General features: G+C 41.7%; 4 protein-coding genes across 11 annotated transcripts; 3 read left to right on the plus strand and 1 right to left on the minus strand.

Annotated features, from left to right (window-relative positions):
• Positions 1-1,975: 1,975 nt before the first annotated feature.
• CNBP (CCHC-type zinc finger nucleic acid binding protein) lies at positions 1,976-11,579 on the plus strand. 7 transcript variants are annotated; one of them, XM_082487588.1, is made up of 5 exons: positions 1,976-2,098; positions 8,727-8,846; positions 9,109-9,204; positions 9,389-9,587; positions 10,513-11,579. In XM_082487588.1, the coding sequence occupies exons 2-5, from the start codon at positions 8,744-8,746 to the stop codon at positions 10,628-10,630; spliced, it is 516 nt and encodes a 171-aa protein (XP_082343714.1). In that variant the 5' UTR covers positions 1,976-2,098; positions 8,727-8,743; the 3' UTR covers positions 10,631-11,579. The 7 variants fall into 7 exon arrangements, with proteins under 7 accessions (XP_082343714.1, XP_082343711.1, XP_082343717.1 ...); XM_082487585.1 differs by having other exon boundaries at positions 9,109-9,203; positions 9,385-9,587; XM_082487591.1 differs by having other exon boundaries at positions 9,112-9,204.
• A 2,753-nt stretch (positions 11,580-14,332) lies between these two features.
• Positions 14,333-32,309, plus strand: ISY1 (ISY1 splicing factor homolog). Of its 2 annotated transcripts, XR_014269480.1 has the most exons (12): positions 14,333-14,397; positions 14,729-14,751; positions 16,412-16,463; positions 18,240-18,305; positions 19,130-19,172; positions 19,341-19,453; positions 20,147-20,264; positions 21,133-21,255; positions 23,631-23,740; positions 24,888-24,974; positions 26,466-26,951; positions 32,297-32,309. XR_014269480.1 is itself a non-coding variant. In XM_082487594.1 (11 exons), exons 1-11 carry the CDS (start codon positions 14,395-14,397, stop codon positions 26,571-26,573), a joined length of 846 nt encoding a protein of 281 aa, XP_082343720.1. In that variant the 5' UTR covers positions 14,333-14,394; the 3' UTR covers positions 26,574-27,273. The 2 variants fall into 2 exon arrangements, 1 of the variants encoding a protein (XP_082343720.1); XM_082487594.1 differs by lacking the exon at positions 32,297-32,309 and having other exon boundaries at positions 26,466-27,273.
• LOC309675607 (haloacid dehalogenase-like hydrolase domain-containing 5) lies at positions 29,977-41,409 on the plus strand (the record flags this gene model as incomplete). The annotated part of the gene is made up of 8 exons (XM_082487935.1): positions 29,977-30,102; positions 32,297-32,506; positions 33,575-33,687; positions 35,378-35,471; positions 36,647-36,680; positions 37,575-37,749; positions 39,845-40,033; positions 40,858-41,409. 8 exons carry the CDS (start codon positions 29,977-29,979, stop codon positions 41,252-41,254), a joined length of 1,338 nt encoding a protein of 445 aa, XP_082344061.1. The 3' UTR covers positions 41,255-41,409.
• A 16,517-nt stretch (positions 41,410-57,926) lies between these two features.
• On the minus strand, positions 57,927-69,466 carry RAB43 (RAB43, member RAS oncogene family; the record flags this gene model as incomplete). Its single annotated transcript, XM_082487814.1, has 3 exons — positions 57,927-58,238; positions 59,156-59,339; positions 69,245-69,466. The coding sequence occupies 3 exons, from the start codon at positions 69,464-69,466 to the stop codon at positions 57,985-57,987; spliced, it is 660 nt and encodes a 219-aa protein (XP_082343940.1). The 3' UTR covers positions 57,927-57,984.
• Positions 69,467-70,580: the final 1,114 nt, after the last annotated feature.

Below are 70,580 nucleotides of genomic sequence, written 5' to 3' on the forward strand. Positions count from 1 at the left end.
CTGGTTTTTTTTTAATGCAGTGTAGGCACACTCGTGATGTAGAAGCTCTGAGCACTTCCTTAGCAACGCACATTATTTTTTTTCCATTTAGCACCTGAAAACAACAGTAATTAAAGCTAAAAGTATGATTATTTGTCAACAGGATTGTAATGTATCCGAGCCAACCAAAGGCCATGAAAATTATGCTGAAATATGACAGTAAAGATGAAAGAAGTCATTAGTGGGAAGAAATGTTATTATGAGTTCAAAGCTTGCTGGCAATGTTGATGTTTGTATATTGCCGTAAAACAAATACCAGAATGAGAGTGGGCAAAAGTTTTAGTAGGACAGTACAGCATAACATACAGAGGTGGACCCGAAAGGCTCATCCCCTTATAGAACCTCAGTGCTGGTGCGATCCATCCTGGTTTGTGTCTGTAGACAGTACGGCACATCACAAAACACACCACCCAGACATACAACCACAGCAAACAAAATACAAATGATGTGAAGTTCATCTTAAATGAATGGCACTTAACAGCGTGGAGGGAAAGACATACATTGTTACTCATACTCTAATACAAGGAACCTACCCATAGTGCTATAATATTAGATTTACAGCTCAAGAAAAGGTCAATCCAAAGCGTCTCCACCACCGGTCTCACACCGACACTGCTGCTGAGCGCCCGGAGAGCTCTGACCCTCCTGTCACTGCTGGGCGGGAGGGGGGCGACATGTCAGCAGACAGTTGAAATGGTGGAATTTTAAACAAAATGATGACAGCCAAATAAATGGAGTAATTGGGGATATTGCCAGTGTAGGACATTCACATAAAAGTGGTTTTGGTGCAATATTTAGTCACTAATTAATTTACCATGTTCCTAGGCAAAAGGGAGAGAGGGTTTATGTAAAAATCCTCATAGCTGAGTGCTGAACAGCAATATCATTACGAGATTATTACATTACGAGATTATTACATTACGAGATTTGTTTAAGACACAGATCCCAAGAGATCTGTAAATTCAGTAAATTTCAGTAAATCTGCAAATTCAGTAATTCCGTTCAGAGAGCACTTTGAGCGCACTGCGAACACCTCGTTACCCGCGGTCCTCCCCAGCACTGAGGACGGCGGCGGGCCCTGCTCTCGCCCCACGGCCGGTCCGCGCCCGCCGGGCCCCGGCCCCGCGTCCACCATTTCCTCGCGCTGCCGCCACCACGGCCGCCAAGCCCTCCCCTCAAGATGGCCGCCGCCGCGCCGCCCGCCCTCCGCAGCCACTCGGGGTGTCCTGGCAAAGGCCGGGGAAGCCCCGGCGTCGGTGCGGCCGGCGGGAAGCCCCAGGCGCGCGGGGTGCGCGGTTCGGCGGGGCGAGGAGCGGGTGTGAAGGGGACGAGCTCTCCTCCCCCGGCTAAGATGGAGGAGGCTGGGCGGGAGCCGACCGGTCGGACAGCGGCGGGACGCCCCGCTCCCTTTGATTCTGCGTGGGGCTGCGCGGCTTCTCCTCCCCCGCGGGACCTGAACCCGGACTTCGGGGAAAAAAGGGGGGAGTCGGCTCCGACACGGCGTTCCCTGCCGCCGCCGTTCTCCCCTGCCGCCACCATCTGCCGCATCACCGGGCAGCGTGGCGTCCCCTCCCGCGTCCGGCGGACGCCGGAGCTCTCCGCTGGAGGGGGGGCGGCGGCGGCGGCGGGAGGAGGCGGAAGCCGCCTGGGCGGTGAGTCAGGGAGCGGAGGGCAGGGAGGTGCCCCAGAGCCCCGGGCAGAACCACCCGCCCGCCGCCCCTCGACCCCGCCAGGCCCGCCGAACGGTGAGGTGGGCGGGCCCCTCCCACCTTTCGGCTGCCATGGTTGGGTGACCCCCTCTGCAACTGGGATTGGCCACCCGGGAAAGCGGTTCGCGCCCATTGGCTGAGGGGTGGACTCCAGTGAGCCGTGCGCAGAGTAGTAGGGGGGGCGGGGTGATCAGAGGGGAAAGGGGGGGGGGCGAGAGCGCGTGGGGCCGTGTGCAAACCGCGTGTGGCGCAGCCAGAAGGGAGCCGGGAGCAGGCGGGCAGAGCCGGAGCTAGCGCGGCCTACTGTCGTCCGGGCGGGCTACTGCCGCAGCGGGGGCGAGAGTCCGCAGGTAACTGCCGGGCGGGTCCCGGCAGCGAGGGGAGCTGCTGGGGCCCAGGGTAGAGGAGCGAAGGTAGAGCGCGGCGGGATGATGGCGCTGGCGCACTCCGGCCTAGTGCGCGGGAAAGTGGCCCCGACCGGCCCGCCCGCGCTCGGGCGCGATTCCCCGGGCTGGGTGTCGGGGGGAGGGCGGCGGGAAGTGGATGGGGAGCTCTGGGGGGAAGCGGGGCGCCGCGGGCCCTGCGAGGGCGGGCGGTGGCGGCGGGTGAGTCAGGCTCTGGCGGGTTCCGGGAGGCACCGAGGGAGCCTGCGCCGCTCTGGGGGAAGGGAGGCCGGGGCACTGGGGCGGGGGGAGGTCATCGCGGGGCGCTCGGTGAGGCCGGGCGCTGCCCGGGAGCACTCTCCCAGCGAGGCCGCGGCGGCGCTCGGCCTGTTGGCCGGGGTCCGGCGGTGGCTGCGGCGACGTGTCCTGCCGGCCCGGCCTGCAGCGCGGGGGCGGTGTGGCGGGGGGTGGGGGGAGTTGCGCTTCAGGTGTCCGGCCCGACGGCGCGGGGAGGGGGAAACTGCCCGCTCCGGCCTCGCCGCGCCGGTGGGGTGCGGGACCAACTTCCCCGCGGGTGAGCGGCTGCCGCAAGTTCGGGAAAGAAGAAGATCTTGTGAGACTGGGGAATCGAGTGGAAGGTGGCTGAAATAAAACTGTTTGTTCTTCTTTTTTTCTTACCCCTTTTTTTTTTTTAATTTTTTTTTTTTAAACCCCCCTTCCCCCCCCCCCCGCCGCGGCGGAGCGGGCGGCCGGCGGAGTGGCGGGCCGGGCCGGGCCCCACGTGGCCGTCCACGTGTGAGGCGCGGCCGGGGAGCGGAGGGTCGAGGTGTTGCAACTATTTGTCTCCGACCGCAGGCACGGATGGTGGCCGGCTCCAAATCCAAATGTGACCTATAAATGGATAGGAAAAATAGCCTGTGACATCTACAGATCACGGACTAGTGGAGCAGCCTTTTATTTAAGTTCCTGTCAGGCATAGTTCTCAAGTAACCCTTGTTACTCATTTAGTATCCAGAATTGTCATGAGGAATTATTAAAGTTAATACTGGGATTTATTTTCATTTCAGCACTTAATAAGGTCCCATTGCCACGCAGCGTCAGGGTTGCCCAGTCTGTGTTTTCTTCCTCAATGCAGACTTGCCTAGAGAAGCAGTCCTGCCTCTCTCCTCAAAGTGAAGAGGTTAAATGAGTTCTCCAGGGCTGTGCAAGAACTTTGCAAGTTACAGGCTTAACCTACCATTTTTTTAAAAACTGACTTTGTTAATGTCTAGACTGAACTTCATGATAAAAAGTTTGCATGTTGTTGATGTTGTTTACTTCTCTTTAAGTTTAAAACTTTATACAGGTAGGAATAAAAATTAAAAGAAGATGGTAGAATGCATATTCAGCACATACATAATCTATAGTTTCTCCCACTATAGTATGAATAGGCAGAAGGTGCTAGAGTCACTTTTTTGATTAACTTTTGCTCTCCTGATTTTTGTCAACAAAACTGTCCAAGAGTTGCAAGTCTAATTGAAGTGATGATGTCTTTTTGATCTGGCTTCTGCCCTCTCAGTAGGGATCCAGGTTCTTGAGTTTATATTCAGCAATCTTGGATCAACTTGCCTGTGGAATGTATTGAGGGGACCTGAATAGAGCGTAGCACTTGGCTTTCCATTTGTGCAAGTTTTCTTGAAGTTTCAAAGAACAACTTCTCAGAATTGGTGTATTGTTACCTGGTGGTCAGAATACTTGATTCTTATTTTTGAATTTTGTATCTTTTCTAGTGAGGACAAAAGCAGAAGAGGGGAGCATCACTAACTCTCTCTGTCTATAGCATATGTTCAGGTTACAGATGTGGAAATTCAACCAGCTGAATACTGAATAGCTTTGGTGGTAGTCATGTGTCCTGTGTTCAAGAATTCTCAAATTGGGAATTCTCAAATTGGCTTCTTGGGAAATAAAAACTCTTCCTGAGTAGCATTTCTCTTTCAATGAGTAATATTTTGACTTCTCTTTTGAAACTAAATGCTAGCACTTCTGTTAGTAGTCCTTTCTGCCTTTCCATTTCTTTATCTTACAGGGAGGCAAAGTTGCGCTTCTTATTACATAGGTGTTTCACCATGTTCAGGCTGGCTCTGGGCTGGCTTGTCAGATTCAGGTGTGGTATTGTAGGTTGGTCACCAACAGCCTGGAAGGAAACTGCTGATTTCTCAACACTTGCCTCTGATACAGCTGACTTGCCGAAGAGCTCTTAAGTATGCTGCTGGCTTTAGCAGTGGTTTTTACCTAGTCTGTCCTTTGAGTCGAGTCCTATTAATATCTAATGGAATTGATGCTTGTAGATCAAAAGAAGCACCTGGTAAGTATAATGAAGATAATTGCACCTGTTATATTTGGCTTGTACTGTTAACAAGCTGTTGAGTTCTAAGGAACTGCTCATATCCAGAAGCATCTTGAGTAATCGTAGAGGTGAAGTTCAGTTTCCTTTCTATTACGAGGAGCCCAGGTTAGTTTTGCTTGTTAAAGCAAACTTGTGTTTTGGATGGCATGTAGGGTAAAAGCCATAAAATAAGGAGCGTTGCAATGCAGCTTAGCGGTAGTTCTTACCATCATCAGGTCTAGGTGGGCAACTAAAAGAGACTTGGATATTGCTGAAACTTGTGTATGAAGACTGGAGATAAATAGCATCTCTCCTGTTTAAAAAGTTTTGAATGTCTGTTAATTGTAAAGCCACAGAAAGACATGATTTTCCACTTCAAAGTTTGATACAAGAAACTTTATTGTATCTCTAGAATAATCACAAAGAAATTTTGTCACTTCGAAGTTTGGCGCTAAAGTTGCACTCAAAAGCTTCAAATCTGATTTAGGAAACCACTGTGGCGGCACCTCTCGTGGATCTTTGAGCTGTTCTCAGCCCAGGATCTTAAGCAGTAGGGTGGTCGTTTTTGCGGAGTAGCTGCGAGGTGATTTATTTCAGCTTCGAACTACAGTTATGGAGCTCTGTAGAAGTTCAGGTAAATGGGCTACCTTCTCCGTTTTAGTAGAAAGGTAAGGTTTGAGGTAACTAGGCAAGTGTTTTCTTCACAAGTTTTGGAGTGTAGTCTATGAGGCAGTAGCTTAGTAGATCTTACAGCAATTGACCTGGCTCAGAAATTACAGATGAGGCTGTAGTTGTAATTTGTTTTCCATTATTGCTTTTCCTGTCCTGGTGAGGTAGAAATCTAGTTGTGGGATGTAAGGGGCGGGGGGGCAAGTTGCTTTGTTGAACATGTTTGAGCTGTGAAAATGCTGATAGATGTGGCTGAGTGGAAACTTCCCAAGAAGACTTAAACAAGTAGCCTTCTTGCAGGCGACTTACTTAAGGTGGCCTTGATAGATAAAAGGAACTGCTGGAAACTTGCCTGTGATGACAAAATGGAGGCGTATTGACTAATAGAGAAGAACTTGAACTCGGGTGGTTTTTACCGTACTAATTTTTTTCTGTTGGAAGTAACTGAAAAATGTAATGTGTCCAAACTGCTTGGAGACTATCCATTTAAGGACTTGTCTTCTCAACCAGCCTTTTCTGGATATTGTTCCTTAAAAGTGGCTGTTGGCTTTATCTGAAAACTAAATCCTTATGCTGTTTTTTAAAACAGTTTACACAGGTGGAGGATTTTGTCCCATGCAAGGCTTCTTAGAATGTGGTAGTGTCAGCTGCACCTACTTCTAACTGGTGAACTTGTATTCAGTTTCAGATCCTTTACAGGAAGAATGCAGAAGTTAAATGTTAAAATACTGGTGAAGAGAAATTCCAAGCAAACTGTTTGGTACTTTCGTATACTTAAGGTATCTGAAGATGGAGTGGCATGCTTTGTAATTGTAGTTCTGTGGCAGCTGTGACCTTCATATATCTCTGAGTTCGGGGGGAAAAGGGGCCTCTGAAGATAAAGGTTTTCAAATTAATCTCTCAGTCTTGAAGGATAGTTGTGCAAAGACTGTTGTTTGACTTTAGATTTCTTACTCAGTTTGCGTAATCTTACTTTGCCAATTTGCTGTATACCAGAGGAAAAGGAACTTCAGGTTTTCCTCTTGAAGGAGCAGTTGAAAAGGAAGCAACTTTGAATTGGCTATGAAGCTTCTCTTTTCACATTCCTTTGGGGCAGTTGGTAGTGAGCTTTCCTCCCATCATGCAGATCCTGACTGGCAGATTGACAGACTAGCTATAGGCTGACAGATTAATAATCTTGACATAAAAACTTCTCCACTGTGTATCTAAAGCAGGTCTAGCTTGCCTATTAAACATATGTCTTTTACCATATGTTAACCTAACTGGTTATGTTAGGTTCTTCATGTGGGTAACTGCCAGCAATATTCAATCCGGTGACTTCACGCTGTAGTCTCAAGTTCATGGTTTAGAATGAAAAGTCCAGAGTTGTTAGTATCAAATTTCAGTGTATTTCAATTCTATTACAGCTGCTGGTGTACTATTTTGCTCTTTTTAACAGGTCTTGCGTTGCTGTTCTGTAATGTTTTAATATGAGGACTTTTTAAAGAGTTGAGTGAAGAAGGTATCTTGGTATATAACTCAAAGACCCCATTTTGTCCCTCTTGAAACTAAAAGCAGCAATTGTGCCTGAGCCCAGTTCCTGCAGTTGGCTTTGCCTGTGTTTTTGCTGTTCTGCAGTGTCAACATGGTTGCTATGAAAACAGGCATAAACAGTAGCACACCGAGTGCCAGCTGCTGCCACCATAGTAGACAACTCTTCACCCTTGGGTGTCCTAATAAGATCGTTTGAAGTCTTGAACACCGAGCTGAAGCAGGGAAGACTGGGTTATGGGTAAAATCCAAGTATATCTCTTTAAGTGCTCAGACAACCAGTTGTTTTATTCATGTTTAGATCTGTTTAAAATCATCTTGCATCCCTTCATTGCAGAACTTCATTTTTAAGAGCAAATACAATCATCTGGATCAACTGGAATATAGATGTGGGATTACAGAAGTAGCATACTAAAGTTTATATTTCTTGTACTTTAAATTCTCGGGCTTCTACTGTGGTTGGAAGGATGGATGGTCGCTTCTATGCTGAAGATGTTGGAGAGAGAGGAACTGTTTTTGAGTGGCTAAAAAGCAACAGTAAATTTGTTCAACATTGGAGTACTTTAAAAATAACTCTAAATAAAAATTCATGTTTAGATATACGCTCTCCATTTAGGACCTAAATGTCAGGATGCTAATTCTGGTTCCTTCTTGGGGTTGTGTGTTGTTCCTACTGCTTCTGCAGTGGTTTCCTTCAAAACCCAACTCATGAATGTTCCTGGTAGTCTGGGATGCTGGGTAGTTTGGGGGAGGGAAATGTTTTGTAAGGTGAGTGAGGTTACAGGAGGATTATCTTGAAGGGGGATCAGGTAAAGTGCCACACATACCAGATAATGATTCTGCTTCTGTTGGGTTAAGAATAATGAATTGGGGAATATCATGTGAAGTATTTAAACTTATAAAGTTATAAAGACTTCATCAATACGAAGTTTGACATGCATGTTTTTAGAGTAGTGTACTTGAAACTTGTCTTGAAGCACACTTCAAAAAAGACTCCAATTTAAATGTTTAACTTCCTTGTGTGTTGTTTTTTTATTTTTTTTTCTAGTTCTAGAAGTCTTGCGTAACCATTTTACAGCTTAGGGGAGTTACGGTACTGTGACCGCAGTCTGTTTAACCTACCCCATCCTAACCACTGCTTCAGTGGCCTGTGGTAGACTGATTTCTGCTCTGTGAAATGCATACCTCCATTCCCCAATATGGGCAAAAGAAGTGGTTTATGCTGTCTTGGACAGGCATGCCTAGCTGCTGTTTCCCGAGCATTCTAAGGATGCTTTCCAAGTTAGCCTTCTAGATATCTGGCAAGTGTCTGGTGTCTTTTAGGGAAGGTAAATGTCTTAAACATTTGCTTTCATGTAAACCTGGGAGTGAAGTATGTATCCTGAGCTATAGGTTAATATATTGAAGTTGTAATTCTTCTTTCTCAGACTTTAACCGCCGTTTAAGTTATAAAAGATGTGAAGTCTTCAAATGTCAAGCTAACGTGCTTTTTAAGGCTTTAGGTCTAATACTGCCAATTCTTACAATTAGCTTCTAGAATGAAAAAAAAGCTGCTAACCAGCCACTTCAAGAGAAAGCTTAACTATCAGGAAGAAATAATTTGTAGAGATAAGTAGCTGACTTTTGAGGAATAAGGAAGAAGGTGCGTTACTGAAAGAGAGAACAACAGTAAGGCTGGTAACACAGTAGTTAAAGGGGTCTACTTCTTTTTCCCTACTCCTAGTGTTTTATAAGTTTTTGAAGTGAAGGCTGGCTACAAAATCTACTTAGAGGAAAAGTTATATAGCACACTGTTTCTTTGGCTGTTCAAAGCTGCCTTACTCGAAGCAAAGTGGAGACAAACTTTTATTCTCTAAAGTGGTTTTAATAGTAATGATCAGATGTTGTACAAGAAAGTATTGAGTTAGCCGGAAGTCCTGCTTGATTTTTATTGCCTTTGCTGGGAAGGTGGGAAACCTCTAAATCTCTTATTTCAAAGTAGCCTTTGGTCAGGGGTGAGGAAGGTATTCTAAAAATGTCTTTCTTCCTCAGGCAAGTAATCTGCAGCCATGAGCAGCAACGAATGCTTCAAGTGTGGACGTACTGGCCACTGGGCTCGGGAGTGCCCTACTGGAATTGGCCGTGGTCGTGGGATGAGAAGCCGTGGCAGAGGTGACTGGTTATTTGTGTAGTAAAAGGTCTAGCTGACTGTTCTGTATAGTGTGTAAAACTGACTTTGTTAGCCTGAGGTAGAGAAGTTAAGACACAAATTGGTAATAAATTTTGCTGGTTCTTACCTCTGCATAAGAATTTTGCCGGGGGCATCTGAGAGTGAAGCTAACATGTCAATTCAGCTGGCAGTGTGCTTGATTAATTCTTAAGAATATTCTGAACTTAATCCTTAAACCTTGTTTCTCCTGTTGCCCATTTCAAGCAGGCTTCCAGTTCATGTCTTCATCTCTCCCAGACATCTGTTACCGCTGTGGTGAGTCTGGCCATCTTGCCAAGGACTGTGATCTTCAGGAGGATGGTAAGTATCACTAAATATTCTATCTCTTCAGTCGCACAGAGATCTGTGTTTGAAGAGAAGGATACAGTATGCTGATCCTAATTCACTGGAAACAAGATGTACGTGTCCTTCACTAGAAGCATGCTACATCTCACTCTACCAAGGTTTTATAGTCTTGTTTGGTATGTTTTTCTTATTGTGGAAGCCTGCTATAACTGCGGTAGAGGTGGCCATATTGCGAAGGACTGCAAGGAGCCGAAGAGGGAGAGAGAGCAGTGCTGCTACAACTGTGGCAAACCTGGCCATCTGGCTCGTGACTGTGACCATGCAGATGAGCAGAAGTGCTATTCTTGTGGAGAGTTTGGACACATTCAAAAAGACTGCACCAAAGTGAAATGCTATAGGTAAGAACTGACAAGAGACAACTGCAAAATCTAAAGTCACAGAGACATTCTGTATCTAATTTTGGTTAGGAAATGAAGCTTAAACTGTGACCAGGTAGCTTGTTTCTCTGAACAGTTGTCTACTGTTGTTCAAAACTAAGTCTTAAATACCTGTTAGCAAAGTGAAGTATTAGATTCGATGATGAGCATCTCTGGGCGGCCAGAACAATGCAGATGTTGAAGTCACTTGAGCTGCGCAGGAGAAGGGGCCATATCTCTTTGCCGAAGGTAGCAGGAAGTATTTGTCTGTAGCACAAACTTAAATTGGAGTCAGGTACCCTCTGTCTTCAGCTGGAACTAACAAACTCCAGCTGTACAAATCAGTTGACTGGCACAGCCAGTCCAAGCAGCAATATACTTAAGATGTCTCTGTTGTAGGAGCTGCACTGCACGTACAGGTGGATGTTAAATCAATTTGAAACACCAGCTTCAGAATGCTGACAGGTTTCAAACACAGGCCTGTACTGGAAACAGCATGTTGCTGAGTGCAGTATTCTTCACCCCCACCAAGATTCCCTTCTGTGGGGGACGGAGAGGGAACATGGTGCATTTGAGTTTAAACTAATTACTCTCGAAACAAGGCTAAACTGCGGACAGAAGTAGTAGAGTAGGTGAAACCCAACACACAGTAAAAGAAACAACCACGCTTCTGTATTGGATGTAGGGTGGTTTTGGCATATACAGTGATTAATGTGAGTTGATCAGTTGGGCAACAGTTCCTGGCTGTGGTGAAGATAGAGTTGCCTCATGTCAAAGAATTCTGGAACACTGAAGCAGAAATCTTGAATGCAGAACTAGTGTTGCATGAAATTTAAGTAGATAATGTACTTGGCTTTTCTGAGCAACTATTCTGGATGGTTTTGACAAAATCATTTGCTTTTTCCAGGTGTGGTGAAACTGGCCATGTAGCCATCAACTGCAGCAAGACCAGTGAAGTCAACTGCTATCGCTGCGGCGAGTCAGGGCACCTTGCACGGGAATGCACAATTGAAGCTACAGCCTAATTATTTTCCTTTGTCGCCCCTCCTTTTTCTGATTGATGGTTGTATTATTTTTCTCTGAATCCTCTTCACTGGCCAAAGGTTGGCAGATAGAGGCTACTCCCAGGCCAGTGAGCTTTACTTGCCGTGTAAAAGGAGGAAAGGGGTGGAAAAATCAACTTTCTGCATTTAACTACAAAAATGTTTATGTTTAGTTTGGTAGAGGTGTTATGTATAATGCTTTGTTAAAGAACCCCCTTTCCGTGCCACTGGTGAATAGGGATTGATGAATGGGAAGAGTTGAGTCAGACCAGCGAACCCTCTCTGGGTTACATGGAAGTGATCCTATGCAGGAGGAAAGAAATTCTGGAAGTGTCTAAACTTCCTCATAACTTTAATTTTATTACAATGGCCTTGGATTGTCTGACCTCAGTAGCTGTTAACACCAAGTAATATCTGTATCAGGCCCTACCTAGAGCATATAGCTGAGTGGGAGTAAACAAACAAGATGCACATGCCTGTTAATGGCCATGAGAGAGAGAGAGAGAAATCAGGAATAAACTTTAAAGTAACAGTAATTCAGTCAATGAATGTTCACGTTGGAGATACAGAACGCAATGGGAAGCTTTTGAGTAAATATTTCAAAGTCAATATGAAACCCAGACATCAGTGCTCATAGCATATACAATTTGGAGCTATTCAGGAGTTGCAAATAAATGCATTTTCACAGAAATCAAGATGTTATTTTTGTATACTATATCACTTAGACAACTGAGTTTCATTTGCTTGTAATCAGTTTTTAAAGTAAGATGGTAAAAGCAATTGAAGTCCTAGAACATAGAAAATGTAATTTTAAACTATCAATAAAGCTGGAGGAGGAAGGGGAGTTTGGCTAAAGTTCCTTTTGTTTATTTTTGGTTTTCATGTACACAGTGCAAAATAACATTAAAAAGGGGTATGTGGAGGTGTAAAAGTTTAGTTTGGCCTTTTCTTTTGTACTGTCTGATGTTAAGTTTCCATCTGGTAGCATCAAACTAAATACGTGAAGTATGCAGTCCTTCCACACTGTTGTTATCTGTGTATGTTCACGTGAGTGGATTGCATCGTCTCGGAGCAGGCTTGTTTCATCTGTGCTGATGCAGTTAAAGCATTTCTTCAGAAGTCTGTTGGAGAAGGTACAAAAGTTGTTGAAGTTACAGCAAGTTCCAAATCTGGAGTAGTTTAATGGTGTGTCAGCAACCTTCACAGATGTCATTATACGAAGAACTAACATTTAAAACCTCTGGTATTGCAGGCACTTGCCGTTCCCATATGTTGTTCTACTATGTTGGTTGAATAAGGATTAGTAAATAGAAAGTTACACAGATGAAAAGGGAGCTGAGGGGGAGCATGTCTTGAGCACATCCACTCAAGAAGTGAAGAAAGCTCACCTGATGTGCAGGAAAAGCAAGGGCAGGAGTTCTTGACTGATTCGTGCTTCCCCACAAGGCACAGTTGGAGAAGGCAGGGCTGTAAGACCTGGCATTAAGGGCAGCTTCAGCTGGTGTACCTCCTCAGTGTCGGGCCGTCTTCAGGAGCACTAGCAGATCATATGGCGTCGGTCCAGTTATGATCAGGGATAGTGTGCTGTAGTCACTTCATGTTTGCATTTTCACACATGAGCTAAACGCTTTCCTTGCTTTCAAGTTCCAAAGCGTGTTTCATAGGCTGTGTAGCAGTGAAAAAATTGCCTGTGATGGTATGTGGGTCTCTACCAGACTGATAACATACAGCTATGCCCGAGTAAAACTGAATTGGCACTACTACCTGTAGATCCATGTTACAGTTAACCAGTTGGGTATTACATTAACATTTTCAGTTGTTTTGGAAGCAAGGCTGTTAAACGTGATGCAGTCACACAGTAATGCCCCTGAAGGTTGTGGTCTCCAGGAACAATGTAAGGTTGTGGCTTTCAGCAGACTATAGTACGTAGGTGAGTCTTACAGGAGAGCAGTAAGAACTCCTCAGTTGATGAACTAGAAGATCCAAATGAGTCTTCCCTGGGAGTGTTTGAAACTGTAAACACGGGCATAATGCCTGGTAGCCTTCAGGTTGTTTCAGAAGAGCTGATATCTAAAATGTGTGTGTCCAAGAAAATTGACGGTCAGAACTGCTGTGTCACATCAGGTGAACCCCATCAGATTGTTGCTGTTTTGCATTGCGCTGCCATAGAAATCTAGAGTTGTTTTAACTTTTGATCAAATAAAGATTTATGAAGAACTAAAGTTTTCAGCCTGGGTTTGATGTTCAAAGCCTGTGGAAAACATCAAGCCGTAGTTCAGGGAGAAAAAGACTGTTCTTAGTGAGAATAGTATGTAGAAGGCAGCTAGAGCCCAAGTGGCTTGGCTGGCAGCAGCCAAACTGAGCGGGTTTTAGAAGGGCTGAGTTGGTACTGCTGCGGAGCCAGAAGGAAACAGACTGCTGGCAGTGCTTCTGTTTGAAGCACTTAAAGAGGGAATGTTCTGGCGCTGCATTGCCTATGGAGAAAAAAATCCCAAGTGTTTGCTTCTGCCTGGTCAGCGTCACAACAAAAGATATAGAAGGCAGGTTCTACGGTGTGTAAAACCAAACTGAGATGGTGACTGCTGTTAAGTTGGTCATGGTTCTCCAGGATGCCTTTTGTGCGGCTGATTTGCTGAAGAGCAAAGCCTTTCAGCTCTTGTGGAACTGAGGGGTGGGGATGAGGTTCTTGCCCGAGTTGTGGGGTTTTTGTTGAGTGGGGTGTGTGTGGTTTTGTTTGTTTTGTTTGTGGTTGTGTGTGGTGTTTGTTTTTTTTTTTTTTAATAGCTTGAATTGGAGCATGAATGTACTTGTGAGTCTTAAACACAGTTGCCAAAACCCTTGTAAAATCCACACTTGAAAGGAGCGGGTTGTTCTGGGGTAGTACAGATTGCCTAATCATAGCGTGCTCGTGTTCAGCCTTGGGGTAGGTTAGTATGGATTAACCGAGTCTTCATGTATAATTATTGTAGTTAAACAGTAATAAAGCTTGAAGCTCTGTGATTACAAAGACCTGAAAGTCTTTGGGACTTAACCTGTAGCTAAAAAAACGCTGTGTGAAAGGCCCACAGTGCTGGTCACATCTACAGTCCGCTCTTCTGTTCCTGGAGAACATGGCAATTAAGCTTGGTTATAGAGATCCTGCTGCCACTGCTTGTTAGTACTCTTGTGCTTAACTGAATTATTTTTGTGTGTCTGAAAAGTAGTATTGTTCTCCAAGATTATATTTTTTCTTTTTTAACAAGGAAAAGGGGATTTGAAAGCTGAGAAATACGAACTGGGATGGAACTTCAAAGAGGAGAGTGAGCTGTTCCAAGTGAGGTATCTCTTCCCAGTCGTCCTTCCGTAGAGAACAGTTTAGAATATTGATGCTGCTACTTCAAGTGTCAGTTGCTTCAAAGTTAACGAGATGAAGGAGCAAATAGTGATTTCACAAATTGTGGGGACTTGGGACAAGTCAAACCTCATACTGCATTTGCCCTGGAGGCTGTGGGCCAGGCGACCTGGCCCCGCCGCCGTGCGCATCCCGGGCACGGGGACAGCCGGGTGTCGTGCCCCGGTTCCCGCGGCCCCGCGGCGGACGCTCCGCTCCCCTCCCCGCGCAGGAGACGCTGCTCGGCGGCCTTCCCCCGCCGGCCCGGCCGCGCATGCGCAGTGCCGATGTGTCAACTTCCGGGTGACGTCTCATCTTCTTCCGGGTTGTCCCTGGCGCGCGAGGCTGCTGTGGTGGTCGTCTACCGGCGGGCGCCATGGTGAGTGCCGTCCCCACAGCCCTCTCCCGGCAGGGCCGCACTCTCCGGCCCTGCTTTTCCCGGCCGTGGGGGCTCGGCGGAGAGCGGCCCCGAGCGGGCCGGAGTCCCTGCGCCGCCCCGGCCGGGCTGGCGAGGATGAGGGGCGAGGCGGGGGCCCGCTGCCCGTTCCTTGGCGGGGGCCCGCTGCCCGTTCCTTGGCGGGGGCCCGCTGCCCGTTCCTTGGCGGGGGCCCGCTGCCCGTTCCTTGGCGGCGGCGGCGAGGGGCCGGGTGGAGTGAGTGAGGCGCTGTCGGGCGCCCTCGGTAACAACCCGTCTGTGTTCTCTCTTTCAGGCTCGGAACGCGGAAAAGGCCATGTAAGTACGGCTGGGGCCACCACTCCCCCGTTACCCCCACCCCCCCGTGGTGGCACACGTTCTGTGGGCTGGCGTGGCTTTAGGCAGTACCCGTTTTGAGAAGAGGCTGTATAAGAACCGGTCAGCATTGGTTTTAGTATAATTCTTCTTGCTTGGGACTGGCTAAAACCAGTGGTTTTTCATAGACTTGCTTTTGTATTGATTTTCTTGAGTACTTTTCAAAAATGTTTGCAGACCACATGTTTAGAACTGCTGGACTAGAGGCTCTTGCAGCCCAGAAAGCCACCGGTGTCCTGGGCTGCATCCCCAGTGGCGTGGCTAGCAGGGTGAGGGAGGGGACTCTGCTCCGCTCTGGGGAGACTCCACCTGGAGTACCGTGTCTAATATGGAGGCCCCCAACGTCAGAACGACATGGACCTGTTGGATTGGGGCTGGAGGAGGCCACAGAGGTGCTGCGAGGGCTGGAGCCCGTCTGCTGGGCGGACAGGCTGAGAGAGTTGGGGGTGTTCAGCCTGGAAAAGAGAAGGCTCTGGGGAGACCTTAGAGCCCCTTCCAGTCCTGAAAGGGAGCTAAAGAAAAGCTGGGGAGGGACTTCGGTCAGGGAGGGGAGCCATAGGATGAGGGGGAAAGGTTTTGAACAGAAAGAGGAGAGATTTAGATTCTAGATATTAGGAATTCTTTCCTGTGAGGGCAGTGAGCCCCTGGCCCAGGTTGCGCAGAGAAGCTGTGGTTGCCCCATCGCTGGAGGTGTTCAAGGCCAGGTTGGACGGGGCTTAGAGCAACCTGGGCTGGTGGAAGGTGTCCCTGCCCAGGGCAGGGGGGTTGGAACTAGATGATCTTTAGGGTCCCTTCCAAGTCTAACCATTCTATGAGCCTATGATTTGTCTCATGTTTGTTCTTTTTCCTGAAATATGTTCTGAGCTTGTAATAGTAACTGAGAGAGAGGCTGAAGAGACTACAGCTGTCTCATACCTTGCTAAGTGCTCTCTCAGTGATCCCATCCAGTGCACCTGGATTGGATGGTGTGATTTTCTTTCTGGAAATGCCTCTAAACAGCAGATATAGTCTAGATAATTGGCTTAGATGCAGGGTATAGGCATGCTATTAAAAGGTATTAAATGTTCTTTCAATTGTTTTGTGTTTTTTAATGTTATTATTAAATGTCTAGTAAATAAGTAAAACTGTGTATTAAAAAACTGTAGTCTATGTGGTCTCTGCTCAGTTGTGAGAGACTCAAAAGATTTTGGTAACGTTAATAAACTTGATTACTGACTGCTGCTTTCCTTACTGAAGCTTTTTTTTCCTCTGGAATTTTTGTTTGCTTTTTTGATGTATCCCTCACTAAAGTATGTAAACTTTATGCGCTTGTGCTTAGAACTTGCTGATGTTCTTTTGCTGCTAATATCTAATGTGCTGGCATATGCTAAACAGAAAAATTAATTAGCTGCTTACCAGGATTTATATGTATCTCAGAAATTAACCACTGAGGATTTCTAGTGTTGAAGAAGTCACTAGCTGGAAGAGCTAGACAATTAATATGTTGTAGCCTTTGTTTTCTACAGACTTTAATTTAAGTCCATAATCAACATCCAGAGCAGAAATTGCTCCCTGGCAAAAGGTAGATTTGTACAAGTAAACCTGCTTCCTTTCTTTCCTTTAGGACGGCCTTGGCAAGGTTTCGGCAAGCTCAGCTCGAGGAAGGAAAGGTTAAGGTATGATGTGAGAAACTAAAGCTTTGTTAGCTCTAATCAGGAGTGGAATGCAAAACAGGTACAGAGCTGTGTGACAGCTGTTAGAAAGTCACATGCCACATACAGATATCCTATAGGACCGTGGCATTAGTTATCTGGAAAGGAGCTGAAGAAGAGACTGTATTTCGTAGTGATGCAAAACAGAAGTGGCAAAAGAGAATTTCCTTACATACATTATTAAATGGGTTGTTTAGTTATGTCTGTGTTTCAGAGGTGTGTTGGCTTGGCTGCTGAGAAGAATATGAAATTTTAACATTGCATTTTTTTTTATGTAACGTAGGTAGAATATGTAGTAGTTAAAAAAAATCCCAAACAATCGAAACCAAATGACACTAATGCTATAAATAGAGGCAGCGTGCTGGACAGAAAGTGAAAATTACTTTTGAGACTGAAGTTATCTCTTTGTGCAACTACTTATGCAAATTGATTCACATACACTTATTTTTTACTGAGAGTAATCACAAGGTTTGTTTGGATTTCTTCCCAGAAGAGGTAGAGAAATCCTCATAGTCTTGTTTGTTAATGTATTCTGACAAAACCGTACCCATGAAACAGTCTTCAGAATCATTGTGAACTCGAGACTTGCATGAGACATAACATTGGCATGTTGTTAACCCAACACATGATAGCTGTGGATCTGTTCGTAATTGTCTTCACTGTTGTGCAGCTGGGGTTTTTTTTTTTCGATTGGTGTAAGATTGCAAAAAAAAAAAAAAAAAAAGGACTTAGCAACTTCATAATTTAAAACCCCACCACTATAGTGAGAGAATTATCATCCCTAAACCCACACAGAACCTTAAAAGACTGATTCTCAACTATCTCTGGATATTCCTGTAGGTCTTTCACTGAATTGTAACTCAAATTGTGATAACATTTATGTGGGGGTCAGAGTGTTCTCAAGAATGTTTTTTTTCTACAAGTTTATAATTTTTAATTTTGGGTAACTGACAAAGGAATTCTGGAAACTAACTGAGGAGTCCTATGTTTGCACCTTAAGAAATTATGTTTTACACACGAGTGTGAGCAATATGAAACAGTAAAGTGGAAAACAACAGTTTGGGAAAACTGTAGTGGGAAAGATTCCATGAACAGCAGCCAAAGAAGAAGATGGAATAGAGTTTCTGGTATATTCTGTGAAGGAAGGCTTTTTAATATATAAAAGGTTGATCTGTGAAAGTACTGTAGGGAAGGGTCCCTCCTCAGAGTCATAGAGGTAAGATGAAATACTAGTTTGTGTAAGCAAGTCAACGGAAGGAAGAAGGTTGGGAAGATGATGTTTTAGATAAACTGCCGTTGGGAGAGTTCAAAACAAAATAATCTTGGCAAAAAAGTACATGATTTAGGTGGTAGCAATTGAGAAAGAAAGGCCTAAACTTAATAGCTACTTGGAAAACAGTGGGTTTTATTTAGGTGCTAGTAAATGGCAATGATGTTCCATTTAGGGCAGCTGAAGTACATTATTTGTATTGGAGAGGATTGTGGGGTGCTTTGAAAAAAAATAGGTGACAGATTTTATTTTGAATAAAGTGGATTTAAGTAGGTTTTTATATTCTGTGATGATTTACAGCCCTGCGAAATTAAACTATCATTGTTTTCCACTTACTAAAAATTGAGCAGAAGGCACTGGAGCTTGGTAGCATAGTTTGGGATTAATCAAGTAACAAAGTTTGCATGAAATGCTGTGAATATATTGATGCTAGGTTAAAATGTCATGGTGTGTGGCTTTTTGTCAAACAGGAACGAAGACCTTTCCTTGCATCAGAGTGTAATGAATTGCCTAAAGCTGAGAAATGGAGACGTCAGGTAATGTCAAGCTATAGATTTTACTAATTCTATAATAAGTATAACTTCAGCACTTCTTATTTAGACAGCCTGCTTACAAATTTGTAAATAGTGAACTCTATTGTGGCCTAAAGGCTCCAGCAAATCTAGCTACTCATGCCAAGTAAAGCTGGGCAAACAGCATAAATCACACCATATTATAACCCTGAGTAATTTATTCAAATTAAAACTTACTTATTTAAGCTAAACAACTAATATCTCTCATTGACCATGGTGTTCAAACATGTCCTACCACATCCAGTTGCTCAGGGCCGTGTCCAACTGATTTTTTAATATCTTCAGGGATTTGGATTCCATGGCTTTTTGGGGCCCCTGTTCCAGTGTTTGATTACCTTTTTAATGATTTTTTTTTTTTCCCCTTGAATTTAGTCAGAATTTCCCTTGTTCCAACTGGTGTTTGTTGCTACTTGTCCCATTGTCGTGCACGTCTCACAGTCTGGCTCTGTCTTCTCTACACCCTGCACTAGGTAGTTGAAGACAGCAATAGGTTATTCCCTTTTTGTCTTCTCTTATGGTAAATCAAACACAGTTTTCTCTCAGCCTTTCTCTGTACTTCACATGCTCCTGCCTTCATCACATGTACTGCTGTAAAAACGTTTCCTTGGTTTTTAAGCTTCTGAGGTACTAATTTATGAATAAAATCTGTGTTGATATTTGAAATTGATAGGCTCAGGTCCATTTTCTAGATCAAAAAGCAACTTAGAAGTTGGACCTTTCTAGGGTTTTTTTTTAGCCTTTTTTTTTTTTTTTTTGAGAAATTTACTTCTATGTTCTTAATTACCTAGATCATTGGGGAAATTTCCAAGAAAGTGGCACAGATTCAAAACGGTAAGATTTTTCTAATTACATTTTATTTTTTTGAATCTCCAGTCTTAAGCAGTTACAGTAGAAATCACATTTCATGTGAACTATATCATTTCCATTGCATAAATTCTGAAATTACTCTGGTGCTTCTTGTAAGATGCCTAATTTATTGCCTTTTTTCCCCTCTAACAGCTGGATTAGGTGAATTCAGAATTCGGGACCTGAATGATGAAATAAACAAACTTCTGAGGGAGAAAGGACACTGGGAATTCAGAATAAAGGAGCTAGGAGGTCCTGATTATGCTGTAAGTGTGGATTATTTTGTACTACATGGTTCTTTTGCTTACAAGTAAATTGACTAATGAGAAAAATCTGTGCAGTGTTTAGTTAACCACATATTACTTAGCTAACATTTATTAGAGAGGAACTTTATTCAGCCCCTAAAAAAAGTTAGGTTGCGTTAGAAGAAATATTTGTTCCCAGACTTTTTAATTTGGAACACTGGTTCAAGGGGTCTTACCTTCCTGATAAGAGTTTGCAGCAATGGTCTGACCCATCAGTAGGTGTAGGTTTTCTGTACTGTACTGTTTCAGTATGTAGAAGCGTTTTCCCTTGGCTCACCTCGTTGCTGCTGAAAATGAAATGATGAGACTAGCTCTCACTTTCCACAGCATCAAATGCATGCTTATTGTCAGATTTAGTCGTGCTTCTTTGTCTGATACTTGAGTATACAAGTACAGAGAATGACAGGTTTGGGTGTTTTGTCAAGGTGAATCAGGTATGGGCACTCTATGGTTTGCATGGTTGTTTTAACTGTGATTTGTAGTAAAAGTAGAGAATGTATATAAAAATGAGCTATAGGGGCATTTTACTTATGTTATACCAGGTCAAACAACCTCACATCTCCTTTCTCAATCCTTTAATCTAGTAAGATGCCCAGGAAATACAAGATGCAAGAGGAATAAAATTTTAAACAATTAATTCTGTTTATTTTCCAGCGGATCGGACCAAAAATGTTAGATCATGAAGGGAAAGAAGTTCCAGGAAACAGAGGTTACAAATATTTTGGAGCTGCAAAGGATTTACCAGGAGTTAGAGAACTCTTTGAAAAGGAGCGTAAGTAAACAGCAACTCTTCCCAGACATGACTCTGCTGAGTAGTATCTCTTGAGTAAAAGGTCTACTGTAGTACATGGGGAATGTGAGTAACAGCGTATCCTGGCCTGTGCCTTAGATTGGCTAAATGAAACACCAGTAATTAATTAAATGCTATTTCTTTGGGCAAAGAACGCCTTTGGCTGTTTACAGTATAATTGAAGAAATGCAAAAGAGTAAACTGTTTTCTACCAGGAGTTCAAAATAACAAGGACTAATGTTCCATAGAAACCTTCCAACGTAACAGGTTAACTGTATTGATAAGTTCTAAATTGTACTCTGAGTTCAGAATTAAAAAAAAAAAAAAAAAAAAAAAAAGGAAAAAGTTGGCTTGAACATAACTCTAGAAGCAGGAATCAGCTTTCATAATACGAAAAACTAGATGTAAGTGCATAAAACTTTATATTTTGATTTGTCATAGAATGAGTGGGAATTACTTGGCCCTGAAAATGAGGCAGGCCTGCTGAATCAGCTCATTTTTGGCACCTGCAAGGAAAAATTATGGGAAGTACTACATGATCTTGATGGTTTTTTAGTTCATTTCATATAGTAGTCTTGCTCAATACTGGGACTGCAGCACAGGGGGAAAAGTAACCGCATCCGTGACAGTGTAGAATTGCCACAGGATGGGAACTGTGCAATGTGAAGCTTTGGGTCATGTATTCAAACAGTTTTGTGCAGGCCAGAGTAGAATTCCAGTACTTTTGATATCGACAGCAGTTCAGATCATCCATTGGTAGCTGTAGCTGCTGTGAGGCTGCTGGGAACAGGGAACGCACAGCAAGCTATCAAGGTGGACCTGGATGAATGATAGGTGTGTGCTCTTGCAGCCCTCCCACCGCCTCGGAAAACTCGAGCTGAGCTTATGAAATCCATCGATGCAGAATACTATGGGTACAGGGATGAAGATGATGGTATTCTGGAGCCACTGGAACAAGAACATGAAAAGAAAGGTAAGTGAGATTCCAAACCTGCATAAATCAATCCAAGAAGGGGTGATGATGGACTCTGAAGTTATCTCCTCCCCCCCTCCCCCCCCCCCCCGCTTCAGGTGTTATCTTGTGCTTAGCTGTCAGATTTCATCTGTCATGTAGGTATCCAAATCACTATTGTGTAAGGCATTTCAGGGGGCAGGGGTGTGCTTTAGAGTTCGCTTTCATCTTTATTACTGTTAATGATTTAATATTGTCAGCAAGTGATTTGCTACATCTCCCTTTTTTCCCCCCACCTTTTTCATGCTTAAGAATGTAAAAGAGTAGGTTGGGGCAGAGAGATCTGTAGAACCCAAGCGGTTATCTCCCTCCTTTGTGAAAACTGACTGTACCATCTGTTTCCTGTCTCACCTAATTATTTATCCATAAACATAGTGGTTAGAAGGGACCTTCTGGAAGCCCTGAAGTCTAGGTGGCCTATGTTAATTTGTCCATGTGTTGTCTATCTCAGAACTTCAACACGTTTGTGAATATTTTTTTCCTTTTGAAATCCGTACTTTCTCAATAGATGATATTTATCCACACACCAGCTCATTTAGTTCTCTAGTTCAGTTCTACTGACTTGCCCGGTAAAGACATCAGGTTTATGACTCTACGTTCCTGAAACCCTCTTTAAAATTCAGCACTGTGTGCCATCTTCTGGAATTTGTGTAGCTTTAAGCAAGAGGCCACCCACCACCTTTAAGAGCTTAGCTGTTTTCTAAATAATAATTCTTTCAGTCCTTCTGGTGAGCATTGTCTGATCCTGCCAGTTTTTTGCTGTTTGCTTTGTACATTTGTTTCATCATCTCTTCTTCTGAAGCTTCCACTGCAGGCAGATCCTCAGTGCTCTGTCGGAAAAGGTCCTGGTTGTAGAAGCCCCTGGGGGGCTCTTCACAGAGCACAGCAGATAAAACAATCGGATTTTGCTTGAATGCTGCTTCTTTTTGTATACAATTATCTCTTTGCAATTAGAGAGAAAAACTTGGAACAAAACTGCAGGAAGTGACTTTTTAAAATGATGACAAGTTGTTAAGCTTGTAACTGTTTTCAGTACTTAGTGTCTCTTGGTGCGGTCATCAACTTATATTTATCCCTTCTCCTTGTGTGAAATCTTCATAGTACTGTGTGTTAGAGATCATGCTGTGTCGGTTAGGTTATAGGACAGGGAGGAAGAGGAGAATAACGGAAATATTTCACTTATCTGTGTGCTGCAGCATAGCCTAGAGCCTTAAACCGAGTGAAGGGTAGCTGGCTGGCCAACAGCCGATAGCGTAAGAAGGGCAGTTGTGTGGTGCAGCGCTCCCAGAACAGCCTCCCTCTCGGTGTTCATCTTTCTAATTGCAGGCAGGAGAGGTGGCTCATCTCGATTCGTGTGGTTATTTAAGAAAATTACCATCTTTGGTGATTGTGCCACTAGAAATAATAAGGCTAGAGGTGCTAACAGAAGCAATAGGTGTACTATTAATGTACTATTGGTGCACTATAGCTAAGATTCTCTTAGGGTCACGTGTTGTCTGGGCTCTTGTGGTTTTTACCATGTTATCAGAAGACTCAAATTTTTGTGAAACAAAATATTGAAAAAAAAACTTCTTAGTGTGGGCTACCTTTTCTGTCACAAAACCACACAAAAATGCAGCTATGTGCCACTAGTTAGATCTTGCTTTCTCAGGGAGAGCATTTTAATGTTTTATCTTTGAGAGCCAGGGGGAATGTCTTCTGACTTCTGTTGTTGTAGGTGCTTTGTACTGCCTAGTTGCGTTAATCTTGCACCTCCCTAGGATTTTTATACACTGGCAATATCGCTGATTAAGCTTCTTAAAACTTGTTTTAGCGTTCTTACTAGCATTCTGCTGTGTAGTAGAGATCCAGTAGCCTGCCCGTGAGTTACAGAGTTGGAGTCATGCTACAAAATAAGAGAAATACACTACAAGATGAGTAGAAAGAGACTTATGTGGGTGGTCACTGTAAGGAGTGTAATCATGTTTAATTAACTACACGGTGATCAACATTCCTATAGGTGTCGACATACTACAGAGCTGTAAGAGAGTCTTAGCCTGGTTGTGTGGCCCCCTGTTACTCAGTTCAGAAAGTAGGTTGATATTTATCCTTGATGTTTAGAGTCTAAAACATACCCAAATTAAAGCATTAGAAAGTACCACACTTTCACAATGCATTGGGGTTTGCTCAGACTACGTTAATATTTTATTAGATACTACACCAAGGTTCTACAGTAAGTGCGCACTACTGATGTAGAGGGTTTAAGCAGAAAGTTTGTCTACTGGAAAAGCTTTGGAAATTGCACCATACTGCTTTAATGTGCTCAGATACGCTTGCCATTTTCCTTTGCTAACCAGTTATAGCAGAAGCAGTGGAAAAATGGAAAATGGAGAGAGAAGCACGACTTGCAAGAGGGGAAGAGGAGGATGAGGAGGAAGTAAATATCTATGCTGTCAACGATGATGAGGTATGTGATGGTTAAGGTGATGTAACATTTCACGTGTCTTCTACACTGCCTTCTTGGATGTAGTTATTTTGCTGAGAACCTGTCTGCTGCTGCGTTCTGCCCTTCTCTCTGCCTAACTTACTGTACAATTACCCCTGTTTAGTAAAAATGAGTAGCAGATGATGCGCTTGGTCCGAGTTTAGAGAGCAATGAAAGCTGGCCGCTAGGGAAGACTTTTTACTCGAGTGAGAAACAACTAACAGCTGAGAACTTGTTGCAATTTAACTGTTGCTGCCTGGAGTCCTGGTATTTGTAAGGGGGTGTGTTGTTAAGTTAACACTGATCAGTCTTGCTTTTAAGTACAATTGACATCCGTAACAGCACAAGTAGTTTTGTGTACAAGTGTAATTTCACACTGTCAATGTGTAACAAAACCAGGGGTTGCCAGGGTCTTGTTTATAGTTGAATCCTGATACAGCAAGGCTTTGCTGATGCTGCAGTCGCTGCTGTGACATGGCTCTTGTTTCTTTATTCTCCCTGCTCCCAGCGCCAGTAAGAGAAGTGAGGGATATTGCTGTTGCTCTCCAAGATCTGTAAAAGGAGTATTGGAAGCTAGTTCTTATTTTGCAGTGCATATCTGAGTGGGTTTATCACAAGAATAAAAAGGAGGTAGTCCATAAGGTAAAACTGGTGGTTCCTTCCATACCCTGATTTATTTGTATTATCTCATGACTCATAAGCCCAGCTCTCAGGTGTGAGAACGAAGCAGCACAGAGCTATGCAGGGAAGTGGTGCATATATTTTTAAAGCACTTGCTTCCTTCTTGGTTAGCTGGCTCCAATTTTGTTTATAGCTTTGCTGTGGCAGCCAGAGAGATATGGAAGAGGAGAGAATATAGCTTTACATTCATGCCCATGCCACAGCAGAGGAAAAGCTGTATGGAGCAGGAAAGCAATAATCCTGGAAATGTCAAGGAGCAGCATCTGAATGTGATGCTTGTCATATTCCTTAGTGGTTTGGTCCTATTCACTTGCATCTTGTGTTTGTAGCATTGATCATGCTCTATCTGGTTCCTTCTGGCAAAGCAAGTAAAAAAGGACTTTTTGATAACCTCTTTAGAAAGCAAACTCGATGTGGCTTAATTATTTTTATTTTTTTTTTTTTTTAGTCTGATGAGGAAGGTGGCAAGGAAAAAGAAGGTGAAGAAGGCCAACAGAAATTTATTGCACATGTTCCAGTGCCAACTCAACAGGAGGTAAGACATAAAAAAATTAAGTTGCAGAGTTGCACTCTGGCTTTTGCAAGACGGAGGCCTTAACTTATGGCAGATCATCAGTAGGTGTGTCCTCGATTTGTTACTTCTGTGACTTGACTCTGCAGCTGTTTAATCCTCTTGCAAATGCTGTGGAACTGGCCAGAATTATGGTACCATTGCTATAACCCTTTTCACCTGAGAATTTCCAAAACCTTCATAAGTATTACATAAATTGGAAAGCGTTGTGGTGTTATAAACACGATGACCCTGATTGCCTAATATATCTTTACTGTGCTTTTCTGCTGATGGTCTAACTTTTTTTTTTTTTTAATTTAATGGGATGATTTCTGAATTGCAGGATTTGCTCTCATAAGTTTTCCAAAATATGTTAGTGGCATGACCTTGAATTGACTGTTATATTTTGAAACTGCTCTAGGATATGTATTACCTTAATAATGACAAGTTATTTGGAATATAACTCAGGCAAGAAGGTTCTGGAGTTAATGTATCTTTTGGTAGGTGTGCCTTTACATCACACAGCATGTCACGGTTTGTCCCCTGCTGCCATCTTGTCAGATAACAAACCTGTATTCTCCTGTGGAGTCATAATCCTGCACATTTAACAAAATACACATATAATGACTTGTCAAAACCACAGGAGAGAAATAATGATTAAAAACATTGCTTTCTGGCTGATGGTATTCTGTTAATGAAGAGAGCATAACTGAGAGTCAAAACTGTTTTTCTAATACATAATCCCTGATTTACATAGCAGTCTTTTCTAATTAGACAGCAGTCAGTGTAATCTTTTATCTTTTTTAGTGGCAAATCACTCCACACCTTATGCCTATGGGATTATGCCTTTTAGGTTCTAAACTACAAAAAGCTATGGTTCAGAACACTTATCTTTGAGAGATGCTGTGTGCCTGTGTGCAGTTTGGACAAATATAAAATCATTCCTGAGATTAAAACAAGTCTTGCTGGTTGCTGTTAGTAGATCTTTAAAGTACATGCTTGTTAAAAAATCATGTATTGCTGGCACTTCTAGACAAAAATTAGGTCAGAGGTTCATAGCCGTTGCTGATGTGAAAGGTGCACTCGCTAAACTGTGATTTCGGGGGTGCGGACTAGTGTGGCTCAACTCCACCTGTTCTGCATTTGTTAAAGCTGTATCCGAGACAATTGTCTGAAACAAAATCCAAGTGACTACTGAGAGAGAAATAAAATGGCAGTTAACGTCCTAATTGAAAAGGGTGGGAGCATAGGTCTGAAATGGAGGCGCCTATTTTACTGCTTCTTTTGACTTCCACGAGCTTCAGTTGAGTATTAAAAAAGGTGCTCCTGACTCAATTCAGCTACTTTTACACTAGTACACACCTTTACTTTCACAGTCTGTTTCCTGTGGTTTTTTTCCTCTTCTCTTAATAGCTAAGCACACTAGGTTTCAGCGCCTCACTTCAGCTGAATGTCATCCTATTTTTATATTTGCAGATCGAGGAAGCTCTTGTACGGAGAAAGAAGATGGAACTTCTTCAGAAGTATGCCAGTGAAACCCTCATGGCACAGAGTGAAGAAGCAAAAACACTTTTAGGATTGTAACATTGCGGCAGTAATTCCTGCTTTTTGTATAATCCATCTAAAAACAACAGTTTCATGTATTCTGGTAGCAATCACTTTTAGCTCTGGAAGTCCCCTTGGCTGGTAAGAGTAAACTGATGCAGTCATGGTCTGTGCTGCAGAAGGAAAACCATCATTTTGGTTAATCCACTGGGATGACTTGCACTTCAGCGCTGAAAAAAGATCAAACCTAGGTTAACTTGTCTCAACATCTTCAGCAACTGTCTGCAGTCCTTTCACTTTGTGAAACAGTCTGTGCAGTGGTGCCTCTTACAGATAGAACCGCAAACCCAGTGACTCCTTAAATCCTGAAGGAAAACTGACTGATGTTACTGCCATTCTGTCTGCCGTATCCTGACTGTAAGTGTACACATCTTTCTCATGTTGATTTTCGCTGAGCTGGGTCTGGAAGTAAATGATTCGATTATGCCTGGCTAGTTTACCAGAATAGCCTAGAACCTGTTCCGAGGTGCCTCGATGGCAGATCTTACAAGTGATTTTGAAGTTGATTTGGTTCTTTGTAGCACACGCAGTATGTCTAAAAGCTGTTACCCTTTTTGTAGTTTGTAACCGTGCCTGGGTGAATTGCTTAAATGCTGGATATTTCAGCAACTATTGTAAATACTTCCAACTTTGCAATACCTTGTTCAAATATTTTTAGTAAAACTTATTTGCAGCCTGACGTCTTGTTCTGTTCTAGCTCCAAAGATTGCGTTGTTTCCCTATTCGTAGCCAAAGAATGGGATCATAAACAGCCATCCATGTAGGGATTTGGAGCTCGGCACCCCCTACTGCTCTTAGCTTGTGTGTCCTGTGACAAGAGGCAGATTACAGCAGAGCCTGTTCAGACTAACACCGTTAAACAGGTCTGAATGGGTGAGATTTTAAATTGGACGTCTGCAGCCATGGAGTAGAAGGGCTGTCTAAGGAATATAGCATTTAACCACCAAGTAACCACGTCTGAGACTATTTAGAGTTTCTAGGTGCTGTTAGTATTCAGCTCTGCCTATTGTAAATAATCCACTCCAGAACAGTTGAAGCTCTAAATTATAGAGGCAAGCTTTGTCTTACTTGATGTAAATGATTAAACAAAAAAAGCCTCGTAAATGTGGGAATCATAGCTGTGAAATTCAAATCTTAAAAAAAAAAAAAATACGAAAAACAATAAATCAAAAACTTAAGTATTGATAGCAAGCAGACGACTAACATTACGAACACATTCTTCTCTCTCCCTGTTCACAGCGCAGCTTTCTCTGCTTTGTAATCAAGCAGCAAACAAATATGTTTATGACCCATAATAATTTTTGTGCTCTGAGTCATAAGCACCAGTCCAAAGTTGGTTTTAGTTTTTGCTGCTGCCTCTTGAGTGTTTTCTGTTCTTGGGATTAGAGAAGGTGATGTGCTTTTATCCACGTGCTGTCTGTATTGCTGTAAAAGACAACACTGTTCCCAGAGCTCCTTCCCTGAACCCTCTGGCCCCCAAGAATGGAAAAAATAGGCTCTTTTCATGTTGGATATGCTTAGAGGTTTATGGTCTAACATTACTACGTCAGAGTAGTGTACTTCACCTGTGGAAAAGCTTCGTAAGTGAAGGTTAAAGGCTTTTGTTGCCTGGTGCTAAGCCACTAACTGAGTCCCTGGAGCCAGATAAATTGGCAGGCAGTCTGTTATGAAGTCTTTACCATGCTTCAGGAGTGTCGGTCACCAACCCATAGTATGACCAGGGCAAAGGGGGACACGATACCAACAAAACAACGGGAGCAGCCAAATGGGCTTGCCAAAAAGGCGTTGAGAGTTAAAGTACTGTTGTGAACAGCCCCATGCCAACCATGCTTCTGCTGGATGGTACGTTTTTTTTCTTTTTTTTTTGTTCAGTGTAATAATGGTTTTTCTTCCAGGAGAAGAGTGCTTGGAAGAGGAATGCCAGTCGTGCTGTAGATTTGCTAAACTATATGCTTGAGATAACCAAACTAGATTAAGGGGGGAGAAAACCCAACTAGTTTTTATAGCCTGGTACAGTCTGGGAGTTTGATAATACCAGTGGTTGATCCCTTCTGTCACTATGTGAATCTGTAACATAGAAGACAGAAAACAGAAGCGTAAAGACAGATCAGAGACAGAATGATAATGACAGAAGGCATAAAGAAAGAATAAACTGAAAGAATGAGAGAAAATCGAGAAAGTAATTGCACTGATGTTCAAAGGAGTAGCTACCAGCCTGGAGCAGGACCCACATAATGATGTCAATAGAGCAGTTTTTAAGGCAGTGCTGATCTCTGCTGACCAACGCAGAAATGGAATAAATGCACAAAAACAGATTATGGAACTGCGCAGTGTGAACTGTGGCTGCTGCTTGAGCCCGCTGTACTAAATATTCACTCTGGCTCTGAGCGCATTTGTAAGCTGAATGCTCTCTTTGACTGCATCTGAGCCAACAAATTGCAGAGTAATTGTTTGCCAGCAGCGGCCGATAGCACAGGGCGCGCGTCCCGCTTGCCAGCAGCGGCCGATAGCACAGGGCGCGCGTCCCGCTTGCCGTACAGGCTGTTAAATTGCGGTTGGGGCTGGGGAGCTTCTGCAGCCAAAGCCGGGAAACTGATCTCATCGTTTCATTCTTGAGAACGAAATGGTGTGTAGGCTCTGCATTGACTCATGCTTTGAGCGGGCAGGTGTGCTTAGACGTGTGTGTGTCTGTCATCAGTCTCGTAACTCGTGCCATCAATGTGATGCCTCAGCCTGGAGCATGTCTAGGTTATAAAATAAACATCACTTTGTTCTGTCCGCCTCAGAGTTCTGCGCTGTGCTGTGAGGGGATAACCTCCCAGGTTGTTGCATTCTCTGCCCCAGTTTTGGCTTGCTCTTGTGGTTCAGAAACGCATTTGATGCTGTTTGATGCGATGCCTGGAGGTGAAGGACGCCTCCCTTCCTCTCTGCCTCGGTGAGGGCAGCGCGGTCGCTGGGGGCTCAGCTCCTCCCCGCAGGAGGGGGAAATAAGTGGAGTTGCCGCCTCTGTGCGGGCGGGTGAGCGAGATGAGCAGAGGCGGCCGTGCAGAGGTTCCATCGGCTGACGGTTGGTGCTTCGCTCCCTTTGGAGAGCGGCTGCTGGGGAGTGCGCTCGCAGCGGGGCGGGTTGCGGGGGAGTGCCCCGGTTCCCCTGGTACAAACGCTCCGTCACCCTTTTCCGGGCGCAGGCCTCGGGGCTGACGTCACTTGCGGTTTGACGTGGCTCGGTGAGCTCACCCGGTAGGGGCGGGGCCTGCTCTCCCGCCACGGGGGGTGGGTGGGCGGGGCCTCGGCGCGCGTAGGGGCGGTGGCGGGGCGCGGCCGCCGCTCCCCCCTCTCGTTCCCCCCCCCACATCGCCTCAGCCGCCTTCTCCCGGCCGACATGCGGCGCGCGCTGCCGCCGCTCCGCGCTCTCCTCAGGGCCGGCTCCGCGGGGCGGCCGCCCCGGCTCCCGGCGCTCGGGGGGCTCTGCGGCGGGCCGGCGGCTGAGGGCACCGGCGGCGGTAAGGTAGGCGCGGGGGGGAGCAGCTGGCGGTGGTGCCGCGGGAGCGAAACCGAAACGGCGGTGGGAGAAGCCGGACTCGGCGGGGCGCGGCCGGGCCTGAGGGGCGGAGGCCGGCGGGTCCCGGGGGATCGTGTCTCTCCCGCCACGCCCCGCAGCTGAGGGGGCCGTTACCGGGGTTTCCCCCGCAGTGCCCGGGATGGGGATGGGGATGGGGATGGGGATGGGGGGGGGGGGGGGGGGGAGGGCGGCTTTGGCTGCGTGTTGTCGCAAAGAGGGAAGCGGGGAAAGTCGTGACTATCGTGCCCCGAGCGCGGGGCTTCGTCCCCTTTGTTGTTGCCGCCCTGCAAGTCTCTCCGGAGGGGAGTGTGCCTTTATGGCCAAAAGGGAAAAAGTAGCTGTTGGTTTCGTTATTTTCCTTGTGGGATACACGCTGAATTCCTTTCTCAGTTCTTTTTTTCTCCGTATACTTAGTGAAGGACTTCGTTGTTGGTCACTGTAAAATTCACACGTGTAATCTCCGTTACTTACGGATGGCAAAATTAACGCGAAGAGCTGTGATTACTTCAAAACTGTTACGATGCAGTTTCATTAATTTCACGTTCCAGTTCCCACAGCCTGAGATAGGGCTGTGCGCTTACCCGCCAGCCGGCAACGTCCCTGGGGGGGGCCGAGGGGTTGTCGCTGGCGCGGCGCTCGTGAAACAGTTGCGGACGACTTGGAGACAGTGGCCGCGGGGTTTTTGTTTTTTAAATAGAGCTCTGATGGTTATATAGGGGAGAAAGCAGAGCGCTCGCACGTAAAACTGAACAAAACCCAACTGCCAAATTAAAATCAGGGATATTGCAATACACTTGAAGCGTTGACTTTATGAAATTGGGCTCTGTCGGGGAACGTACTCAAACTCCTGGGTTTTTGGGTCTTCAAATGCTGTTTGTGTGCCGTGGTTTTAAGAAAGGCAGCGGTGAGAGCCGGCGTGTTGAGGAGTGTGTCTGTAGCTCCGTCACCTTTCTGATAGTGGTGGCATTGTCTATCTCCCTGCATACCCAGCTGCAGGGAAGAGGTAGCAGATGAATAATTGATGAGGAACAAAGTGCTGCTTAAATAGGCACAATGCCCTTCTCCCTGTGTGGGAAGAGCAGCGGGCGTGATTGCCCCCAGACAGCTGCAATAGCAAAGGCTGTCCCACCTCTGTTGGCTGGAGTCGATTCTGCGCCTGTTCTCCCCATCATGATCAGTCTCGGCGCTTAACCCCTCCCTCCTTTCTCATCAAACAATGAAAGAGGGGATCATAAATCCCAAGAGCCCTCGATTCCATTTTAGGCTTAAGAGAGAAATGAAATTTAGATTATAGACCCTTTTTGGTCCATCCTTTTCCGACCTGATTTTGTAACTGTTTCATTGCTTGACAGTCCTCTCTGTCTCCAGCCCTTAGGCTTATCACCCCGCTCGTCTTTTTTACCCCTGTTAGCCTCGCTCTCCCTTTCTGGGCTCCTGACGGATGGTTCACTCCTTCAAAGAGAGGCAGTGAGATAAATTTTAGTAACTCAAACAGTGTCTTTGTGTAAGGAGGTGCTAACCTTAACAATAGGCCTTAGTTTGCCATATATAGAGCTGAGAATCAACCGAAGCGATGTATAAGGAGCGCAACAGATATCAAGCTGTAGTCGACCCTGTTGTGGAACAGAAAAGTACAAGTGACAGCAGGGACGGTTTTAGTACCTAAACATCTTGTAAGGGAGGAGGCAAGTACAATATTTGCATTCAATACCTACCTGCTGCTGAAAAAAATACTTTTGTTTATTTTGTTAGTATTCTGTGCATTGAAATTCCCCATGAAACAGAGTGGGGTTAAATCAATCAAAAGTGTGACTCGTTGGCACGGCAGCATGCATTTTGTACCTCTTTTTGTCAATTTAACTTAATTTGTCCCAGTCTTCTGAAACTACTTATAAAGCAAGGTAGAACTCATGAGGCTGTATGCATAAGGAAGAGGGAGTTGTAGTGCTCCTTTTCCATGGTAGATACTGTAGCGTATGAGTATGTCCGTAAGGCACATGAAAATGCACAAAGTTAAAGATCAATTCCTTCTCCGTGGAGGTGTCTGTTTTCATTGGGCTTCAGCTGTTGTAAGCTTTATCAAAAGGGTCTAAGTAAGGGCATAAGTAATGTACTCTTTCTTTTCAATTCCTTCTTACAGCTCAACATGCTGCCATCCTTTGGTTTTCTTTTTGACATTGATGGTGTTCTGGTACGAGGGAAGACTCCAATTCCTGCTGCAAAAACAGCCTTTCAAAAGCTAGTGAATTCTCAGGGACAATTCTTGGTGCCTGTAGTATTTGTCACCAATGCAGGGGATTGCCTTCGCCAGAAAAAAGCGGATCAGTTGTCTCATCTATTGGGAGTTCCAGTGAGTAGCTTAAATCTTACTCATTTAGTTATTTACTTATGGTGAATATGTCAAATGTATTATCTTCCATTAAATGCTGCTCAGTTAAATCAGTTTTATTTTTCCCTTAAGCCCTCTGAAATGCTTTGCGGGAGGTATTATAAAAGTAAAAAATGCTGTCCAAAGCTAATGGTATTGCCATTGGTAAAGGTACTGATTGTTCCAATGGTAATGGTGTTTCTTTGCAACATTATTATTGTGGGAATAAATCTTGCCTTCTCCTTCTGTATAAAAAAATGTGTGTGCCAGTAACATGAAACTCTGCTGTAGCAAGCTGAGTGTCTTCTGTGATAATGTGCCTCTTTGGTACAAGCGGTAAAACTTGATTCCCCCCTGATTTGTGGGCGCTGCAGGCAGTAGGACTTCTCCATTGTTGGAGACTCTGTTTGAGCATTACTAAGATAAAGCTGTAAAGTTAGTTCTGTGGCCCTTTCAGTGAGGGCTGGCAAGACGTGAGCATCTCTGTATTAATAAAATCCTCTGTGTCACGGGTAAAATGACATCTCAACTATTTTGGGTTTTTTTTTAGATCTGTGATAAGGTGATAAGTAGTGATTCGTAACAGCATCCTTCCAGGATAATAATTTTACCAGTTTTATACCTATTGAAGGTATGGGATGTGTAAACTAAGGTCTTTGGATACAATTAAATCAATGCTGCAGCCTAGCAAAGGTACCACAATTGGAACTAGGGCAGTTCTGATTCTTCTTCCCTGATTGTTTTCCAAATGAATTTGGTGATTCTATAAAACTAGGAGAGGAAAAACTCGTGTTCATGTTGTGTAGAGTAATACTGGAAGCTGAAAGGGGTGTGTATGGTGCTTTGTCAGTAGGTTGTTTTTTTTTTTTTCTGGCATATTATCAATACATTGCCTGTGAAACTTAACAGAAAACAGTATGTTAGGGTTTTAGGTAGTAATGTATGATTGTTTTGTGATTCATAGAATTTGTCACACTTGTTAATTAAATCTACATATAAATAACTTATCTGAAAAACAACAGAATTCTTTTGTTTTAAAATCCCAAACAGATTTCACAAGATCAAGTGATGATGTCACACAGTCCTCTGCGGATGTTCAAACGTTATCATGAAAAATGTGTTCTCGTGTCTGGACAAGGACCACTTCTTGAGATTGCTCAAGAGTATCTTTGAAAAAAAAAAAAAACAAACAACAAAAACAACCAACCAACCCACAAACAACTTTCTGTTTTGGTATTTTCCTTAATCAAGTTCAGGGAATCCTATGGATCAAGTGAAGACCAAATATTTCAACACTACACATGCAGTAATAAGCAATGGTGGTTCTTACTGTGATGTCAAATTTACATTTTGAAAATGGTTGGTGTGTTGATATTTGCTTCACTTCATTCTGTCGGTTTTTAATTGAGAAGGAAAAAAGGGAAAGAATTATTTTTATTCTTTTTACTTGTATGTAAATTACACTAGCATAAAGGGTTCGCGCTCTCTTAAGGATGAGAACATGCCATTCTATCTATTATTTATCACATCTGACTTTCAGCTCAGGGGCTCAAGATCTGCTTGTAAGCATGCGGCCAGGCCAGGCCACACTGCTTTTGTAACCAGCATCCAGAGTAGAACTATACTTGAAAATATTTTGCTGCTTCTATACTAACAGCAAAAAGAGCTTGAAATGTGTTGATGTAATGGTGGTATCAAGGCTTAAAACTGTAATTTAATTACTTTAACCTTTGTATAATCTGCGCTCATATTTCCAGTAACTCCCTTTTGCACTTATTCCTTTATTAGGATTTTAATTAAAGTTGGTGTAAATAATAAGTTGTAAAAAAAACGAATATGTGACTTTTAAGTATAAGCTCTATTTGAAATACAAAGGTGAGAAAAAGTTAATGAAGGAACATTCCAGTTAACTGTCAAAATTTGTTAGGCATAGCTAAGAGAAAAATATATTGCAAGAGTGAATACAAAATATAAAAATTTTACTTCTGTTAGATAGTATTTTCATATGGGATGACCTTATTTTAAAATAACTTTACAAATGGCCTGTGGTGTTGATTCCAATACAAAATCAGGTGGCTTAGTTTGTCTAACTGATATATTTAAATAGATCTTATTTTCATTTGCATTGTAAGAAGTCATCTTAGTATTGAGAGTAACATCACAACTGCTTTTTACGCAAATGAGCCATTGTAATTTGATTACCTGTTGTTAAGCAAGTTTAAATTAATGGGTTATATCAGCATTTAAGGAAAGTGCTATGCAAATGGGGAGGTTATTATTTCCCTTTTGGTCCTTTCCTTTTTTGCTGTGGTTTGGTATTTATCTTAACTACTTGTAGAGCATAATTAAACCTGAGTGGTCAGTCCACCATTTTGCGAGAGGCTGAGCTTTATGCTGTTTGTTTATCTCGCAGTACCTTTGCAGCTGTAATGGCCTAAGGAAAGCATGATTTGTGGAGACAGTATTGTTTCCTCAACTAGCTCATATTTCTTTTCTCTAATAATTACACAAGATGTCTTGCTGCCAGGTAAACTTATTTTTGTGCTTGTGTAAAGGTGATCTTGCAGTATTGCAGGTGTAGAGTGGCTTCTTGCTTTTCATCTCATATTTTGAGCAAGATTTATGTATAATTTCTGCCTGAAGATTTCAGACACGTCTCCCACTTACAAGTAATGGGATGATCATCTGTTCATCCACAGAAGACAACATCAGTCTTCGATATGTTGCTTTCATGTCTAAATAATTTCCTTTACCAGATAAACTGCTTATGTTAAAATTGTTAAAATGGAATTACCGATTTTTGAAAATCTTTTAATATAAGCAGTTCTGTATCCTTAACTGGTATTTTCCCAGCCTTGGTTTCTGTCAACCTATTACCATTGAAACATTGCGGGAGAAACACCCTTTGCTAGATGTAGTTGACCATGACAGGAGACCTGATGTTCTGGTGAGTGAGTATTTTTGTTTTCAAATTTTTCGTTTGCTCATTAGATTATATTCTCTAACAGGAGTCAGTGTCTAAACTACCCAGCTAATGCTGATGTTCTTACACTGTATTTTGACTTGGCTTTTCAGCTTCTTTATTTGTTTTATTACAGCATTTTCAAGAACGACTATAGACTTTTTTCTATCAGTGGTAATCCTTAAACACAATATTTGGTTTTGTAACTTACTGTTGTGGGAAACTTTATAATTTAGTACAGATACCTAATTCAAAATGTCTTGGAAAGCTTACTTGCTTCCTCAGAGGTGTGGAAGATAAAAAAAGCATTTTCCTTCAGTATAGGGTTGTCTTGGTGTTGTTTCTAGGCTTTGAGGTTGCTTTGTTTGTAAATGAATGCTTTGTAGATAACTCATTTTTCTCCAAAGGAGTCCTTTTCTTGTTTATACTATTATTTAAATATATTTAAATACTAACGGTAGGTACTCTATGGTTTCAACTGAATTGTGCAGAATTTCAAAAAGAAGTGAGTACATATGCAGTAAATACATGCGTGTATTGTACATATTCAGGGTCAGTACGTAGAGTGGATTTGTCAAGAAATTCTTTGTGGTTCACAGAATCCATAACTGGGTTATATCACCTTTTGCTTTGCTTCTCAACCATGCGCATGTAGAACTTCTAGAAACTGTTAATGTATTTGTCACCATAGGGAGTAAATATGAAGTACAAACTTACTTGTCAAGCAGATATGTGTGAGACAATATATTTTTCTTTCTTAGCAGTGTTAAAGAAATACATGCCAAGAAATATTTTTCAAATGTCTTGTTAGTACTAGAGGCCTCTTGCTGCTGTGGAAAAGTAAACATCCATACCTTCATACAAAAGGAAATTAAACAACTGAAACTTTACAGCTTGCCAGAGGAAGTTAAATAGATGTAGGAGGCTCACAAATGTAGAACACACCGACTTGTCTGCTGTCCATTTGCCACGAGAGTCACTTCAGAATTGACATACAAGTTTCTAAATAAACTGACGTCAGGTATATACCAAAATAGAGAGTGTGTTTCCTGTCAGTGTTGCAGAAGGCAACTGTGGGAGCTATACTTGAATTTATTCTGTTAAAAATAGTAGTAGATGTTTAATCTTGTAGAAAACTTTTGCTTTTTTTCTTATTGCAGTACCCCTCTGCTGTGGAGCTTCCCAAGATTGAGGGTCAGTTGTCTTTCCTTCACTTGCAACTATCCTTTAATAGAAGAAATCTCTTTATTGTACTTTTCTTTATAATTAGAATTTCTTTTTAGATTGCTGGGCGCTTCAGAAGTTGGCTGAGGCAATTCTAACATTTCCTTGTTAATGGTATCTGTCATTGATTTGGAACATACCGCATGCGATAAAGCTATTTTTTTTTAATGTGTGCAGTTTTCAGCCATGTGTTTTTGAAGTTTCAGAAGATAGGTGAGGTCTGCTTTCCTTTTTGTCTTCCTTGATCAGGCTATTGTTGCCTTCCTTTTAAAAATGAGGAATGAAAATCAGTCTCGTTTGCACAGTAGTCAGGATGGTCACTTCAGAGTTGTAGCAGGAGAAGCATCTTGTTTCAGCATGCCATATTCACCCTCATTTCATCTGAAGTACCAGAAAGTAGAAACTGGACTTTCAGATTTAAAACAATCAGAGCCAAATTATGGTTGGAGACCAGAGAAGTGTCTAAAAACAACATTCACATTTTTTTTTAAGATTAACAAAATAACATCTCTGATAGATTATTTAAATACTGTATGTAAACATAGAATTCATAAAGGTATGAAAGACTTAGAAATATGATTTACAACTTAGTATTTTGTGGTGCTATGGAGAAACTTAGCCAATAAAAAAAAAATAAAATTCCTAAACCTGTAGATTTTGCAGTGGGGTCTTGTTACTTCGGAGATTTTCTGTGAATAAATGGATATGTAATATATTAAAACCCGAAGTTAATGTGACTATTAAATTAGTTCACGGTTAAATCAAATTACTCATTCAGTCTCTTTAGACCAAGTTTTAGTGTCAGAGCTTTGGTGTCCTCTTAACTAACTCTATAACTCTGTTTTGGAATTCTTTTTCTCATAGCCGTTGTTTTGTTTGGGGAGCCAGTCAGATGGGAAACCAACCTCCAGTTGATCATAGATGTTCTGCTGACAAGTGGCTATCCTGGCAATCCCTATCGCCAGGAAAACTACCCTCACATTCCCGTGCTTGCTTGTAACATGGATCTGATGTGGGTAGCTGAAGCGCAGTCTCCAAGGTAGGTGCAATTATAACACGTGTGTATATTGTGATATATTTGGGGTTTCCTCATTTCTTCAGTAAAATACACATACTTTTATACAAAATGCTTGCTATAGCTTCACAGTAGGTCTCAGCTTTGAATAGGACATCTCTAAAGCAATGCGCTTTCAGCAAGTGCTGCCTTATCACCATCTGCATTATTGCATTCAGGAAATCAGTTACTCAAGATAAAAACTGCTTTTAAGCCCCAAACCTTTTTGTTTCCTGCTCCCAGAAGAGTGGGGAAAGACAGGTTTTTGCCTGAGGGCCTCAGATTCTCAGTTCAAAGGAAAAAATGAAAAAATTGTCAAGGCCATTGTTTCATTTCATTAGGACCTCCTTTGGTATTTCTCTTTTCCACCCTAGAGTTTCTGGTGGGGTAAAGAATTGACCCTGCTTGTTGAAGGCAGTGAGTGTTTTTGAGCTGAGGGCAATATAGTGAGCGCTTTAAGGAACATAAAAAAAAAAAAAAAAAAACAAACAAGTAGAACACACAGAACAAAGTGGCGTGGTCTCTGATAGTGTTTTTGTTTGATTTTGTTTTCAACAGAAGCTAGTTATTTGATAGTTATGTTTCCTCTCTCTTTCCCCAGTCTAAAATTTGAACATACACTGAATGAAATTGTCGTTATTGTGACTGGATTGCTGCCTTGATCTTGAGTTGAAGATCTTCTCTGATATCCTTGCTTGGATGCAAAGACCATTTCTAATTAGCACATTGGCAAAATACATATGTATGATAGTTTCCGGCTAGACTAAGGCAACTCGTATATCTACAGTGCATAGGATACATAGTTTCAGTTGTGTCTTTTGGGAAAGATCCAGTATAAAGTTTGTTTTTTCCTTTGAGTTTGACAGTATGACAAGTTTCCGTCTGTGAGGGCTGTTACCTTCACTGTTGGAATATAATGCCATGCTTAAGTTGTTTTAAGCTGTTGGTAGTAATTACTGGAAATAATTTTATTCTTATTTATTGGTATTTCATAATAAAAAGCGACAATCAGGGTGGAGAGAGGGAATGAAGGGTTCATGCAGAATTCAGAAAAGCTAATTCTTTACCACCTTTAAAAGTGCTATAGCTGCTGCCTCCTTTGTAGCTTTTTTCCTTAAAAAGCTATTTTGATTTCTAGGCCACTAGAGATTTAATTTCTTTATTAGTGCACCTCCTATATCTCTGCTGGCTTCTGATGCTCATTATATTGGTGTTTTGGTTTTTTTAGGCTGTAGATACCGAGTTCTAGCAGCTACGCTAATCTGTGTGCATTAGAAGTTACCTAGCAGCTCTTCTCAAGAACTATTGTCTATTGAATTGTTGTATAGCAGCCTTTTACTCTTCTTTTGTGTTTTTGATAATTCCGTATCTCTCAAGTGGTACGTATTAGTTTATCCCTAATATCACACCCTGACTTCAGTAATGGAGTAAACCAGCTTTTTTTATCGTAAGATTACATCTTCTAAATTGCTGATTTCCTGGTGTGGTGGTTGACCCATCATCACTGTTTCCACCTTGATCAAAATAACTGAGTGAGTTATCAAAAGCATGCTGTAAAATTAGAGTTCGTTCCTTGATACTCCTTTGCACCTATTCTTTTAGAGAAACCCATGAAGTTTTTTTGTTTCCGTATTACAAGTGGGTTTTGGTGTACTGTTGTGTTTAAGGAGAGAACAGTTTTTGTTCTGTCTGATTCTAACTTTCCTTTTCCGTTCCTCCTCTTTGCTAATTTAGCTGATTCTTTTAGGTGACTGCAGAGCGTATATCACAGGCTAGGCATTATTTCAAGAAGCATCACTTTTGTAACTAGGGTATCTACTTAAATGCAAGTAACACTAACACAAACTATTGCTACATTTTAAAAATAGAAACGTCTGTTGTGCTCTCCCAATAACGTGTTTTTATTGTGGTCTTTATTGTTCAGCTAATCAGCACTTCATTTTCAGTGAAACAGAATGCAAATGGAAGGAAATTTGATAGTTATAGGATATGATTTATTCCTAAAAGATCATGAAATAAAAAGGCCTTGCTTTTTTTATGTGCCCTTAATATAATTTGATTTCTCTTTATATCTGTCTAGGTTTGGGCATGGAACGTTCATGGTTTGTTTGGAAAACATTTACAAGAAGATCACTGGCAAAGATCTGAAATATGAGGCCTTAATGGGCAAACCTAGTAAACTGACCTACCAGTATGCAGAATACCTCATCAGGGCTCAGGCAGCAGAACGGCAATGGAAGCAACCTATTCAAACGCTTTATGCTGTCGGGTAAGATATCAGAACTCTAACGAGTTCATTAGGAGATTACTCACAACATAAATACCATCAATGAAAAATACACAACTCTTACTACTTTGTTTCTCATACCATTGGGACCACCTAATGTTCTTGGTGTGACAGTGTACTCTTTGTAATGTTTTCAAGTCTCACTGTTTCTAATCTTCAAAATTAATAATGATTTGCTCTTTCTATGTGTAATTTCTGTAGAAGCACAAAAAGTGGTTTATATGCATCTCAGATTTCTCAGAATTATTTTTTTTAAACTTCTGTAATAGGCTGTGTAAATCTATCAAAAAGAATTTGGATGAGTGTTTCATTAGTTTTACTGGTATAACACCAACAAGCTTTGAGTGAACGATGGTTATTAGGGAACGTAGAGCTAGAATTTATTTGTGAGGTCATTAAGCTCGGTCATATGCTGCTGTGCATGCTGTCACATCATAGAATCCTTTTCATAGGAAGAGAGAAAGCTGTATTGTATTAAAGACTGCTTCAGAATCTCCAAGATGTTTGGAAATACAATAAGCTCATTCATGGACTGCTGATACCGATCCTTGATTTCCCCTCCCCCTGCCCCGGTGTGCAGTGTCAATATGGAGAGTTACTCACTTTTATCGTATGTCATGCTTAATGAAAATGGTGTAATAAAGTAGCTATAAGAATGGATGTCTTCCTATCTGCATATTTCCACATAAAGTTATGTAAAGTATAAAATAAACTGTTACATCGAAACCGTAGAAATGTCTTTCATACAATTGAAAATTGGCAATTAAAATTGCAGTGCTGACTAAACTCTTTTCTTACGTTTCCAGAGATAATCTCATGACTGATGTCTATGGTGCTAACCTTTACAATCGCTATCTTGAAGAGAACTCCAGAAAAGGTTCAAAATCACGGATCCAGGCCAAAGTTGCTGGTGGTGGAGGATCTGCCACCCTCTCTCAGGATGATGAAATAGACAACAGTTGGGAGAACGAATTAGCATCTGCAGCTGCTGCCCACTGTAGGTCTGTTCTTGTTTGTACTGGGGTTTACAACCCTCACACGGAGGTACCCTTGGATACCAGGGAGAGCATAACTGAAACAGTGTTCCATGGCCACAGAGATTTTAGATCTGATCCCGGTTTAGTAGAACCAGATCATATTGTACCAGACGTCGATGCTGCTGTAGACCTGGTCTTCCAGCTGGAGAACTTTGCACCTAATTGAGATGACGCGATTTCTTAAGGACTACTCAGTGCTCTGCTTCTCTTCCCCAAAAAACCAAACTGTGCTTTAAAATCATGCCACAAACTGCTGCTTTCTAAAATTTTTACCTTTCAATTAATACAAAGTATGTTAATATACTTAGGTATATTAATATACTTAAGTATATTAAATATCAATAATGCTTTTTAAAGTACTTTGAAATATGTAATTTCTTCCTTTAGTTGCCCTTTATTGTCCTCCTGTGATGTTAGGTATTTAATAGCAATTTTTCATAGTAGCTTATTCATGGTACTGATAGTTAAATTCCCACATGACAATACTTTTTTTTTTTTTTCTCTCGAAGATTTAGCTTCTAGGTATTGGGGATCTTGAGGCTATCGGATTGTGGTGCTGGGGTCAGTCACACAATGACAAATTGGCTGGTACAGAGCACAACGTGTATTACCACTTGGCATTCTGCAAGTAATGAGTGCTCTTTCAGATTACAGCGAAGTTCAGGTCTGTTCTGCTACTTTACTTGCTCACGTACAGCCCCGCAGACATGCTTTTTAGCTGTTTGCCCATTGCTTCTCTCTACTCCAACATGTAAAGCCTTAATAGAAATGCCCATGTAAGATGGAGAGGGCCGACTTGTTCATGCCGTTTTTGGAACTCCAACTAAGCTGAACACAATCATGTAAGGAAAGTGGCTAACAGGGGGCACCCTGTATGGCATAATACCTGGCCTTTTTGTCTTTGCCTTTTTATCTGCACTTTTTTGAGGACTTTAGAATCTTAGAAAGCTTTAGCAATTGTGTTTCAGGCGTTTCTGTCAGTTGGACTTTTCCACTGAATGAGTGGCTACTGTTTTGGGCAAAAAGTGCCTAGTAATTTACTTGAAGCTTCATATCACTGTGGTAATTAACTGGCCTTTAGTGTAATATATTTCATCTTGTGTCGATGTTACATGTTGTTTAGTTCATGGATTTTATAGCTGTTCATTTAAAAAAAGAAAAGTAATTTATGTTATTTTTATAAAATACTTTTAAACATTTTTATCCAAAAGATGTCTTTGGAAAAAATTTTATGTTAATTTGTTATAACACAGTATGTGGTGTACTTTTGACATAAACTTGGCAAACATAAGCCAATTTAGTGTGCTTAAAAACAAAGTTAATGTACGCACAAATATAATTTAAGATCACCTTGAGGGCCAGTCAGGTTTTTATGGTTGGGTTTGTTTTTTCTTGGTTGTTTTTTTTTTTTTTTTTTTCAAATTAGAAATTGTAGAAACAAAAATCTATGGGTCTTCAGTTTTCCCAAGTTCTTGCAGAACTAGCAGAATGCTAGCATAAAAGCATCAATAATACAGATGGTGGCAGAAAGCAAAATGACTTCTGGCCAGATTCTTCACTGCTTGTTATCCTGAAACCAAAATCTGAAAACTCATGTCATGTAGAGAACATTGCTGCTATGAAGTCAGATTTTTGTTGTTGTTGTGTTTTCTCCATTTGCAAACCACTGTAATGCCCCTCTCTGCTATCACGATTGTCAATTTGTTCAATCATAATGTTTCACAAGTAGCTTTCAACATATCTTGCTGGATCCAGTTTCAGTATGCTGCTCTAAACAGTGTATTTCCTGTTTCTTCACTGGGAAAGTATTACAGCAGCACACTCTTGCCTTTTTAAATTGTTACAATAAACAGATATATACCTGTTTCTTTAGCACTTCTCTGTAATACGCCAACTATTTGCAAAGCATGCCAAATCTTTCTAAGTAAAGAATTGTAGTTTTGCGAAATGTCAGGGTGACTGAAGTTGCGATGTATCAATACTGAAGCGTGTTGCACAGCTCTTTAACAATTACCGGAAGCAGTTTCAGGCTGTCAGTGAAGCAAAGAATAAAAATGTGAAAGTTGGTGAACAACAGAAAATGTTCAATTTGTTTCTTCTTTTTTTTTTTTCCCCTTAATATGCATGAAAGGTTCATGAAGGAACTGCATATATACTTTTTAAACTTCATCCCTCATGGAAACATTAACTTCTAATGCATATGCAGGAAAAAATACTGTTTGCTCATCAGGCTGCCACTGTTTTTAACTGAAAGGAAGACAGGTTTTTAGTCTCTCTCCCTCTTAGACCATTTAGGCTCCCTCTGTGTTGCAGGGGTACAAATGTTGCCTGGTGCGTCTGCTGGAGCTATTTTTAATGTGATTATTTGTATGAATGTGTGACTGAGTCCCAGTAGCGCACTAGGGTGCCACTAGATTTGGACATGTATCGTCACAAAACAAAAAACAGGTGGCTGTTGGCACAGACGGTGGACACAGTATGGGTTTTACTATAAAACATGAAAGGGAGATCTTAGTGTAGTAGACGCCTATGGTATGCCAGTGACCTAGGTAAATATTTTGGTGACGTATCATGAAAAATACAGGTTCTTTTACCTGGATTTTCACTTACGTTCTTTAATGTGTTTTCAGCTTTGACATTTACCTCTTTGAAATAGACTGCATTTCCCACATGTTATGTGCAGTGTATTTCAGTCATAACACAGATAAGCTATTGGATGTTACAATACTTCTTCCAAGTTTAAAATGTACAGTTGAAACACCTAAGTGACCAAGATGTACAGAAATAGCTCACTGAAATCACTTTTAAAAAATACTTCTGAGGATCTTGCTAAGTTTCTTCTAAGTAGAACTTGCCCTTTGTTTGTGTGGTAGTGTTTCTAGTCTTGATACCTGTTGTTCTATTAAAAAAAAAACAACTCAAAACCAACCTTTCAAAAATAGATCCTGTACTTATTTTTGCTAATACAAAATTGACAATATTTTAAACTCCAGTCATGTATTGTCTTCAGTATCATGTTTTTCTTCAGAAGCCTTTTTCAATTGGAGGAAAGTACGAGACATTTTAAGAAAAACAAATTTACCGGTATCTCTTAAATGTAATGAAAGGAATAATTCTTTTATAGTAGATCTTACATTTATGAAATCAATCTACTACACCTATTGATACTTCTTGTTAAGGAATAATCTTTTCAAATCGCAGATCCTTTTTTAGTAAAAGATCATATCCAGGCAGTTTGTGCTAGAGAGGTGAGTGATTCACAATCATCTGTTGCAGTGTTTTGTAGTAGTTTACTTCTTCCCATAAACTGCTTGATATTTTTTTTTCTGGGACAGTCCTTGTTATGGTTTGAGGAACCCACAACAGTGTATTGTCATTTAGACAGTTATTCTATCACCCGATGACCCCTCCCCACCCAGGAAGGGGAATCGGGGAAAAAAAACAGGACACCTGAGGGTTGAAATATAAACAGATTTAATAAGACTAGATAATTAACATTAATAACACTGAAGAACCAATATTAATCCCAATACCAGTATAAAATAAACCAGGATTACACTCGGCCCATTCTATCCATAGGAAGCTGTGCACTCCTAGCAGTGACAGCCAATGTGGGACACTGCAAGCGCTGCGGCTTCTGGAGGAAGGGAAGGGCTCAGGGCTCCGGCACCAGGGCACAGAGTTCTCAGGATGGCAGCCATCACGGGAGAGACAGAACTCCTCAGCAAACTTTCTAATTTCTATGGAATGTGTCGTTCATGGTATGAACTAACCCTGTTGGCCAGCTTGGGTCAAGTGCCCGGGTCTCACTCCTCGTCATCCTCGTACCTGGTGAGCTTGAAAACACCGAGACCTTGAAACCCACATGCCATAGCTGGCTAGAGAGTAAATATTTTCACAAGTTCAGCCACCAGTCTTCTAAAAGTGCAATTTTCCCAAGCATTAGCAGAAACCTTACTGAAAAGTAAAGTTACTGGAAGATAAATTAGTCCTGTGTCACTCAAACCAGGACAGCCCTCCTTATGTTGCTATGTCTTACGTTCTTGAGCAACACAAATGTGATTATAGGCTGTGATACGGTATAATTGAATCATATCTAGAAAAATTAAAAATATTTCAGCAGTAGTAGGAGATGAAATGCAGCCTCTGCAACATGGTGGGATTGGCTGACAACTGTTGTATTGAAATAGATCCTCTAAAGTGAATGTTTTCACTAAGCTTGAAAGATACTCTCTCTGACTGTCAGTATAGTATTTAAGCCTGGTTTACAATTTTTAGACCTCTGTTGGAGTGCGTTAGGCTTCGTCCAGCAGGAATGGAGCTGCTCTGTGTGGTGCCTGCACTGCAGAGCGAGTGGAGGTGGTGAGAAGATGCCTTGATCCAACTAAAACAGTAATGCAGATGTGCCCATCCAGGACCACGCAGTTTGGCAGAGTTGAGCTATTTAAGTCCAGGATCTATTAAATTCTAGTGGAATACAGAAGAACGTACGTGGGGTTTGAGCTGGGCTGTTGTGGGGCGCGAAGACGTTTGCTTTCACACAGCGCCTGGCTTCGCTTCTCTGCTACCACCTCTAGTTTTTGAAAGGGATTGTTTGCTGTTTTGGGGTATTAACCTGTTCTCTTGGCAGAAGACAGTGAAATGCTTAAAGTAGAAGATAGTTCTAATTAATCTCCAAATTAATGTCTGGTTCTCTGAGAGGGTATCTGTGGCTTGCCTCCTAAAAAACTTCAAATGTAGCTGTCCAGCCTGTCTCCCATGAATGTGCACAGATATAGTAGGTAATGACCGTTGGTTCTCACACAAATAAACTGTTCTTTAAAGTGGCACGTGCCTTTTGATAGCCTCATCAGCATGAGTACAAGTCGCAAGCATTTCTCAAAGGTATTTAGCTCAGCAAAGTCCTGGTGCAACCTGTGTCCAGGTGGGAGCTTGTTTCACCCTTGGGAAGCTCTCCCTGCCCTGCTGTGTGACTGCTCCCCCAGCCGCCTCAGGAACCGGAGGCGGGAGACTGGAGACTCCCTTGTCTTAATCACACAAATACGGAGCGTCTTGGTAAGAACTGAATTTATTTGGGAACCGAAGGGACAGACACCTGCTCTGAGGGAGGCTGCGCGGCTTTTTGCTGAGGGACTCCCCAGGTGGAGGAGGGCCGTCCGCCTTCCCTTCAGCGGCGGCGGGGGGCGCTCTCCGCCATCTTGGCTTTACCTCAGCGCGGCGGCGCTCGCGGCTGAGGCACCGTGATGGGCAGGAAAGAAGTCGGAGGGCTGCGACCATCTCCTGCCTTTTTTTCTTTTCTTTTTTTTTTTTTTTTTCCTCCTTTCACCATTATAAAAGTAGTAAAATGCAAAACCGTTGCCCCCACGCAATTCTCCAAGGCTCAGCTTATTTCAGCTTCTCTGACCCCGCAGGCTGAACTCTGGCTTGGTAAGTGGTAATAGGGGCTTGGCAGACCCTCAAAAAGCCAAAATGCTTAAAAAATAGCAAGTGAGAGTGTTCATTCATAATTTTAGCTGCTTCTCATTTGCACTTTTTCTTGGTTTCTAACAAGTGCAAAGCACTTGCTGAGTTTTTCGTGTCAGCAACTGAGAAATTGTGCCTCAGGGGTTTGAGCAACGAGCTCAGGGTTTGGTGCTCTTGAAAACTCTCCTAGCTGCAGGGAAAGATAAGTTTACCCCCCAGTTTTGCTGTAGATGGTTCGTATGAATCAGAAATATGCAGTTTTAGTAAGAGCTGTGGTTTATGGTTAGGATTTGTGTGCTTTATAAAACTAACAATTGTTTGGGCTTCCTTCAGCAAGGAAATAAGCAAGCGTGGCATGGAAGTGACACAGTGAAGGATGTTTCTGTAAAAATGTGGAAAGGATGCAGGGCTGGAAGGCCCTGAGGCGTTTGGGTTGGGTTCCATGGGCGGACGGATGGACGGGCAGAGAGACGGGTGTCGAACCACGGCTGTGCTTTCTCAGCTCTGAATTTTCAGAACTGCAATGTCAGCGCTTTTGTCAGCTTTTTCTTGTTCAAAAAGTGTTTCTAGGCGATGGGTGGAAAGGGGGAGTGCTAACAAAATTATTCACAGAAACTTGTGCTAAACTTTGCCTTTTCCAATGTAGTTTTGTTCCCAACAGCTAGGATTGAATCTCAATTGAGTCAATTAATTGTTCAGAGTGCAGCTCCAAGCACAATATCTCCATGTAGTGCTACCAAGACATCCACCTTTGTAATGATTTAATATAGTTTTGCATGAAGTGCAAATACAGTTGAAATTAACGAACATGTATCTATTGCTTTAAATTACACTAATTGCACGGGCAAGTATGTGAACTAGCCCAGACCTTTGTTTGACTTAACTTTCCACATACCCTGTCTTCCGTGTGCTGGTTAAAAGCGAGAATGCCATGTTTTTATGTCAGGCGCAGTGTAAATATTTTGTCCCCCCACCTAGTCTCACCAGGGGTTAAAGGAAGATAGAAATAGTGACCAGAATAACACAACACACAGAAAGCAGTTGCTGAAAGAGGTAGAAATCTCTTTCCTTCAGTGTCAGAGGCAAGAAGCCAGGGTTACAAGAGTTTCTTTAAAACTCAGTGGTGTGCTTGTAGGTTCTGTAACTTGAACAGAAATGGGTACGAACAGTCTTTATTGTTGTATGGTGTCACTGCTTATCTTACACAGTCTATATTAAAATCCTTTCTCTATACAAGGATGAAGTGAATTGTTGGGTGATGAAATATATCCTGTTTTCAACGTGGACTGAAACAGCCTGCATGTTGAAAGTTTCAAAAAAGAGTATTTCTGTGGTCATTTCTGTGAATAAAAGAAATCAGCCCATACTCAAAATAGCATAGATGGGTTTACTTTGTGTAATTAAGACCACTTGAGATTCAGCTGGTCTAAATTAAAAGTTCTCGTCCTTGTGTTTTGTTGGTCTTGTATGCCAAGCTCGGAATCCAGTATCAGAATCTAAGATCATGCTAAACATGTCTTACGGTTTAACACCCAGCTAGGTTTGCTGCAGGTTTATCTTTTGACCCCTTTCTGCAGCAGAAGTAGCACCTGTTGTATAGGTAAGAGTATTTCTCAGAATAAGAGATGGATTTTCAATAGGTCTTGAGTTTCATGTCTTGTTTTATGGAAGTGTGTATGTGAATATGCTTTCTGCCAGTTTAAAAGCCAAGTTGCTGACCACAGATGGGGAGAAAAAATATTCAGTGAATTTAGACTATAAAAAAAGAGAGGTGTTTTTTTTGCATGTGCAAGCTAGATAATGAAAGCTAATTTGCCTCACTAACAAGAAAAGAAAAATGGTTGTGATGTCTGTAGACCTTCTGCATCCAAACTATTCCACATTCCTAACGAATTCAAGGAAGGGTTCCTAGAAATGTGACGAAGAAGTCCCTTTCAACTGTTTGTCATATGCACTTACAATAAAGCCAACTAAATAGTTGTCATGGTTGTTTTCCACAATAAATTGAAGTTACCGAAAGAGATCTGTTAATGATACGTATTTTAATTTGCCACATACACTTACAAATGAGCAGACTACAGAGATCAGAGCAGGGTTTGTTTTTTTTTTCAGCATGGTTTTTTCACTCCACATAACCTTTTATGACTGGTTTAGCTCATTCATTTCACATTTTCAAGGGACCGCAAGGATGTCCTGGGGAGATTCTGGCCACCTATGCTCCCTTGTCAGTCAGGGTTCTGTGTGCTGCATGTCATACAGTGCTTTGGAAGATGACCTGGGAAGCAGCTATGAAACTAGTTAGTTATATTGACACAGGTGTGTGTCCTTTCTGCTCTGGAAATATTGTGAGACCTTATTAGCAGCAAGACAGGCAGGTTCCAACGTTCATAGGAGGTGACATATGACTAGCTCATCATTGATGTATGCAGTGAAAGCACAGGTTTGCTTTTGAAGGCTTTGCATTTTACAGGGGTTTAGAAAGAACTGTTCTACATGTTATATTCAGGACTGTACTATAAGAACTACTGACTGCTGTTTTGGTAACTGAGACTGTTGTTGAAGTAGTAGACTGAATACAGAACAAAGTAACTCACTATTTGTCTCCTGTGGATCAAAAATGCAGGTTTTAAAAACTTGTTTAGCTCATCTACTGACGTTAGAATTAAAGAGCCAAACAAAAAGAAAGGGGTGTTGGTTTGTTTAATTTACAGCAATTAACTAAAATCCAGGATCTAAATGTTCCCTTGGGAAGGTACAGTTGTAGCTACATTGTTTACACTTAATTGTAACCACTGAACAAGTTATTTGCACTGCTCCAACACTGGGGACTTTGGTTTTCGGTCTTAATCTTCTGGCCAGCTATGTTGGCGAGCTTACTAACTTAAAACAATTTAATACGCAAGCATCTATGCAAGTGATCGGCAGTTGTAAGGTAAGAGGAAGAGAGTTAAGTGTCGTTTGTTTAATAGAGTGCATTAGATCGTATCTTGTGTAAAAGTAGAAGACCATACATAATTTCTTAAAACTTGATTCTGTTTCTGATAATAAACCACAGCAAGGTACGTGCATAAAAGAAGAACAAAAGATAATTGCCAAATGTTTACTTTAATTAAACCTTTTTAATGATACACAGTACAATGTATCCACTACTTTGCTAGAATTCACAACAAAAAGCAGGTTTCATATGTTTAAAAATATTTTTCATAATAAATTCATAAATAGATGAAGGTAGAGTATAAAAAAATTACTGTAGTATGTAAGCTTGCTCCCTTGTCTCCTCATATTCCGAATGATCCAGTGAGTACTGTGATAAGAAAGTTTAAAAGCAAAGTAGTTACTGATGATTAGAAAGGTACAGCCTGCATCTCTGGAAGAAACCTTGAAAAACAGCAACAGATTTGTCCTAGAAAATGCAGAATAATTTTAACACTGTTATCATCCAAACCCCTCAAATAATTTTGGAATGCAGTGAATGAATTCAATATGAATTAGAGATTTTTATTTTCTCCCCGACAGGTGTGTGAGCCAGACTCACCTGAATGCTATCTAGTCTACAGAACTGTGGGGTTTGTATCTGTCAGATATCAGTGAGTGAGGCACAACAGAGGGAAAAGCTGCTTGACGGCACTGAGCATATCTGACTATCAAAAATTTTAGCATTTCTCCTTACAGACTTATAAAATAGAAATCTTTAAAAACTGTTACAAATAACTAAATTCACCTTCTGCTCAATATATGTGTGTATCTACTTTATGTCTGGCAAGCAGGACAGTGTCTAACCTCGTCCATTGGCTTCCCCTGCTTTTGAAATGGTATGTGTAGTAGCGCCATTCCACCACTTAACTCTAGCTGGTGAATCCCTTATATTACACCACCAAACTGTATTAGCAAAGTTATTCTCGTCATCAATATTATCACTTTCTTAAGAAAATGTATATAGCATTTTATTTCATCAAGTATCAAAGTACTTTTCACACTTAGAATAATCTATTTTAATACCATTTATAAAGGGAAAAATGCTTACTTATGCACAGCATTGAAATAGGGAATAAACATGAAAAATACAGAATAATTAGGATGCCCTGCCTTTCACGTGAATGCATTCTTTTTTTTTTTTTTCTTATAACTATTTCCCTGTAGTGCAAACCCAGTTCCATACAAGTTTTGTGCTTTTTTGCAATGGTAACTAGATGCTTTTGAAGACATTGGTAGGCATCCGTCTGCAGCTTTAATGTCTCTGAAAATTCAGCTCTTAACACACTTTTAAAAATTACGTTCAAATTGTCAAGACAAGTTTGCATGCCATGTTCAAAGCACAATCTTTTATACCCTTGTTTTCGCATACAATAGTTTAGATACCCAAAATCATTCCCTCACATCTTCCTATGAGTCTATATAGCTCATAGAATTTATTGCAGAAAAAACAGGTGTTGATCATCGCATGTTCTACGGCACAGGGCAGTGTAATAGGCTGCTACTTAGTGGTTAGTGAAAAGACATTGGCTTTTGGAAGTATACAGATTGTGTTGGTCAGATGCCTTAAAAAGACAATTTCTAAGGAAATACAATCTTTCATTTAATGTTTTCCTCTGCTTTTATCTTGAGAAGATAATCTTTGTGTCATAAGGGCTCTTTGTATTGATTGAACAATTAGAAATCATAACTGCAAGCTTGCCACAATTGTGGTCATATGTAAGTTACTTTCTCTAAGCTAAAATTTACAGAAACTTGGATCCTTTTAGCTATCTATTACATCTGAATAGTGTGTACTCTAAGATGTCTGAGTGAGTTTATGGGGCAATTAAGGTTTAAACTCCTACAGGTTAGTTAATGATAAGGTGTATGTTCTTATGAAGCCTTAAAATAGGTGACTGCTGTTCTTAGTATCCTAGTCTAGACTTTAACATTAAAAGATATACATGAATAAAGGAAAATAAAGTAGTTCACTTGTAGTAATTTAGCTGTAATAGAAAATTTTGAATGGGCTAGGTACGCCTTAGACAGAAGTGGCTTAAACAGAAGCAGCTTTGTGAAGCTGCTGTACCTACCTAATACCTTACCCTGACCTACACTACCTACTCAGATGAATGATGGCAAAGCTGGACTTGATTGATTTCAGAATGCAGTGTATTATATACACACATTACAGATATTAACTATCACAGGAGCAGGAGATTGATAGATGTGCAAAAACCTGCTGGTTATAGTCTATCTGGTGGCCCTTTAGTGCTTTGTGATAGGAAGATCAAGCCTCACTTTTCTGTTAAATTTGAAGCTGAAAGAAAGTAGAAACCACTGTCAGCAGTTCAGTTGTATAACTGAATTGGAGATAACTCAATTGAAGTAATTGTGCAAAAGAAACATGGAGAGTAACTTTTTAAATGATAAAGACAGCCTCCATAAATTTTTATCAATGTATGATCTTGGATCGTGTCTGATCTTCTAAAGGTTTTCAAATGGTGTCCTGGAGGAGAGACATATTTTTACTACTTTTACCTCATAATGGAAGAAATAGATTCTAAATACAGCTTTAAGCCGATTTAACAGCTCTCCAAATGTTAAACTGTTATGTTACCATCCACTTAACTAGTTTAGCAGTCCACTCTTGTTCTGTATAGACAACAGTCAAATTACTGTTGTACAAAAAGCAAACAGGAAAACCCATAACTACTTGTGTAGTGTATTATTTTACCTTTGGGAAGGAAATTATTTTCTTTGAACTGAGTAAGCATTGATTAAACCTACCACATTCAATGAGACTAAATAGAAAATCTTCCCTGACTGTTACTCAGGCTTCACTTGACTCATTCTTGTGAAGTTATTCTGTTCACTTGTTTCCACTGACTCGTATGGAAAAACAAGGCAATTGTTGACATGGTCTGTCTTCAGTGACACCTGACGATACAAATGTGATACAGGTAACTGCCTTTATCAGTATTCAAGTAATAGAAATCCTTTAAAAAAAAAAAAAAAGACAGTAAAAAAATTCACAACCCTTTTGTACTTCAAAGAATATTTTTTAAAGTGCATTTTAGCATATTACAGTCATTAAAACAATGCTATTTAAGATCAGGATGGGAGAGTATGCTGGCTATTTTTATCGAACTTCTGGCAACAATTCCATGGACAGTAAATATACATTTGGGTTGGTTTGTTTTTTTTTGATTTTGTAACCCTGCTCTTTTCCAAGTAAACCAAAATGAAATGATAAAAAAGATGCAGAAGGCTAAACTTGTGCGTGAAATCAGAACATCTAGTTGTGGAATAGTTTGTTGGGTGTTTTTTTTTTTTTTTTCCCTAAGGTATGCAGTGGGGATTATAATTAAGTGCTTCCATCTGAGATTTTTTTGCTGCTTCAGATAGCTCTATAAACCAATTCAATAGAGTTAAAAGAAATCTAACACTAAGTGGCCCATAAAAACTAAGATACCCAGGGGGCTGGTTGTCTAACTGAAATCTCAGTGCGATTATCAGCATCAAAAGATACTACAAAAATAAAACTGAGACAGTATTTCCCAAATCTATGAATCTCTTCTTATAGCGTGGAAAAGAATTGTCAAATCTGAGAACAGCCCAATTATAAAGGACTCTACTCTGTGACTCTGAAGACACTATACTTCATACAACTGTAATAAAATGTAACTATTAATCTACATGGGTTAACAATGTGCATCTTTTATTGCCAAATTTGTAAATCTAGAAGGCATTTTAGTTGATGAAACAACCTAGTACCATTTGAGGAAGGATAATTAAGTGGTTAGGGTGATTTGCCTAAACTTTGGGATTCGTTTCCTTTCAATTCTACCAAGAACTACACGTCCTCAGCTCTGTTGCCCTTTAATTGCCTCCCTTCTTATCCCACAAGGGTGGGAATACAAGCTACATGCTCATCAGCAGCTACTGGGGCAAAGTGAGTCATGTGAGAACCACCTCTCACAAAAAAGTACACATTCACTCCAATTTCCTTGGATTTTCCCTGTTTACTGGTTGCATACTCTGCCTGTAACCTGTTTTGTTTCTGTGAAGTTTCCACAGAGAATGACTGACGGGGTTAAACTGAGCACTCTCCAAGGCTGGAAGGCACCAAAAGGAGAGTAACTTTATTTTTCAGTTTCACAAAGCATGTATTGTTCTCACTTCATTTTTCTCCAGCACACTGTTTACACAAAATAATGCAATAGGGTAAACTTCAGTGGTCTGTTAATATATAAATGTTTTAGAAGCAGGATGGGTAAAGATAAACAATATCTATGAACGAAATAACATATAAATTCACCTTGATTTAAAGAGACTTACATTCTAACGCTGAGTAAAACAATCCTATGAAGAGAAACTAATGATGTCATTACCTCCCAGTTCCCTGAAGACTGGCATGAGATGGCAAAAGACATTCAAACGGTCAACTGGCTGGGACTATGGGATTAAATAACGGAGGTGTAAATCCTAGTGGGACAATATATACTGGGGCAAATCAAGGAAAGACTTTGATGTTATTTAAAGGTGCCACTGTGTGAGCGTATACATAATGTAATGTACCGCTGCAGTAACGCGTGTATATTGCATGTGACGATCAGCTCTATTTTTCAATTAAATATGATCTTCTTTGAAGGCAAAGAAAAAAATGAGCAAGAGCTCCACTTTTCATGAATTTCTCAGAAATCTATGCAGTTATTAGCTGGGCTTCATTTAGTTCTGTAGTTTTTCTCCTCAAAAAGTGACCTGCTTTGCAATGTAGTGAGAGTGACAAAATCATTAGGGCTCTTCTTCTGTTCCTAAGTTTTTTCATTTTTTTTAAAAGTTGTTTTGCAAGGCAAATTTTAGCAGGTTGCTGGGCTGACATTTATTTGGCATTATATTTACATTAGTATAAATATTTGTACAAGTTCCATCCATGGTGATGGACTGGATGAGTAAGTGGAGATAAAATTAGCTTAAATCAAAGTCAATACAAACGATAACAATGCCCATGCTCCTGGGAACCACATTCTGCTGATGATTTCATTTCAGTATTTGCCTCTGCATTCCACTTGTAAATGTTACAGGGCAGGGATCAATGTCCCCTTCTGTGTTTTTGTAATATTTTGCACGCTTTGGGTACTGCCAAAAATAAATGATAAATACTAATGCAAATACATGGTCAGCCAAGGAGATCTGCTTAAAAGCAGTTACTGCACCATAGTCTTGTTAATGTTCAACTGCCAGTAAACAGGTTTCTTGGCAAATGTTTATGTTGTGAACTCTGATCATGCACTACTGAATTATTCACTCGATGCACATCAGTGAACATTTGTAACCCAAGATCTGAAACTGAGGTTTTTACCCCTAAACCTCAGGTTTATTGCTACGCACTCTCTTCACCCAGCTATCCTTTTGGTTTCAATAGGATTAATGGAATTACACCAACAGGATTGTCCTCCTAATACTTGTATTACATAGCTAAGTGTGTGAATTACAAATTTAATAGAAGTCTTCATAAGGGGAGTGAAAAGCTCTAAGTTACATTTAATGTTTAATTTATTTCTGGTCAAGAAGCTCTCTGTCTAGTAAGTATTGTGCTATTACAAATAGACAAAGAAAGGGTTTGGTAATTAAAATAGCCTTTTACTACTGACAGCCCAAGCACTGTCATTCATATCTGCTACTAACCTGAAAAAGTAAATGAGGTCTTCAGTCTATTTCTTTGTTCCCTTTTGTTCAGGTAGGTAGGGCATGCAAACTTGCATTATTCTTGTTACAACATTGCAGAGCCAAAAGTTAGAGGACAAAGCTGAGTTAAAGCCATAACTGAAAACACAGCGAACAAATCACTGATGTTGTATTTCATGTTTTCTGACTGAGACGGAACCTGCAGACAGAGTCTCCACCTTCAAGGCTAGTTTAAGAGATATATGGGGGCAAATCATAAAGAAAAGTAAAGTGCTTGGCCTAATTCTACTTTTTCACTAAACAAACCTCAAAACTAAGGAAATGGAGAAATGAGGAATTATTGATCCATCTACTGTAAAAACACAATCATCCACGGACTGCATTGCAAACAGGATTTATGTTCATTTTGCATCTTGCTCCAGTTTTAAGATGAATTACTATGTAAACTACTGATTTCAATCTGAGTAGTAGCAATACTGTTCTTAAACGTGTGTGAATCTTTATGAGCATGGCTTAAAGTAATTTGGCACTAATCCTGCAAATAGTGGGAGGCTGAGCTTATCTGAGGGTCCATGTTCAAGCACGCAGAACTGCTGGACTGTGACATAGAGCTGTAAACTATAATATGTCATGACATAAAGTCAAATACTTGCTAGTATTCTGTATCTTAAGGACCATCTAACCAGCAGGAAAAACAGTTATCAGGACTGAGTTTTTGGCTTGGACCATCTTCATAGTTTCTCCTGAGAGTGGAATACAGGGTTTGCTAATCGCCAAAAAATCCAGAGTTTGGACAGTTTTCATTTTCAGTGTCTAGCTACTGCTGGACACCTACTGCATATTATCTTTTGATGTAGGAGAGCTGGGAATGTCCTGGAAAACTATCCAAAAAATACTGCTGAGTACTGCAGCTCAACCTGCCCTTCCATATAAAACATTAGAATTGTCAAAACTATACTAATCGAAAAATTTAAGGCCCTTTTCACTCTTACCACTATAAAACTTGAAAATTAATGCCTTAGATTAGAAGCAAACAGGCTACAAAGCATATGCAACTCAATTATCTACCTCATAGCTTAAAAAAACAGAAAGATCAGAGAATGGTTTAATAAGTTCTGTAGGAGGATGAACAGTATTGAAATTAGGATCCATTAGCCCTTTCTTAAATCTTCCTGATTTTCATGATACTGGATATGTTGAATGGCTAAAAACTGGTGTAGCACTAGTGGCCAACCAATCCAGGTCCTTTTTGATCAAGATTTGCAAAAGGGACAAGTGACTTCACTTTAAGTGGATGCTTTCTCAAATGAGCTCCTTCAAAGTATCAGGATTGCAAAAATCACTTGTTACTGCTGAACATCTGCTTTAACTGCAGAGTCAAAAACGATCCTGCTTCTGCTCCCTTTGCAAATCCATTTTTGTAAGGTGCTTGAAAGTGTAAATCCAGAGAGGACTGCTGCTTTCAGTACTTCAACTGCATCTACAACATGTAATACAGAGCTGAATCTGAAAGACAACTATATGCAGTTGAATTATGAAATCTATTTTACTTAACAATGTAGACTTTTGATCAACAGTGAAAGACTTTTCCTGCTGGCTGTTTTCAAGAAATGAAAAGCAATTGGTAACTCGTGATAGGGAGAGGGAAGCAGTTGAGTACAAAGTTGGGGGGGAATCGCTCACAAAGATGCTGGTTTCTTACAACCAAGAAGTTGCAACGCATGCAGTTTTCAGTTATTCTGAGGTCTTCTTTCCCATTGTATGCCCAGATTGTATTTAAAGAGATGGTTTAAAAAAACAAACCAAAAAAACCCCAAATTCACTTATGCCACTTAAGCAATAAACACTCTGGTAACATAATGTCAAATGTATGACCAGAATTAACCCTGTATATGACCATTAGGCACATGGCAGGTCACGGTTACCAGTCAGTTCAAGGTTTCTCCAGTTCCTGTTTCCAGTGGTGCGGGTCTTGAGTTGTGGAATGAAATTAAGAGACCTGAGGGCAAATACCTGCTTGGAAAAGGGGGCTATCACTGTGCAAACAATAACAAATGAAATGCATCTACCCTCTTCTCAAGGCTGTATTTAAAATAACTACAACTGGTCCAATCCTGCTTAACAGCAAATCATGTGATATTGCTCAGGCTGATTTTGCTTTTTGTTAAAATGATAACTTAAAAAAAATTATAACAAAACCTGAGAGAAGGTTTCCCCACCCGGGCCTATTCCAATACTAACTAGCAATCCATGTGCCCTAGGACAGGTGACTGCTATTTGGTCCTGTAAGCAAAATGTTGGGTATTCTCACAGTTGAAACACCTTTATCAAAGACACTGTCACTTTCTGGTCATTGGTGGAGTGCTGAGGATATAAAGAGACACTGTCGAGATTACCTATTCCAAAAGTGACCTCCTTTGCCGACAGTCCCATGCTAAACGCTTCAGAACTTTGGGTGTGCATTAGTCTCCTCCCCAACCATCTGTCTCCCCACCCCACATCACCAGTTCAAAGCTGTTTCCTCCACTTTTAAAAGTTATATGAAGGTTACAGAAAAGAAATGGTGGGGACAAATGTTGAGGAAGTTTTTCAGAGGGTTTGACTTTTAAGACTACCTCTCAAGAGTCCCTTTTTAAAAATAAGACACCAAAGCAAACAGGATTGTGTCTAACTTCTACAAAATTGCTGGTTTCACAGGAGGAGGAGAATATGGCTACCATGCTACTCAGCATTAGGGTGAAGCACCATCTAAATTCCAGTAAAATTAGGGATATCACCTAGCTCATATCAGCAGCCACACCCCCAGCCTTCTACAACGTCTTTACTGTCAAGCTTGATGCTGTCAGTATTCTTCTCACTGAACATAGGGCCTCCATGCCTCATCATGAGCTCTGTAGCCATCTTCACAAAAGCCTCCTCCACATTGCTGGAGTCTTTCGCAGAGGTCTCTATGGCACAGATGATATTATCGTAATGTTCAGCCAGACTCTGAGCTTCTTCCAGCTGAACCTCTCGAAGGTCACTTAGGTCAGACTTGTTTCCTGGAAGAAAAAGAAACAACAGGGTAATTTATAATGACTATTTATGTCAGAGTAAGTATTTAGCAGGAGGTTCTCAGGTTGCCCAGAGAAGCTGCAGAATTTCCATTCTTAGAGAGTTTAAAAATTTGACTGAAAAGGTCCTGACCAACCTGACGTTAGCGTCACTTTGAGCAGGAGGTTGGACTAGATAATCTCCTGAGCCCCTTCCAACCTGTATTTCTGTATGACTCATACAGAGAACAAAAAAGTCAGTAACTGAAGGGTGGTGGTGTAACAGAAGAAAAATGGGCTAGAAATGAAAGCTAAAACCATTTTGTGAAAACAGCAGCAGTCTGCTGGTATCTAGGGAAATCTAGGATAGTACTGACAGTGTATCAGTGGGTCTACAGGCCCTGAGAGCTGCACCTGAGTCAGAAACATTGGGGCCGGGAAGCAGAACTTCTAGCAGAGAACTGACAAGCCCAGATTGCCTCGAAGTCCTTCCGAACCCCCCTGTCTGCTAAAGTATGTGGGTGTTCCAGTTCGCCAAAACACATCAGCTTGATATGATGGAGTTTCTCTGGGCCCTGGAAACGTTATGATCCTTATCATGAGAATAGCTCTGCAGCAGCTGTGCCTCAGAACCTGGAAATTCTGGGTACCCAGTTCTCCATTAAGTGAGACAAAAAGGATTCAAAGCTGCCTTCTGATACAAAGCTGTCTACTTCTTAACAGTAGCTAATCAAAGCAAAACATTCTGTTTTGATGAATTAGCACTTTCTAATTAAAAAAAAAATACTGGGAAAATTTCCAGTTGGATTTGTTTCATACATCTTACTTCAACCAAAAATAAAACTTCTAAGCATCTTAAACCATTATTGCAACAGATTACATTGTAGAGTAACCTGTAGCGCTTGGTGTTAACATTTTCAACTCACCAATCAGTAATTGTACTATGTTGGAACCGGCATACTTTCTCACATCCTCGATCCAGCGAGGAATGGACAGGAAAGAGCCTCTCTTGCTGATATCATAGGCTAGGATTGCTCCATTGGCGCTGCGGTAATAACTCTGTGTGATAGTTCGGAATCTCTCCTGGCCAGCCGTGTCCCAGATCTGCAACTAAATAAAACAAAGCATACATTGAGACACTGGCTAGCAAGCTTTCCTGAATCAAAAGATGGGACTTGACTCAATAGCCTTGTTATAAATCTCCCTTATACGTAATACATTCTGGCATCACATTTTTCTAGTTCTTTGTTCATGATTTAAGGATGTAATGTAGAACCTTTTCAAACTTGGCTGCTCAAAGTTCGTATCTGTATCCCTTGCGGCACTCTGGGTTCCTGCAGGTGAGCTCTGATGCATCCTTCTGTGGCAGATTATGAAATTATCACTGGAGTGTCCAGCCCTACCCCTTTGTCACCTTCTCTAGCAGAGTTTGCAAAACAAGATGTTAGCCCATAGCCGAGCCACTCCAGTTCATCTTGTGGTGTGTCACTGAAACTACAGGTGGGTTTTCACTAGCATAATGCCTGTGCTACTGATGTGGTTTTGCCAGTACTGCTACAGGGGCAGTAACAACTGGAGTACGATGTGGTAGTATCATCAGAGAGCACCGATGCTGTTTTATAACGAAGTACAAGACAATTAAAAGAATATATAAAGAATACTTAAAGCATATAAAAGAATGTATAAAAGAAGTACCAGCAATTCTAGGTTTCAATAAAGTCAGTCAAAGACCTAGTCAGTCTAGTCACCTGTCCTTCTTTAGGTGACAGAACAGACATTACCTGTGGGCAGGAAGAAATGCTTAGCTTACATACTTTTGCCTAAATCCAGCAGCATAAGAACTATGAGTTTAGTATCAGGGTTTGAGTTCCCAATACTAGATGTTCCAGAAGAAGCAGCCAAGTAACTCAAGAGTGGACAAACACAGTATCCTGCTCCTAGGGAAAATTCCTCTTTAAATCCTCTTGTTTTACAGGTTGTCTAATGTCCTGGAACATGACGGCTTATATTCCAGGAGCTTTTAATCTAAAGTAACTGTGGATGTTCTCATCCTCCATATAAATCTCCAATCCTTTTTGAATCTTTCAAAGCTCTTGGCTTCAATATACATTAATAATGAAACAAAATAATTTCCTTTTATAAATTTTATATTTTCTGTCCTGTTGCACTTTAACTTCTCTGTCCCCGAATGATAAATGAGAGACCACTGCTTGTCTTTTTGTGCCATTCCTTGTATTCTGCATCTCCTCTTAATTGAGACAGGACATAAGCAGATACTCCTGGGTTTTTTAATCTTCCCATATTGTGGAAGTGTTATTTATTATTTCCTCTCTCTCTGAAAATCTTTATTTTAAAAAGCTGACAACAACTTAACACAATGCACCAGTGATATTTTATACCAAATAATATGGAATATTTTTTCCATTTATTTTGCACATCAGTATTTTGTTTGTATCTTCTAACTCTGCTGCATGTTTGAGCAGCAACTTTCACTTTGGAAAAGGCTGTACTGATCAGATCACTTTCCTGTGCTAACCAAGCATTTAGATCCCAAATGATATAAGTACAGCTTAAAAGGAATCAATACAATGAAAAAGTACTTCTCAGTTCTGGTAAGAGTTTTCTCAGAGAAGGGGGAGGGACTGTAATGGACTCGGAAAACAGGAAACCACAATGCAATGATTATTAATGGAACAGATAATTATTTAGAGCAGTCAACAGACAACTACTAGAGACAAGGAAGTTCATGGCAGGTTTATGTATGATGATCTCTGCAGTCAAGTCTCCCACTAGACCTTTGTGTCTGTTACATAGTTTTAAATCTCAGTACTTGATTAGGTCAAATGCAAAACAAGGCTGATGATGATTACCCAACTCTTGGGAGAGGTCTGAGAGATTCTGTGCATACAGAAGAATTATAAACTTCTTAAATGTAAAAAAAAGAAATTAATTGTTTTAGCTTACACTTTTCACATGGTATAAATAAAAGTGATTTACCTGCAGAGTGACTGAGCAATCTAGTCTTGGGCCTTGTGCTGTATACTGGATTTTGAAAACGTCTGTGTAAGTATATTCCATAGAATCACAGAATCATTGAGGCTGGGACAGATTTTGGGAGGTGACAAAGCCAACTGCCTGCTCTAAGCGGGGTCAAAACTTAATTGTTCCAGGAAGAATTGCTCCATGATTTTCCCAGGGACCAAAATAAGTCTGACCAGCCAGTAGTTCCCAGGATTTTTTGCCCTTTCTGAAGATGAGTACAATATTTGCCTTTCTTTGGTCCTCCTCAGTTTCCACAGCCTTTCAGTAGTGACAGAGCAACCTCAAAACATCACCAACAAGATCTCTCAGCACCCCCACATGTTTTTGACTCAAGCATTTATGTCTGTGTGTTCACAGGACTGAATGTTGCTGAAGCCCTGAGTTTCCTGCTGGGAACAGCACTGACCACACGTTTGACCTCAGGAGCTCAAACAGCAGTCTTCCTCCCAGTCTGCATCCTCCAGGTAAGCTCTTTCCCTCAGGCATTTGAAGTTTGTGCTCCTCTACTTGTCTCTCCTCTTTCGTGTAAGGGCTCTGAATCATTTAGCTTTTTACATGATCTTCCGTTTGTTGTGGTGTTGCTTTCATTGCTGAGACTACGATATGTATTAGACCCATAAGCAGATACTTTCTTTGCAAACATATATACCAACTGACACACCTGTTTGTCACTGTTCCCATCACATTTGCTGCCAGAAGGAGCCAGATGAGTGCTCGGTCTTTGTTTCAGGGAAAGTCAGTCAAATACAGGCATGGTTTAATGACTTGCTTAAGCCAAACTAGGACAATACTGTCATCAAAGACTTGCCATCCCAGCTGCATGTCTTTGCCCTCTCCCTGCATTGAAACTAGCACCCGTTAATCTGATTCACCATATAGCTTAATTCACTGATGTAACTGAAAAATAAGGTTTTTCCTTTAGTTTGAAGGGTTAACACTAATTACACAGCCACATAGTACTGAAAGCATGCAGACTGCAGTGAGCAAGGAAGGTGCGATGATCCTTTAGAGCAATGACAAAGTTGTCTTGAACCAATCGTGAATATGCTGCTTCAGTTTAACTTGTTGCTGAAGGTGAAGGCGTCCAATAACCTCACCTGAAGCTAAGTAAGGAGCCCTTGCGCAGTCTCCTCTGGCAGACCTATGCAGAGCTGGTAGCTGCAGCTAGTACCGATCAGTCTGCCTTGGACTGTGCTCACCGTGCAAAAGTACTTCTGAGGGGGCTAATAACAACTTGCTCCTTACTGATGGATGATTAAAAAAAATAATTTAACTAATTACAAAAATATGTTCTGATCCTAAGTAAGCACAATTTTCTCCAGTAGGTGTACAGAGATACATTTCAGACAATTCTATTGAAAAAGAAACATGACAACTATATATAAATACCAATCGCAACTATAATTGTAAACCACCATTTTATAGTAAAAATTTTATATAGTCTCTCTGTTAAACTATATTTACAAGTATGTAACTCTTGACAAGAAATAACAATTGCAAATTCTTTGGAAAAAAATTTAGTCTTAATATTTCTCATTTAAAAGCCCCTCAATATAAGTTAGATGTTAAAATCAAAATACCAAATGGACCGTGCTTGCCACAGGTTACAAAAAAAGATATGATCATATATTCTTTTGCGTTGTATAAGCGTATCGCATATGCAATCTATGACACAAAGTTCTTAATTATTTATTTCCTCAATTTAAGTGCTTCTGCTTTGTAAATAAGGTCATGGAAGTCATGTCTGTCACTTAGTAACCTTTTTAAGCAATTCTGATTTTGTAATTACTTTGGCAACAATGTTGGTGTAAGAAAGACAGAGAAAAGTTGGGATTGCTGGAGAATTGTGTTAAATTCATCTGAGGATACTAAGAAAAAACACCTATGAAATAAGAGATTGGTAGCAGGCCGTCAGGGGGACCGTCTTTAGTAACAAATGAGGACAGGATACAGAACAGAGAATAAACACCCATTGTTCAGAAGGAATATGACAGAATACCCTAAGTGAACAAAGACAAGGAGCCACCTTTCTTGTGCTGATTGTGTCACTACTGAATGCACATTTACTTACAAAAGCTGGTTATTTTGATCTGCTTTTCGCTTTGAATTTTTTAGATGCTGGCTGGTACTGAATAGCAAAGCGCTAAACCAACTATTAACTCCTGTAAGATTTTTCATGGCTCCATATAATCGCCGTAGAATCGGAGCTTTCCATAAGTACATTACACAAAGTCTTGAACATCTTTTCATACTTGCTTTTTCACCTTTTCCTGTTGGGAAGGAGAATGCAGGGGGAGTATATCTCATGCACCCCTTGCAAGGATGCAGGCTGGGGTCTGCCTGGCTGGGGAGCAGCTGTGCTGAGAAGGCCCGGGGGGTCTTTGCAGACAGCAAGCTGAATAGGAGCCAGCAGTGTGTCCTGGCAGCATCCTGAGCTGTATTGACAGGAGTGAAGCCAGTAGATCAAGGGAGGTGATTATTGCCCTTTATTCAGCACTTATTAGATTCCAACTAAAATACAGTGTCCAGTTTTGGGCCCCCCGTACAAGAAAGACATCAAAGAACTGGAGCAAGTTCAGTGAAGGGCCATCAAGATGGTCAGTTAATCGGAGTACGTACCCTGTGAAAAGAGTCTGAGGGAAAGAGGCTTATTCGGCATGGGAGAGGGATTTGAGGTGCCCTGTTAGCTGCTCTGCAGTACCTGTGAGGAGGTTTTGAAGAAGACTCAGCCAGGCTCTTCAGAGTGGCACATGATGGGACAATGAGAGACACCAGAGAAAAACTGAAACAAGGAATGTTTCAACTTGATCTAAGGAGGAAAACAGAAGGTGGTAAAATTTATGGTGGGTCTCTTGGAAGATCATTCAGGGATGTCTGATTAGGCTTAAAGAAAGCAGATTTTCAACTACAGAAATAGACAAGGCATTGAAAATGGTGAGTGGCAGGTTGACCAAAGAGCACAGTTTATCAAATGGTTTGATGTAGATTCTTCTTGCATTGATAAACATACTGTTTATCAAAGGTTAATGCTTAACAAATGGCCTCAGGACACGTTAAATAATTTCCCCCTCCCTTATTTCCTACATAATTATTTTAGTACTTTACTGATTATTCTAAAGTATCACAGGAGTTCAGGTGTACTTTTGCTTGTGAATCAGCATTAATAATAACTAAGTACATCCTACAGCCAGTACCTTCCTTTCCATAGATAGAAATGTCACTTTTGTGTTATGAATCTTCAAAATATAGCAGCTTCCATAAAACTTCCCGGTAGTGAAATGGTGTATGCAAAGACTGTGCTAAATGATTCTTAACCAACTGACTGTGTCTAAATCCTGTCATCTCAAATGGCAAACAATAATATGTATTTCCGTACACTGGCAAATCACAGCACTTGCTCCTAAAAAGACTTACTGAAATAATCTTGCATCTATACAGTTTTTGCCAAAAGCAACAAAACTAACATCTGTACAGCAATGTATTTCAATTTAAAGTGATATTCATACACAGAACAGTTAGGTTAAACTGCTCCATTCAACTGTTTCCCTACAAAACTTCCGGAGAATGAGGAATTTCTGTTTGCTGGGAATACAGCATTCCTGTTTGCTCTAGTGTTATGAGTGCCAAAGTAGTTGACAGAGAAGAGAGCTACACTTTCCTCTGGATATCAAAGAATACTGCTTCCATGTAATGACCAATAGCTTCATTTGTATAGCAGCATTATTAAATACAACAGTCAGGAGACAAGACAGTTAAGTCATAATTTTATATTACTTGCAATTTGGCCAGATCATGACACATTACATTTTGTGCCGTTCTGAATGGAATATAGTTACAGCCACAAGGCCTGAATAAAAGCCAAGAATCTTGATATCATATGGGTTGAAAAAGCTTGTAAATTAAAAAGGGCAGTGATACATAAAGAAGTATTTGTTATAAAAGGAATGTGTTTGTTTTCAAATGTTCTTCTCTCCCTACTGCTTTCTGAAAGATGTAAGAGAGAGAAAAAACTACAGCATAAAGGAAAAAAATATTCAGTATATGTAAAACACTATGAAATGACAACATAAAGTAGAAATTAAAGATACACAATTAATTTATCAGTTCACAGGAGGAAATTCATCAAAAGAAAAGGAATTTTGTTATTACTAACCACAATTCATGGACTCAGACTTAGGAATGTCCTTGCCTATCATTATGTAAAATCTTAGTTCCACTGTTTTACAAATATCTTTTCTTACAGTGACATAACAGTTGCAAAACACTTTTGTTCTGTTTGCCAGATTCTTTCTATCACTCAAAGAACAAGTAATTATTTTATCAATAGGACTTTAATCACTATGCATTAAGTCAACAACCACAACTTTTGGGAACTACAGTCTGTACTCTAGGATTTAGCCAGCTAAGAAGGATGCATTTTATAGAGTAGTATGCCGCAATTTCAGCCTGGTAAATGGCATATACTAGAGGGTTTTTTTTTTAAATGAAGATAGACTGCAGACATTTCATAAAGCTGAGGGGGGGAAATTCTGGATATATGCTGCTCAGATTTTGCCTTTGTGATAAAAATCAAGGTGGTCATCACAGGTAGCTTTGACTTTGAAGTTCCATTAGAACCCAGTGTGCTAGATCTGCCAAATCCCTGCCTGGCTCTGTGCCACTTCCAAGCCACTTCCATGGCTCACAGCAGCCTGTCCCAGAGGCAACTGGCTTGTGTAATCCCACTGGACAATACCTCAAATTGCAACTAGAGATCTTAAAGAAAGAACAAGAAGAGGAACAGAAGACTGGATGGCACAGACGAGCTTATGTATGCTTCCTCTCTAGCAGTGGTAGGTGTCTGCAAATCAGGGTTAGCATATATTAGGAAAGCTTATGAGACCAGCACTTTACTGTTTTATTTCTGAAGAGAAAGTTTCAGTTATCAGGACTGTCCACGAATAGCTCCTTTCTCAAGCACTAATGTCTCTTTATATATGAAGTTTAGTCAGCTTCAGTAGCTGATGAAGCAGTAGTGTATGAAATAGCATTTGAGACACTTGAAAGAATACAGCTTTAAGATGCAAGGAAAGCCCTGAGTTAAAAAAAAAAGTTATTTGCAGAACCGTAACCTTTAGTTTCCCAACATGCTGCTTTTCCATTATCTGACAAAAATGCATCAAAGGGAAGTGAGACTTAAAATCCTTGGGCTCCAAATGTTTCAGAAACATTATGTAACAGTAATGACAACATTTGAAGTTTTAAATAGAAAGGGACACTAACACAATTAGCCTTAAACGTTTGTTTCAATCTCAAAATAAGTGTTCCATTTGTACTCACTCATTTGTGTTGTAATGCTATCCTCAGCCTGACTAGAAATGAAGCTTAGGCCACTGGGGATGCAAAGCAAACAGCGTTTAAAGGCTCCTTGGGACTTTTTTTGTACACACTATTGTTCTGAAGGAACTTCTACAAATGAGCTTATAAAACATTATAAAAATGGAAATTTTCTCATTCCTGCATCATTTGCTCAAAAGAAAACAAACCTTGGCATTCCTTATGAGGACACTGTCTTGAGTAGCACAAACCCCCAGTGAATTTGGAGCAGCACAGAGAATCACCTGGTGTGCTTTTGTGAGGTCAAACAAATTTTATTTTAAACATGTCTTGAACATCTCTTGATTTGAGGCATCCCAATCAACAATTTATCTGAAACTCTTTGAAACAACGTCTCACGTGACTGAGACAGAATGAGAAATAGTGCATCTCCCGCAGAGCACATGCACAGGCTTGTTTACTAATGGGTCAGCGTATGATCTGTTCAGAGAGTGATTCTAGGAGGAGCCCTTCAGCTATGACCTACAGCAAACGCAAATTTGTAAAATGTGCACGACACGCACACCTGATAGTAAGAATTTATTTACCTACTCTATAAGGGAGCTCACAAAAGTATAATAAAATGCCTCCTTGTTTTCCATTTCCTATAACATGCTGAACAAATCTACCTAGATTGGATGGACTGCTCCAAAATCTCAAACCAAGTAGAAAAGCCTGACTGGAATTTAAAACTTCACATACAACCCACACTTTAACAGACCAAATGAAAAATCTCCAAGCAAATGTTTTCATATTCTAGCTGTGTCCCTTACTCAGCAGCTAACAAAAATGTGTGTAAGGTAGATCAGCAACAACGTTGGATTAATTTACCTAAGGTAATGTTTAAAATATTCTTCTTCAATCTGTGCATCTAATTCTTTTCTAAGTGGAAGTACAGAACAATCCAAAGAAAACGAGAGCCTCGAGAGTTTGCATTTTCTTACTTGTTTTTGTGTTGTTTTTTTTTTTTTTTTTTGTGAAATACTCAGAAATAACCCACAGGCTTTGTTACAGACCAACTACTAATACAGAAACATTCAGGTATAAGTACTGACAGTACAAAGAGGCACACCTAGGAAGTTTGGGTTATTTCCTGGGCTAGTCCTCCCCTTTTCCTGAAGTCGGAGGCTGAGACCCCTGGCACCAGGGACAGACACATTTGTCACTTTCTATGTGCCTGGCATTTAAATGGAGCCAGGTTTCAAACCGAAAGGAGAAACCCCACTTTTAAGAGCTCACTTGCTAGAAAGACAGAAGGGGTACTAATAGCACAAAGACAAAATCTAAGTTTCCTTTTGAACGGCTAACCCCAGCTATACATGATAGGAAAAGGGGTAATACTGCCAAGAAAATAAACACCTTTGCTCATCTTCCTCTTTTCCTAAAAAATGCGAGCCTTCCTTTCTTCCATTTTCTGCAACTTTGCTTAATAGTCTGCTCACCAAAGTTAATTTATGAAAAAAGGCAATAGAGGACTTTGACACCTACTTGGGTAAACACAGACCAAAATTCAACTGCAGTTATCATATTTCTGTGTCACCTTTCATCTCAAAAGCTTTACAGGCAGTGGCCACTGTAAGTTCTTTCCTGTCCCGCTGGGGATAAGTGAGGATAGTTGTACGGCTCCATTCTGGAGGGGGCTGGTGAAGGGATTTATCCCAGCAGCCCCCTACAAACTGCAGGTGCTTGCGGCCCTTTTTTCCTGCTGTTTGATCACGCTTCTGTGGTCAGAGGCCCAGTCTGTTGTAGGGAATCTCTGCCACTGGGAGTCTCAGGATAATTCCACCGGGTAAATGTCCTATCCTCTTTCTAACTCTTAACGACTGGCTGATTTTCTCCAGCATAAGAAAAACAGAAGTAAAATTTAGGGTTGATTTGTTCTGTTTTGAGAACTACAGAAGTTGGACTTGCTGAGACACCCTATAAACAAGTGTCTTTAGGTAACTTTTAAATGTGCCTAATTTAACAACCGCTCCCCTGGCTTCTCTCAATCTGCCAGTTCCACCTCCCGTTGTGGAAACATGACAGCCCAGCTGAGGTTCCTTCTGGCTTGTAAATAAACCTCTCCAGATGGCAGAGGGGTGCTGCAGTGACCGCGGAAGGGAGGCACAGCGTGTCCCGAAGTGCGGGTTTGCAATGGGGCTTTTACCGGGGTTCATGTGGTTGGTGCTAACGGGGAACCAGCCCGGCTTGCGGCTACACAGCTGGCCCTGCCGTAGCCAAGCCCGTTAAGAGATGCGCCGGGTCCCTCCTGGCCCGCCGGGGCTGCTCGGGAGGGCGGCACCGGACAGCGCGTCCTGCGAGCACGGCAGCGGCGCAGGCCGAGTCGGCAGCGGGACACCCCGGGGCGGGGCACCCCGGGCAGGCGGCACCGCTCGCCGCCAGCCACCGTCTCGCCACCGCCGCCGCCGCCTCCTCCGGCAGGCGGGCCGGGGCCCTGCGGCCCCCGCCGGCACCTCGGCGGCGGTGCCGGCCCGGAGCTCCGCGGCGCCGGGGGGTGGGGGGTAGGGGGCGGGCCGGGGGGTGAGCCGCAGCTCCCTGCCCGCTCCGCCAGCCCCGGAACCGGAGCGGCGGGGTGTCCGGCCGCTGCCTCCGCCCCGGGCCGCCGCTCGGCTCACCTTCACCCGCTTGCCCTGGATCTCCAGGCTCTTCATGGTGAAGTCCACGCCGATGGTGCTGCCCTGGCGCTCGGCGAAGGCCCCGGTTTTGAAGCGCTGCACCAGGCAGGTCTTGCCCACGCTGGCGTCCCCAATGAGCACCAGCTTGAAGAGGAAGTCGTAGCTCTCCTCCGGGTCGGGGCCGGGCCCCACCGCTGCTCCCAGCGCTGCCGGCCCGGGCATGGCGCTGCCGCCCTCCGGCCTTCCACCCGCCGCCGCCGCTGCCGAGGGGAGCCGGGCTCTGCGCAGCGCCTGCCGCCCCCCGCCGCGCCGGGCCCGCCTCCCGCCCGCCCCTCGCTCTCTCCGCCCCGGCCCCGGCCCCGGCCGCCGCCTCCCGGGCATGCTCGCCCGCGGGCGGGGCGGCGGCGGGGCTGGCGGCAGGGATGAGCGCAGGCTCGGCTAGCGCCTGGGGCACCGCTCCTCCCTCGCCGTCCGCCGGGGTCGGGCCGGGGGGCAGCCGGCTCGCTGCAGCCTCCCGCCGGACCCCGGGACCACCGCAGGCCGCGGGGCTGCCGGCAGGTGTAGCGGTGAGCCGGAGCCGGCGGGGCCAGCTCGGGTCGCGGTCTGACCGACATAAACCATAGTGCGTGGGCAAACAAGTGCGTTAGTCAGCTGTCCTGAGTGGCACTGAGTCATCGCTACCAGTGCCCCAGTCTGTACAGAGGACCTGTATATGCGAGTGTTTGTTCACATTCTTGTTGGAGCGGCATATTTTTCTGATATATTTCTTCTGATATATTTTACAGTTACTGACACGTAGAAATAAACAGGTGCAATTACACCATTAAGTCATGCAGGAAGTGCAGCTGGTTTGCCTTGTTGGCTTTTCATTTTTAGGTCTGAGCAGGGGTGTGGTTTGTTTCCAGCGTCGAAGTCCAAGGCTCAGGGCTGTGTTTCTTTCCCTCTTGGAAGGTGCTGTGCTGCTCAGACACATCTTTAAAACTGTTAACGTCATGTTATGTGTCTTGGATATGTATGTGTATACGTGTGCTTATATATTGCATCACAAACTGGTTATGTGTATTGAGATAAACTTATCTCGGAAATCTGGAATTATTTGTGTTTTAACTGCTACCTGGGTTATCTATGAAACAAACTGCTCTTTAATAGGCACTCTCCTTTAGATTATGTGGTGAGTCAAGATGCAAATTAAAATCAGGTTTACTAATAAAATACTTCAACACAGCACATTTTATTAGTCTGTTCTTTGTAACAAAGATTTGCTAAATCTCATCCTCAGAGTTTCAAATGATAAAATTGTGAAATGAAACTGTTTAATGGCAGAGAGCGAGAGTTA

This window comes from Vanellus vanellus (assembly GCF_965231255.1).
Source record: "Vanellus vanellus genome assembly, chromosome: 9".
In the NCBI taxonomy this organism is placed as follows: Eukaryota; Metazoa; Chordata; class Aves; order Charadriiformes; family Charadriidae; genus Vanellus; species Vanellus vanellus.

Bases quoted from the DNA above. Each gene is read 5' to 3' on its own strand.
- ISY1 (XM_082487594.1), top strand. The intron at 18,306-19,129 runs GTAATGTCAAGC...TTAATTACCTAG, and splicing joins CTGAGAAATGGAGACGTCAG to ATCATTGGGGAAATTTCCAA. The intron at 23,741-24,887 runs GTATGTGATGGT...TTTTTTTTTTAG, and splicing joins ATGCTGTCAACGATGATGAG to TCTGATGAGGAAGGTGGCAA.
- CNBP (XM_082487585.1), top strand. From the start codon at position 8,744: ATGAGCAGCAACGAATGCTTCAAGTGTGGACGTACTGGCCACTGGGCT. The intron at 8,847-9,108 runs GTGACTGGTTAT...GCCCATTTCAAG, and splicing joins GATGAGAAGCCGTGGCAGAG to CAGGCTTCCAGTTCATGTCT. The intron at 9,204-9,384 runs GGTAAGTATCAC...TTTCTTATTGTG, and splicing joins ACTGTGATCTTCAGGAGGAT to GAAGCCTGCTATAACTGCGG.